The 72,089-nt window shown below is 41.3% G+C and overlaps 3 protein-coding genes across 7 annotated transcripts in view; all 3 read left to right on the top strand.

Annotated features, from left to right (window-relative positions):
* Window positions 1-23,632: 23,632 nt before the first annotated feature.
* On the top strand, window positions 23,633-38,004 carry LOC106562948 (torsin-1B). 4 transcript variants are annotated; one of them, XM_045689860.2, is made up of 6 exons: window positions 23,634-23,943; window positions 25,142-25,189; window positions 32,805-33,070; window positions 33,477-33,652; window positions 34,364-34,491; window positions 36,432-38,004. In XM_045689860.2, exons 1-6 carry the CDS (start codon window positions 23,748-23,750, stop codon window positions 36,674-36,676), a joined length of 1,059 nt encoding a protein of 352 aa, XP_045545816.1. In that variant the 5' UTR covers window positions 23,634-23,747; the 3' UTR covers window positions 36,677-38,004. The 4 variants fall into 4 exon arrangements, with proteins under 4 accessions (XP_013983554.1, XP_045545816.1, XP_013983553.1 ...); XM_014128078.3 differs by lacking the exon at window positions 25,142-25,189; XM_082958089.1 differs by lacking the exons at window positions 23,634-23,943; window positions 25,142-25,189 and adding an exon at window positions 27,088-27,266.
* An 8,235-nt stretch (window positions 38,005-46,239) lies between these two features.
* On the top strand, window positions 46,240-60,227 carry LOC106562949 (torsin-1A). Of its 2 annotated transcripts, none has more exons than XM_014128080.3 (5): window positions 46,240-46,598; window positions 51,737-52,002; window positions 55,479-55,654; window positions 56,283-56,410; window positions 59,233-60,227. In XM_014128080.3, exons 1-5 carry the CDS (start codon window positions 46,409-46,411, stop codon window positions 59,475-59,477), a joined length of 1,005 nt encoding a protein of 334 aa, XP_013983555.1. In that variant the 5' UTR covers window positions 46,240-46,408; the 3' UTR covers window positions 59,478-60,227. The 2 variants fall into 2 exon arrangements, with proteins under 2 accessions (XP_013983555.1, XP_013983556.1); XM_014128081.3 differs by lacking the exon at window positions 46,240-46,598 and adding an exon at window positions 47,238-47,544.
* A 7,647-nt stretch (window positions 60,228-67,874) lies between these two features.
* The window catches only part of LOC106562947 (torsin-1A), a 13,888-nt gene continuing 9,673 nt past the window's right edge, over window positions 67,875-72,089 (top strand). Inside the window, exons 1-2 of the mRNA XM_082957559.1 lie at window positions 67,875-67,878; window positions 68,554-68,613. Of these exons, the coding sequence (XP_082813685.1) occupies window positions 67,875-67,878; window positions 68,554-68,613 (64 nt within the window). The remainder of the gene's footprint in view (window positions 67,879-68,553; window positions 68,614-72,089) is intronic.

The raw sequence follows: 72,089 nt of genomic DNA, 5'->3' as shown, positions 1-72,089 counted from the left end.
TGGGGACGACATCATCAATGCACTTATTGATGAAGCCAGTGACTGATGTGGTGTACTCTTCAATGCCATCAGAAGAATCCCAGAACATATTCCAGTCTGTGCTAGCAAAACAGTCCTGTAGCTTAGCATCTGCGTCATCTGACCACTTATTTATTGAACGAGTCACTGGTGCTTCCTGCTTTAGTTTTTGCTTGTAAGCAGGAATCAGAAGGATAGAATTATGATCAGATTTGCCAAATGGAGGGCGAGGGAGAGCTTTGTACGCATCTCTGTGTGTGGAATAAAGGTGGTCTAGAGTTTTTTTTTTTCCCCCTCTGGTTGCACATTTAACATGCTGGTAGAAATGAGGTAAAATAGATTTAAGTTCCCCTGCATTAATGTCCCTGACCACTATGAGCGCCGCCTCTGGATGAGCGTTTTCCTGTTTGCTTATGGCCTTATACACATCCGGCTGTGATTGGGAGTACCATAGGGCGACGCAGAATTGGCCCAGTGTCGTCCGGGTTTGGCCATCATTGTAAATAAGAATTTGTTCTTAACTAAATAAAGGTTACATTTAGTGCCACCATTGGTTTGTGGTGGTAAATAGACAGCTACAAAAAATATAAATTACAACTTGATAAATAGTGTGGTCTACTGCATATCATGAGATACTCTACCTCAGGCAAGCAAAACCTTGAGACTTCCTTAATATTAGATTTCGTGCTCCAGCTGTTGTTTTCAAATATACACAGACCGCCACACCTTGTTTTACCGGAGGCAGCTGTTCTATCTTACCGATGCAGCGTAATGGTACTATTGTGGAAGATATGATGGAAACAAGAGCATTAGTCTTAGCAATGGATGTGGTAAAAGAGTTGATGTTAGAGGGGTTACATCCTGCCTTGAGCTCATAATGGCTTCTAACTATATTGTATGTTTTTGTAAATGTAGTGTAATGAATGATTCTACTGTTGGAAGTGATCATTTCCAGATTTGGTGTACCATGAACTTTGATTTTACTATTCCAGATAGGGTACCATTCAGAAGATGGGGCTTTCATGAAGCAGACTGAGAAAAGTTTGGAGATCATTGCTTAAAGTCTATTGGACCGTTGTCTTTAGAGGCCGGTTGATTTACAGTTTGTGCTTCCTCTGTGACCTCTGATTTTGAGTGCTGCGAATCTATATGTACCAATGAGTGAAGTGGGTGAGAAATTGAAGGTGGTTCCTTGGTGGACTGAAGAGTACACTGTGGCTATTCAAGAAAACAATAGGACTTAGAGTGTTGCATAGGAATATGACTCCTGAGAATCTAGTTGATTTCCAGAGGAAGAGAGCTCTGGCACCCCAATGGTGGAACAAGCTCCCTCACGACGCCAGGACAGCGGAGTCAATCACCACCTTCCGGAGACACCTGAAACCCCACCTCTTTAAGGAATACCTGGGATAGGATTAAGTAATCCTTCTAACCCCCCAACCCTCCCCCCCCAAAAAAAAGATATAGATGTACTATTGTAAAGTGGTTGTTCCACTGGATATCATAAGGTGAATGCACCAATTTGTAAGTCGCTCTGGATAAGAGCGTCTGCTAAATGACGTAAATGTAAATGTCATTAAGTCTGTCAAGAGAAATGCATTTAGACTGTTCTGCTCTACAATAGGCAGGGGTACTGAGCTGTCGGATGTATGGTCTATGTTGAATAAGATGACTGGAAGAAGCAAGTCTTCTCGAATTCCAGTTTTGGTTGTGGGTGAAAAAATGTCCGTAACTGATAAAGAAAAAGCTGACCTGTTGGGGAACACATTTGCTAGGGTACATAGTGGGGTTACTTTGGTATCGTATATAAGTAACACAGGTGTGAGATTTTAAATGGTCATGTTAATGTGTATAAGAAAAGAGATACGGTTGACTCTTCTTTAGATGCTGTTTTTACCATACATGAGATGCGTTCTGCCCAGGTCATGATCAGTTGTGCTATGTAATGTTTAAGCATACCTGATAAGCATACCTGATAAGGTCATACATGTTCTCCTGGGATTATTTAATAAGATTTTATTTAATAAGATTTGGAGTGAGGGGGTTATACCTTCTGGTTGGAAACGTGCAGTAATATTACCTTTTGTAAAGCCTGGTAAGGACCTTTCATGTGCTGATGGTTTCCTGGAACATAGAGGAGTGGATTCTGTAAAGGTAGATCTACTTTGGATGCATTAGTAAAGGTGAGCAATGAAGTTGAAAAAACTGGTTATGAAAGAAGTAATGGCTGTCTTTTTTACATTGAAAAGGCTTATGACATTATGTGGAGCGAAGGCATACTGATTAAGATGGAAAGACTTGGTATTGATGGGAGATTATATAATTGGGTTACGGCCTTCTTATTTGAAACCTCTTCAGCATCTCATCCCGTCAGCGGGATCAAAATCCAGCGAAAAATCATATCGCCAATTAGCATTAAAAAAAAATCAGATTTTTTTATTTTTTTTTATAAATTTTTTTATTTTTTTTTTATAGATACACCTCTCCTGAATCGACCCACGTCGTCCGATTTCAAAAAGGTTTTACAGGAAAAGCAAATCTGTAACGATCGTCGTGCAGGAAGGAAGAAGTGGACCAAGGCGCAGCTGGGAGCGAACTCATGTTATTTATTACAGACTGAAATAACACGGTCAAAACAGAGAATAAACGTATCGCTACTGCTCCAACAAAAAGAGACAACAACCCACAAACATCGTGGGGGGAAAAGGAACTTAAATATGATTCCCCAATCAGAGGCAACTAGTGACAGCTGTCTCTGATTGGGAATCGACAGAACCCAACATAGAAATACGCCCCAAAGCAAGGCTATACCAAAAACATAGAAAATAAACTATAGAAATGCCACACCCTGACCCAAAATAGAAGAGTTCACCTGGTCAGGGCGTGACAAAATCATTAGATTATGTTAGATGAGTCCATCGCAAAAAGCAGCAACATAGCCATTTTCCGACCAACCACTTGCATCACAAATAACCAAAAAACAGCTAAATGCAGCACTAACCTTTTACAAACTTCATCAGATGACACACCTAAGACATCATGTTACACAATGCATGCATTCTTTTGTTCAATAAAGGTCATATTTATATATAAAACAGCATTTTACATCGGCGTCTGAAGTTGACTAACTATTTTCCCCTCAAATGCGTCCCGGGAAACAATGCTACAATTCCCTAAATTACTATCTGATAACGATTTTTAAAATGTATATTGTCAATCTAACATTTATAGATGAATATCTCTTGAGAACACCTGTCATACCAGATTTTAAATTAACTTTACTGGGTAATCACACTTTGCGATAAAAGGAGATGCAATACTCAGAAAATGAGCTAATATACAGAGCTCGGCGCCATCTTGGAACAATCGCATGTCACATCTCATCTTGTATAATATTGTCAATAATCGCCTACCTTTAGTTGTCTTCATCAGAAAGCACTTCCAGGAATCCCAGGTCCACAACAGATGTATTTTCGGTCGAAAAAGTCCTTCCTTCACGTTCCATTAGCCTGCTGTTGGTAGCGCGTCCTAGGGCTCTCTCCAAATTCTCCGACGTGCGCAGGCTGAAGTTTCGGATAAAATGAGATTTTCCCGCCTGTAGGTTCGTTCAAACATGTCAAACGTTGTAAAACATTAATCTTCAGGGCCTGTAACACCAAGAGAGCCAATAAGATTCGAGGGGGATGATTTCATTGTGTTTCAAACCGTTTCCAAAGGTGGGGGTAGACATGGCCGCCGGCGTCATAATGGTGATGGCCCATCCCCTGTGACCAATTCCCAATGTGTCTCATTCACTGAGTTTCGACTGTATAAGGCTCAAACCACTGTGAAAAGACTGGCGACATCTAGTGGAAGCAATAGGAAGTGCTCACTGAACCATTGTTAACGGTGTGATTAATAGGGAAAGATGAGAAGTCGAGTCCACAATTCAGAATTCCACTTCCTGTTTCAATCGGTCTCGGGGTTTTGACTGCCATTTGAGTTCTGTTATACTCACAGACACCATTCAAACAGTTTTAGAAACTTTAGGGTGTTTTCTATCCATATATAATAAGTATATGCATGCCCTAGCTTCTGAGTTTGATTAGTAGGCCGTTGAAAATGGGAACGATTTTTTTTCAAAATGCGCTGTGGCGCCCCCTATCCTAGGGTATCCTCAAGTTAATCGCTCTTTTCAAGGTAATTGGATCAATTTTATTTGATGCCTATGGAGTTGTCAATGATATTCCTCAAGGCAGTGCTATCAGTACTATTTTGTTCAACATTTTGATTAACGATGTGTTTTCGAATGTAGGTAGGGGTATTGGGGCTTCCCTATATGTCGATGATGGATCTATTTGGAAGAGGGGAAGGAATGTCTCGTGATCAAATCGATTCAACAAGCTATAGTGGATGTTGAAGGATGATCGATTGACTAGGGTTTTAAATTGTCAGTAGCGAAGTCTTGTGAGTTCTTCTCAAAGAATAAAGTTGCTGATAATATACAGTTGTCTCTGTATGGACAGCCTATGGGGAGGGTTTCTGAGTACAAATATTTGGGTCTATGGTTCAATGAGCGATACACATGGAAAGATCATGTCATAAATGTTGAAACAATGTGTAAGAAGGTGGTGAATCTTATGTGCTCAGTCTCTGGTAATGGGGGTGCTGACAGATAATCGTTGATGGATATTTACAGAGCTCTGATCAGGACAATTGATTACAGGTGTATAGTTTATAGAATAGCACTGAAGATTTGGCTTCAGAAGCTGGACAGAATCCAGTATATAGCTTTAACCTCTATGGGCTAGGTGGGACGCTAGCGTGCCACCCGTGGTGCACTCCATCAACAGCAGGTGCATTTCAAGAGCGGCAAATTTGAATCCAAATAAATGTCAAAATTCAAATTTTTCAAAAATACAACTATTTTACACCATTTGAAAGATAAACATCTCCATAATCTAACCACGTTTTACGATTTCAAAAAGGTTTTACGGCGAAAGCATAAATTTAGAGTATGTTAGGACAGTACATTTACAAGAGTTGTGTGTAATGTTTTGTCAAGTCAAAGACAGGGTCACCAAAACCATAAAACCAGCTAAAATGATGCACTAACCTTTTACAATCTCCATCAGATGACACTCCTAGGACATTATGTTAGACAATGCATGCATTTTTAGTTCTATCAAGTTCATATTTATATCCAAAAACAGCGTTTTACTATGGCATTGATGTTGAGGAAATCGTTTCCCTCCAATAACCGGCAGTCAAGTCAGCGTCACAAATTCAATAATTAAAATTAGAAAACATTGGTAAAATATTATATTGTCATTTAAAGAATTATAGATTTACATCTCTTGAACGCAATCAACTTGCCAGATTTAAAAATAACCTTACTGGGAAATCACACTTTGCAATAATCTGAGCACTGCGCCCAGAAAAATACGCGTTGCGATACAGACTAGACGTCATGTTGGGGAGATCTAAAATCGAAAATACTATGTAAATAATCCATTACCTTTGATTCTCTTCATCAGATGTCACTTCCAGGTATCACAGGTCCATAACGAATGTAGTTTTGTTCAAAAAAGCTCATCATTTATGTCCAAAAATCTCCGTCTCGTTAGCACATGATGTAAGCCAGCCGGACTTCTCGTCATGAACGAGGGGAAAAAATATATTTCCGTTCGTTCAAACATGTCAAACGTTGTATAGCATAAATCATTAGGGCCTTTTTTAACCAGAACATGAATAATATTCAAGGTGGACGAATGCATACTCTTTTATAACGTATTGGAACGAGGGTACCCAACATGAACTCGCGCGCCAGGTGTCTAATGGGACATCATCGTTCCATGGCTCTTGTTCGGTCAGATCTCCCTCCAGAAGACTCAAAACACTTTGTAAAGGCTGGTGACATCTAGTGGAAGCAATAGGAAGTGCCAAAATATTCCTAAGCCCCTGTGTTTTTCAATGGGATAGGTTTAAAGTCAATACAACACATCAGGTATCCACTTCCTGTCAGAAAATGTCTCAGGGTTTTGCCTGCCAAATGAGTTCTGTTATACTCACAGACACCATTCAAACAGTTTTAGAAACTTTAGGGTGTTTTCTATCCATATATAATAAGTATATGCATATTCTAGTTACTGGGTAGGATTAGTAACCAGATTAAATCGGGTACATTTTTTTTATCCAGACGTGCAAATGCTGCCCCCTAGACCCAACAGGTTAAGGATATGTATTGGTGCATTTAAGTCAACATCTGTATGTGCCTTGAGTGGAAGCAGGTGAGATGCCTTTGGATATACGGCGTACAAAATTGTCATTAGCTTATTGGGTTACGTTGAAAGGCTGTGAAGATGAGCATCCCACTGCTACTGTTTTAGATGACTGTTGGGAATATACTAGTAGACAAGGTAGTGGTTTTGGTTGAACAGTTGTAAAGCTTGCTCATGAGAGTGGTTTGAGGGGGTTGGAGGTTGGCCCTTCTGTGGTGATAGGGGATGTTCCTTCATGGTTACTCACAGATCCTGTTGTTGATCTAACCTTGGTAGAGAAAGGGAAAGATTGGTCAAAAGTCAGTGATTAGGGAAACTGGTTGACAATTACATTGGTAGAAGTTATGCTTTTTTACCGCTTTTCACAGATGGATCCAAGGACCCAGATAGTGGGCAGGCGTTTACATTCCTGAATTTGATATGCAGATATGTTATCATGACACAAGGCGAGACCCAGATGCAGACACAGGAGGCAGATGGTTGGAGTCTTACAATATTTATTAATCCAACAGGGTCAGGCAAGAGAATGGTCGTGGACAGGCAAAAGGGTCAAAACCAGTACACAGTCCAAAGCTGGCTCTTTTGGCTTCCAAACGGCTCTTGAAAAAATACAAAACATATTATTTACGTTGGTCAAACAGTTTGTGATCGTTTGACTATGATTGGTGTTAAAACAATTCTAATTAAATTATTACATGAAATCACTCTACATTAACCACAATGCACTTAAATGCATTGGTTTGATATGAAAAATAATGCTATTAAACATTTGCATTTAAAGTATAACATTAATGTATATAAACAAAAGTGGATATGAATGTAACAATTCAAAACGAATACAATGAAACAACATAACAGAATATTGCACAATTTCAAATAAAAATAAATAACAATGTGCAAAACTGCAGCATCCCACTTAAAACATTAAACTGGTCCCTCTTTTCTCTCTTATTGCCATGTTATAACCAGCAGCACACAGCAATGCTGACCAAATGTTGCTTTTATGAGAGATTTGCATTTGCATGCAAGCTGCCTCACTTTCAAAGGGCTGATGCGGTTTCTTCTCTCAGTAATTATTTGTCCTGTTTTCGAGAAGACCCTCTCAGAGGGAACGGATGTGGTCACTATGCAGAGTCTCCCTGTCATGACTTTAGTAAGCCGTGGGTAGACAGAGGCCTTGTTCTTCCACCAGCTCAGAGGATCTGCAGATGAGGGGCTCCTCCAAATAGGATCGGACCTCCATTATGGCATCTGCTGAGGGATTCCTTCGTGCTGCATCCCCAGTTGCTCTCTCGTCAAACAGCATCCAAACAGCAGACGTTTGTGGCACTACTGCTGGTGCTTCTGCCCCATCTGATCCCTCTTCTTCCTGTTGCCCTGGTGCCTGAGCCAGCTGACTGTTGGGGCTGTCCCTCCCTGCTGCTGAGGTTATTCTTTGAAGAGCCTCATCAATCGCTCTGGCATCACTGAAGGCTAACTTCTTAAACCTGGGGTCAAGTGCAGCGGTTTCTGATAGCACGTGATTATATTCCATTCTGTGGAACTTTCTGTCTATTGATGAACATAGGGTGTCCATCAACTCTGCCACATGTCCTGTGGTTACATTTGCTTTTCTCTGGTGGCTGGCTGTGATTCGCTGCAGACCCTTACACAGGAGTATCATTTTTGAGGCTGTCACATAGCTGAAAAGAGAGAACAGTAACTTATTAGTTCAGGTTCATGTTTTGTCTACTGATACTTAGCTTACTAAGTATCTAACTGTCGTCGATGCATTTCTGACTGAAATAGTTTGCAATGACCATGTTTAAATTACAGCCCTGTGAAGGAGGTGCTAATGAACATTGTTCAGCGCGTCTGTGTTCAGTTTCTTCCAGATTTAATGGTATTGTGAGCTTCCATAGTTTCCCTGTTCATACACTGCCATCAATTGACGAGTTCTTCTTGTTTATGACTCATCTGTCGCTGCATCTGAAGCAGAAGGATTTGGCCCATCGGTTCAGTATCCACCAATCGACAGTGAGCCGGATTATCATCTCTTGGGCCAACTTCCTCTACTGTCTGCTTGGATCAGCTGAGTTCAAGGACTATCCAGACACCCAGGTAGTGATCGACTGCACTGAACTCCACTGCCAGACACCATCTTTACTACTACTGCAGAGTGAGGTGTTTTCTTCCTACAAGTCACACTGTACCTTTAAGGGCATGTTGGGAATGTAACCACATGGAGCTGTCACTTTTGTGTCATCGTTGTATGCTGGATCTGTGAGTGACAAGGATATCTTCATGCAGTCTGGAATTATTTCCTTACTCACCCCTGACATGGCCATTATGGTGGATAAGGGCTTTCTCGTAGATGACATTGTTCCGTGCAAGGTTTACCGGTCAGTCTTTCTGTCAACAACGCACACAGATGCCAGTGCATTAGGTTAGGGAGACCCAATCCATTGCCAGGCTGAGAGTGCATGTTGAAAGAATGATCCGCAGAGTAAAGGAAAATCTTCTGACATAAGAACAGTCCCAAAATAAATGGTCAAGAGTTTCTGGGTCACAACCACAAAATACACATGTTATCAATAGCTATTTTAAATCTGTGTATAATAAAAGGTCTTTACAGGGTAGATTCTATGAATGAGTTTGTATGATACTTCTTTCACCTTATTAGATATACAATATTTACCAGATAACAACAAAACTTTGTTCCAGTTCACTTGTCCCAGGGCTGCATTCCAGTACATTTTAGCAGAGGGAATAGTAACATATTGATAGTTTCCTTATATACATGTTATTACATTTATAGTTTAAAATGTCAATTCCTTCTAATTGTATTGAGGCTACAAAATCCTCAACAGTTGCACTTGTAGTATTGTTATATTCTCCTAAAAGAACAATAGCGCCTTTAGGGACAGCTCTAACAACAATTTGATACTCCTCCGGAGTGAATGTAACATCTTACATTTACATTTTAGTCATTTAGCAGACACTCTTATCCAGAGAGACTTACAGTAGTGAATACATACATTTCATTTTCATTTCATGCATTTAAAAAAAAAAAAATTGTACTGGCCCCCCGTGGGAATCGAACCCACAACCCTGACGTTGCACACACGATGCTCTACCAACTGAGCCACAGGGAAGGCATAACATTGTGTGTTCTCATGAATTCTATATAATCATATAGTTGGCCATCATTATTCAATAATTGTTTAACCCAAATAATGTTGTTGTCAAACCAGTTCTGGAAAAATAAAGACTTGTTTTGTATTTTATGTATACCTACGTGTAGAAAAATTGTGTTTGTACATGAGGTTCCAAGTTAGAAGTAATTTTTTATGAAAGTTAGCAAGCTTAATAGGGGTTTTACCCATATCAAAGTTGCATTTGAGTAAGAATTCTAGACCACCAATCTGTTGGAATATTAAATTAGGGATGATATTCCAAATGCAATCCTTATTTCTTAAATAGTTTTGTATCCAATTGATCTTAAAGATTATATTAGAGGTTTTAAAATCCAGAGCATTCAACCTCCCTCACTTTGGGTGCTACATATTACCACTTTTCTTAAATAATGAGGTTTATTCCTCCATATGAAGTTAATTTAGTATCAACCATTTTAGTTACTGACAGAGAAACATTCAAGGCTTAGAGAGGTATAAACTAATCTGGACAGACCTTCAGATTTTGATAACAGTACACATCCAGATAAAGAAAGATCTCTTAATAACCAGGAGTTAAATCTCTTTCAAATTTTCTCTACAATAGGAGAGAAATTGAAGTTGGCCCTTTCTTTCTGATCATTAATACCAAGATATGTGATCACATATTTTATAGGGATATTACATACTGAGTTTAATTCACATCTTTTCAACGCAAATAATTCACATTTCCTAATATTCAGAGATAAACCAGATAAATGTCAGAAGGCATTTAAAGAATGGTGGTGTTGTCAGCCAATTGTGAAATTCCATCTCTTTGTCTTGTATCTGAATACCCCTAAAACTATCCTTATTTATATGAAGTGCCGTAACTTGTGTGACCAATAAAAATAAGAAAGGAGAAATTGGGCATCCTTGTTTAATTCCACGTCTAATGTTGAATCTCTGAAGTTCCATGGAATAATTTAACAGAGCTCTTACTATTATTGCAAAGTGTCTTAATTATACTTTGAAAATATTGACCAAAACCAAAAAGTCTCAAAAATAAAATTTGTGTTCAACTGTATCAAATGCCTTGTAAAAGTCTACAAATAAAATAAAGCTATCTTCCATAATGTGCTCATTGTAGTCTATCAAGTCCAATACTAGTCAAATATTATTACATATGTCTGCCCTTCATAAAACCAGACTGGGTATCATCAATGATTTGGTCAAGACCTTTAAGTCTTTCTACAAAGATGGATGCAAGTAGCTTTCCATCATTGTTTATTAATGTGATTGGTCTCCAATTTTCTAACATCATAGAATCTTTGTTTGGGTATGTGGGAGTTAATGTAATGTAACTAGGTGCAGCTGCTATGCTGAATAAACATAATTGAATTAGCAGGAAGTAGTAAGGACAATAATTACATTGGCCGGATGGAGAAATGGTGACACCCAGTGCGTTTGACATCTCTGAGTAGGATAACATGCCAAAGATTACATTAAGCTAATGTACATGAGTACATTGGCCAAGACCATAATTACATTTGTGCCATCTGGACATACTAATGTCAGGAGGACACAGGAAGGAGGATGGTAGCAAAAAGACCAACATGTGAAACATAATTATGCAATAAATGTATTATTTTTTGTATGACATAAGGGGTCCCGCCACCATTATAATCTAGCCTGAAGCAGATGTGGGTGTTATTGGGCGTTAACAAGCAAAGAACTCGGACTAAAAGATAATGGTGGCAGAAGGACTAAGGGAAGTAACTTCAATTACAAATGGGATGTACCTATATGCTGTATGTGTATAAAAGCAGAGCCAGTGCTCAGTTATTAAGTGGGTTGTTCCGCGGACCAGCACGGCTTTTGCTACTTGGTATTAAAGCCTATATTGAATTCACAAGTTCTTGTAAAAGTGTTATATTTTTGAGACAATTTTCCACGACAGGTATTACAGAAATGAGGCCTTGTGTCATAGTTTGAGTTTGAGTTTATTTTATTTTTACAGGGACAGTGCACATTAATCAACGTTTCAGTAAAAGTGCCGGTTTTAGCCAGCCGGCTAATTTTCAATCACAGTCCCTGGGCAGGTTATTAAAAACAATTACAATATAGACAATCATTGAACAGTGAGCACACGCAGAGTAACATAGGACAAGCAAGACATAGCATACAGACAGAGCAACATAGGACACGCAAGATGTAGCATACAGACAGAGCAACATAGAACAAAAAGCAACAAGACAAAATCCATAAAAACAACAAAGTGTTTCCACACCTCACAAGCTACAGACAACAGACAACATGGAAAGCGGCAATACACAGCTAGGGATTATGTTCACAAGTCTGATTGACCTTTAGCCATGTCTTCATGCATTTTGTGAAAGTGTGATATGTGGTGCAGTTATGTGTGTCTGATGGCAGTGTATTTCAGACATGGGAAGCTCTCACAGAGAAAGCAGATTTACTAAAGGTGCTTTTCCTTAAGGGAACTATACAGTCACCTCTCATGGCAGACCTTGTGGATCTGCTGCCATATGTTTGGGTTTTCTGTTTTACAAAAATACTGAGTGGAGGGGGAGCTAGGCCATTTAGGATCTTGAATACAAGACATGCGTCGGTGTATTGCACAAGATTTTCCCAACTCAGGAGCTCATGCTTTCTGAGGATAGAAACAGGCAGGACCCCTAAATCAATTGCCTCCTTAAAAATATGAAATATAAATTCAACAATAGCGTCCTGAAAATATTTATAGAATTCACTAATAATGACATCATTCCCTGGAGATTTGTTCTCTCTTAACTTGCTGATACATTTTTTATTTCATTGATAGAAATCATTTCATCACAAGACTTTTGGAAGTCTTCATCTATGAATTTTGCATAGTCTTTGACAGAGTCTAGAAAGGCAGATATGTCACTAGTAGGACAGGCATTACTGGTATAAAGGCTACCATAGAATTCTGAAACATATTTTGAATTATCTTTGGAGTTTTCATTTTCTTTGTCATCTATATTAAGCTTATGAATATATGTAAATTCAGATGTCTCTAAATTGTAAACGTATTTTGTATTTTTTTCACCTTCCTCCAACCATCTCCTTCTTGATCTTACAAATGGCCCTTTTGCTCTCTCTTCATACATTCGAGTGGCGCAGAGGTTAAAGCACTGCATCTCAGTGCTAGAGGTGTCACTACAGACACCCTGGTTCAAATCCAGGTTGTATCACAACCGGCTGTGATTGGGAGTCCCATAGGGTGGTGCACAATTGGCCCAGCGTCGTCCGGGTTTGGCCGGTGTAGGCAGTCATTGTAAATAAGAATGTGTTCTTAACTGACTTGCCTAGTTAAATAGTTCATGTTTAGGCAATTTTTTGGCCTGCCAGTTCTGCCTGAGTTAGACTCTGGCTCTCTCTCAAATGTTCTGATTTGGCCGCGTTTCTTTCCCATCGATGATCACTCTTGCACCAATAAAAAATGCAGTTTTCCCTGCCTTTCGAGCTGCAGCCACCATCGGCCACAGTTTCTCTCTTGTCACTTTGTCAGCAGAGGTCAGATCCTCCGTGAACCTCGTTTTTTGCTTGATGAGGAATTCACAATTCTTCGCTCGCCTCCAGAGAAGATCCCGTGTAGATCTGTTGGTGATTATGGTTGTCCTCGGGCTTGATCCTTGAGTCTTCCCAAACGATGAATGATGTCTACATTTTCTTGAAGTTTGGCTTTTGATTCGGGAATGACAGCTCCACAGATGTCAACAACTCTGCATTTGATGTCCTCACCCGCCTGCTCTGGAATTCCATTGAGCCTCAGGTTCCACCAGCGCTGGTATCTCTCTGCCTCATTCAACTTTTGCTCGAGTTCAGCCATCTTCTTTTCATTTTCCTGGCAGATAACTTCCACTTTCTTCATGTCACTTGAGGGTTTTCACTTCTCCAAAAATAAAGTCCGATTTTTTCATGGCCTCAATTTTCATTGTATTCTCCCTAACCATGTCCTCCAAGCCATTTGCCCTTTCATCTATCTTTGCTGTCAAAAGCATTACAAAATTGTTTTGCATCTCAAGAAGTGACATACCCTATTGGCCTCTCATCTTTTTCTCCTGGGGCTTGACTGGAGTGCTGGGGTCGTAAGGTAACAACCTGAGCTGGGGACTGGAGGGGCGCAAGTTGTGAGCTTTGTTGTCCGTGCTCACCACATTTATCACCCATTGCAGTATTTCAAATCAAATCAAATTTATTTATATAGCCCTTCGTACATCAGCTGATATCTCAAAGTGCTGTACAGAAACCCAGCCTAAAACCCCAAACAGCAAGCAAAGCATGTGAAAGAACCACGGTGGCTAGGAAAAACTCCCTAGAAAGGCCAAAAACCTAGGAAGAAACCTAGAGAGGAACCAGGCTATGAGGGGTGGCCAGTCCTCTTCTGGCTGTGCAGGGTGGATATTATAACAGAACATGGTCAAGATGTTAAAATGTTCATAAATTACCAGCATGGTCAAATAATAATAATCATAGTAGTTGTCGAGGGTGCAACAAGCACGTCCGGTGAACAGGTCAGGGTTCCATAGCCGCAGGCAGAACAGTTGAAACTGGAGCAGCAGCACGGCCAGGTGGACTGGGGACAGCAAGGAGTCATCATACCAGGTAGTCCTGAGGCATGGTCCTAGGGCTCAGGTCCTCCGAGAGAAAGACAGAAAGAGAGAAAGGGAGAATTAGAGAGAGCATATTTAAATTCACACAGGACACCGGATAAGACAAGAGAAATACTCCAGATGTAACAGACTGACCCTAGCCCCCCGACACATAAACTACTGCAGCATAAATACTGGAGGCTGAGACAGGAGGGATCAGAAGACACTGTGGCCCCATCCGATGATACCCCCGGACAGGGCAAAACAGGCAGGATATAACCCCACCCACTTTGCCAAAGCACAGCCCCCACACCACTAGAGGGATGTCTCCAACCACCAACTTACCGTCCTAAGACAAGGCCGAGTATAGCCCACAACGATCTCCGCCATGGCACAACCCAAGGGGGGGCGCCAACCCAGACAGGAAGACCACGTCAGTGACTCAACCCACTCAAGTGACGCACCCCTCCCATGGACGGCATGGAAGAACACCAGTAAGCCAGTGACTCAGCCCCTGTAAAAGGGTTAGAGGCAGAGAATCCCAGTGGAAAGAGGGGAACCGGCAAGGCAGAGACAGCAAGGGCGGTTCGTTGCTCCAGCCTTTCCGTTCACCTTCACACTCCTGGGCCAGACTATACTTAATCATAGGACCTACTGAAGAGATAAGTCTTCAGTAAAGACTTAAAGGTTGAGACTGAGTCTGCGTCTCTCACATTGGTAGGCAGACCATTCCATAAAAATGGAGCTCTATAGGAGAAAGCCCTACCTCCAGCCGTTTGCTTAGAAATTCTAGGGACAATTAGGAGGCCTGCGTCTTGTGACCGTAGCGTACGTGTAGGTATGTACGGCAGGACCAAATCGGAAAGATAGGTAGGAGCAAGCCCATGTAATGCTTTGTAGGTTAGCAGTAAAACCTTGAAATCAGCCCTTGCCTTAACAGGAAGCCAGTGTAGGGAGGCTAGCACTGGAGTAATATGATCACATTTTTTGGTTCTAGTCAGGATTCTAGCAGCCGTATTTAGCCCTAACTGAAGTTTGTTTAGTGCATAATCCGGGTAGCCGGAAAGTAGAGCATTGCAGTAGTCCAGCCTAGAAGTAACAAAAGCATGGATTAATTCTTCTGCGTCATTTTTGGACAGAAAGTTTCTGATTTTTGCAATGTTACGTAGTTTTAAAAAAGCTGCCCTTGAAACAGTCTTGATATGTTCTTCAAAAGAGAGATCAGGGTCCAGAGTAACGCCGAGGTCCTTCACAGTTTTATTTGAGACGACTGTACAACCATCCAGATTAATTGTCAGATTCAACAGAAGATCTCTTTGTTTCTTGTGACCTAGAACAAGCATCTCTGTTTTGTCCGAGTTTAAAAGTAGAAAGTTTGCAGCCATCCACTTCTTTATGTCTGAAACACAGGCTTCTAGCGAGGGCAATTTTGGGGCTTCACCATGTTTCATTGAAATGTACAGCTGTGTGTCGTCCGCATAGCAGTGAAATTTAACATTATGTTTTCGAATGACATCCCCAAGAGGTAAAATATATAGTGAAAACAATAGTGGTCCTAAAACGGAACCTTGAGGAACACCGAAATTTACAATTGATTTGTCAGAGGACAAACCATTCACAGAGACAAACTGATATCTTTCCGACAGATAAGATCTAAACCAGGCCAGAACTTGTCCATGTAGACCAATTTGGGTTTCCAATCTCTCCAAAAGAATGTGGTGATCGATGGTATCAAAAGCGGCACTATTTCCCCCCACAGTTACATTCTGAAGAGGAGTACCCAAAATCATACCATCTTTTGTGGTTAATTGTCCATCTGATGATCTCTCGATTTTTCTTTTGGTTCTGGTCGTGGAAGTTTCCACGTACGTTCGATAAGCTAGTTTTTGAGCTAGCTAGCTTATCTGGCTATCTAGTGTTGTCACAAACTTCGTTTTAGAGGTGAATAACTTGCAGAAAGTAATCAATTACTTTGGTAAACAAACTAATCCATATTCATACAGGGTTTTATGACCGTAGAAATGACCAAATGGTCATATTTGGGTAAGGAAATCCAATAATTCCTTCAGCTACCAAAACAAATTATCTGCACTGACCACCATCTTGGGCGCACCAGAAACAAGAATGATGCGGCCCATAAATAACGAACATTGTAGTGTCTTAACTACAGTAGGGGCTCATTTAACTATACAGGAATACATTGTGTCTCAGTAACACAATTACCAAACACTGCATCAACATATCTTAACCAAATAACCTGTTAAGTTGGCAATTCTAAATTGGGAATGGGACCCATCATTAATATCTATTTATAAGATTAAACATTAACACTGTCTCCAACACATTTTGACCATGATGACAGTGTTCCACAAGAGATGTTTAACAAGGTCCCTAGTAGCCATCTATAACCCTTCCCTACTCTTATGCTCTGCAGCCTTTCACTCTTCTTCATGGACTTATGACAGGCAGCCCTCACGGTGATCTCCCCTGTCAATGTATCTTTGTTAGATACTGTGTAGAAGACATGAATAATTGTATTTTTAGGTAACAAGCATAACTTAACCAAGCTAACGAAAATACACACATTCTCAGGTAGATTCTGTCAACGTTACATCATGTTACAAAATAAATAGCTAGCTACAGTTAATAGTTAAATTAGATGGCTAATATGATTGTAGCTAACTAACGTTATCTGTCACTGACTTGGTACTCACCTTCATAGTTGTCTATGTAGCTTCCTATTACATCTCTTGAGGATACCCTAGGATAGGGGGCGCCACAGCGCATTTTGAAAAAAAATCGGTCCCATTTTCAACGGCCTACTAATCAAACTCAGAAGCTAGGGCATGCATATACTTATTATATATGGATAGAAAACACCCTAAAGTTTCTAAAACTGTTTGAATGGTGTCTGTGAGTATAACAGAACTCAAATGGCAGTCAAAACCCCGAGACCGATTGAAACAGGAAGTGGAATTCAGAATTGTGGACTCGACTTCTCATCTTTCCCTATAAATCACACCGTTAACCATGGTTCAGTGAGCACTTCCTATTGCTTCCACTAGATGTCGCCAGTCTTTTCACAGTGGTTTGAGCCTTATACAGTCGAAACTCAGTGAATGAGACTCATTGGAAATTGGTCACAGGGGATGGGCCATCACCATTATGACGCCGGCGGCCATGTCTACCCCCACCTTTGGAAACGGTTTGAAAGGCAATGAAATCATCCCCCTCGAATCTTATTGGCTCTCTTGGTGTTACAGGCCCTGAAGATTAATGTTTTACAACGTTTGACATGCTTGAACGAACCTACAGGCGGGAGAATCTCATTTTATCCGGAACTTCAGCCCTGCGCTTGGAGAGAGCCCTAGGACGCGCTACCAACAGCAGGCTAATGGAACGTGAAGTATGGACTTTTTCGACCGAAAATACATCTGTTGTGGACCTGGGATTCCTGGAAGTGCTTTCTGATGAAGACAACTAAAGGTAGGCGATTATTGACAATATTATACAAGATGAGATGTGACATGCGATTGTTCCAAGATGGCGCCGAGCTCTGTATATTAGCTCATTTTCTGAGTATTGCATCTCCTTTTATCGCAAAGTGTGATTACCCAGTAAAGTTAATTTAAAATCTGGTATGACAGGTGTTCTCAAGAGATATTCATCTATAAATGTTAGATTGACAATATACATTTTAAAAATCGTTATCGGATAGTAATTTAGGGAATTGTAGCATTGTTTACCGGGACGCATTTGAGGGGAAATTATTTAGTCAACGTCAGACGCCGATGTAAAATGCTGTTTTTATATATAAATATGACCTTTATTGAACAAAAGAATGCATGCATTGTATAACATGATGTCCTAGGTGTGTCATCTGATGAAGTTTGTAAAAGGTTAGTGCTGCATTTAGCTGTTTTTTGATTATTTGTGATGCAAGTGGTTGGTCGGAAAATGGCTATGTTGCTGCTTTTTACGATGGACTCATCTAACATAATCTAATGATTTGCTTTTCCTGTAAAACCTTTTTGAAATCGGAAGACGTGGGTCGATTCAGAAGAGGTGTTTTTTTTTTAATTATGAATTTTTTTTTTATGCTAATTGGCGATATGATTTTTCGCTGGATTTTGATCCCGCTGACGGGATGAGACGCTGAAGAGGTTTTAACCCCTTTTCATTCTTGCTAGCTGTTGTCTCGGAGCCTGATTTAACAATTCTATGTACATCATTAATATTAATTTGAGTCAAGTCCTGAAGACACCTAGTAAAAAACTGCGACATAGTGGTAGTAACGTTATATTGTCCATAACAATTAGACTGACTTCCGTTCTATAGTATGCGCCACCGGAAATTGCCATACCGGTAGGAAGTGTGTTTAGAACGTTCGATCATGGAATGTGCATAAGGGCTATTCGGATGTGTCCGAGTTTCATAGTTGCGACTAGTATATGTGCCTGGTGACGGCGCTGGAAGATGGCGGCGAGTGTAGACGAGATTTCAGCTTGCTCCGAGTAACCTTAACTTTTATCCCTCTCAAACTTACTTAAATGTAACGGAACTTGGCTTATAGTAAACACAATAGAGAACAACACTTAGTTGACCGATAATTTGATTCATAACTTTGAGAAATGGAAGGAAAAAATGTGCGAAAGAGCAAAGGGAGGAGAAGGCAGTTGCTAGCTGAGCACTCATACGTTGGAGAAAAACCGCCACCTGACTCCTCAGGAGAAGAAATGGAGGATTCTGGACATTCGGTTGATTCTGAAAATGCAGTCAATAGTCCTGCACCCAAAAAGTCACAGAAAGAATTGTCTTTGCGTGAACTACAGATCAACATAATCGATGCTGTGTCTGCAAAGATAAACGAAAGAGCCGATGGTCTGGAGAAAATGATATACGCGAAAACACATCAAAAATAGTTGACCTCGAGACCTCTCTGAATCATGCATACAAGAGTATCGAAGAGCTTAAACTTGCAAACACTGCTACGTCTGAGAAATGCATTGCTCAGGAGAAGACCATCGCAGACATGCAAGAGCGCTTATCGGAAGCAGAGCGATACCGGAGAAGGTGGGGGCTACGGCTTTACGGTGTCCCCGAGGACCAGGATGAGAATGTGAAGCGCTTAGTAAGAGACATCTGTAACCGTGTGGCACCGGACTTTCCCGATGGATATATGGATATGGCTGTGGATGTCGCTCATCGTATTGGGAAGAAACAAGATGCCATCGTCAGCCGATCGATCATCATCCAGTTTGCTTTTTGCACAGCGAGAGATGCAGTTTGGAAGAAAGCAAAGGAAAGCGCCTTTCTGAAAGAAAGAAAACTTAGATTCGGTGAGGACTTGACTGCAGCAGACAAGGCAGCAAAGGCAAAATTGTGGCCTCTCGTACAACAGGCCCGAAATCAAGGAAACGGTGGATACTACAGGGGAATCAGAGCTTTTTTCGCCAACGGTAAAGAAATACGACCGGGGTGATTTGATTTATTCTGTCGGTAGGTTTACAAGGTAGTTCCTTCCCCACTGCAAACTGAACGTTCTACTTTTGAAACATGGTGTTACTATTTTACAAGTTAAGAATTCTGTTAATACATATATGAAGCAACTTTTTATAGAGAGGGTAAAGTTGAGATTGCATAGGATTTTTCTTTCTATTCTATAGATATGGACTTGAAGTTTATGTCAATCAATGCCAGGGGGATACGTAACCTGTTGAAGAGAAAAGCTTTTTTTTTGTTTTGTAAGGACTGCAACGCAGATCTTGTATTCGTTCAAGAAACACATTCATGCAAAGAGGACTATAATTATTGGAAAAATCAGTGGGGCAGTGACATTTTTTTGGCCCACGGGACAAATCATTCAGCTGGGGTTGCAATTTTAGCACACAATTTCAAAGGGAAATTTTTGTTTTCTCAAATGGACTCCAATGGACATTGGCTAGTAGCGGTCATCAACCACATGGACAGATTATTTGTGTTGTGTAATGTATATGGATACTGTTCTAGTCCTCCAAATAACTTACTTCTAGAGGAAATTGAAGAAATTCTTAAAAATCTTCTGAGAAAATACCCATCCAGTCAGATAATAGTTGGTGGAGATTTTAATATGGTTTATTCTAATGAGACTGATAGATTGCCTCATAGGCCTAACATTGGTGTGAACAAGTTGGTGAATTTCTGCCAAAGCCTGGACTTAATTGACAGAGTAAAAAACCCTGGAGAGATACAATACACATGGAGTAATAGAGATCGTTTCTTACAATCAAGAATTGATTTGTGGGTGATAACCTCTAGTCTTGTGCCCAACACTGTAGAGGTAAAAATACTGCCTGCAGTCCTGACGGATCATAAAGTCATATGGTTGACTGTAAGAATATGCAGTAATGATGGTAAGAAATACTCTGGTGGTTACTGGAAACTAAATAACTCATTGTTATTGCATGATCATTTAAAAAATGTGATTAAGAATCTAATTTCTGTTTACTGGAGTTTAGCTACATCTAATGCAGAATATGGGAAATATTGGGAACTGCTGAAATTTAAAATCCGCTCAGCCTGTATTACTTATGGAAAACGGCTTGCTTTAAGAAGGAGATGTGAGGTAGCTGAACTCTCTAAGAAAATTGCCGTTATCACAGAGATTGAGCATCTTGATCTTAATGAGAAAGCTAAATTGAATGATTTACAGAATCAACTAGATACATTGTATGAGGAAAAGGCTAGAGGAGCTTTCATAAGATCTAGAAAACAATGGCTTGAAAAAGGTGAAAAGAACAGTAGATACTTTTTTAATTTGGAGAAGAGGAGAGGGGAACTCAACACACTTCGGAAACTTAAAATTAATGGGATACCACTGAGGATAGAGAGTTGTTATCAGAATTTACCACTAAATTTTATGAGAATCTTTACTCCTTAGATAACAATTTGTGTGACTCTAAGGATCTCCTTGATTCTATAGAGAATGTTAATTCGATTAGTGAAGAACTCAATCAGTCTTGTTGCCAAGATTTATCCATTATGGACATCCAGTACGGGGTTGCTCAGTTAAAAAAGAACAAATCTCCAGGTTGTGATGGATTAACCTCTGAATTTTACAAAACCTTCTTTGAAGAAATAGCACCTTTTTTACTTGAAACCTTTAAGGAGGCTATAAAGAAGGGAGAACTACCTGCCTCTCTGAAGCAAGGGGTTATTACTCTTATACCTAAACCACACAAGGATCTCCTAAGTATTGATAATTGGCGTCCAATCACACTCCTAAATAACGACTACAAAATTATAGCCTTAATCTTTGCAAAAAGGTTAAAGTCTTGCTTAAATGATCTGATTGATGAATGTCAATCAGGGTTTATGAAAGGGCGCCATATATCTAATAATCTGAGGCTGATATTAGACTTGGTTGAGTATCGTGATCTATTAGATGACTTCCCTGTTATCCTATTTCTGGATTTTCAGAAAGCATTTGATACAGTAAGTCACAATTTTATCTTTGATTGTCTTAAGCATTTGAAATTTGGTCGTTTCTTTGTTGATGCTATTAGAACTCTGTATAATGGTGGCAATAGCTGTATCAAACTCTGTCATGGAACATCCTCAAGATTTAACATTTACAAAGGAATACGATAAGGTTGTCCAATTTCACCTTTTTTATTTTTGTTAGTTTCTCAAATGTTATGCTCATTAGTTTATAAAAGTCCATTTGAAGGCATTACATTCCAGTCCAGAGAGATCAAGATATCCCAACTGGCGGATGACACCTCACTTTTTTTGAAAAATGTATCTCAAGCTAGATTAGCATTGGATATCGTGAAGCAGTTCTCCAAAATCTCAGGCTTGACTTTAAATCTTTCCAAATGTGAGTTGTTTGTTGTGAAAGGAGCTGTCAACCCAGCAGATTGTAACATCTCTGAAAAAGATACTGTAACCTACCTCGGTGTAAAGATCACCAAAAATCTTAAGGCTATGAATGATCTTAATTTGAACCCTGTAACTGAATCTGTCAAAAAAAAATTATCCTCATGGTTAGGGAGGGATTTAAGTCTTCAAGGAAGGGTGCTTTTATCCAAAGCTGAGGGGCTATCTCGTGCATCCTATCTTTTTTCATCTATTGACATTCCCAAATCCACTTGCTGTACCTTAGATAGGCTTTTGTACAACTTCATATGGAAAAACAAGCCACATAAGATAAAAAGAGATGTTATCACCAACAGGGTTTGTGATGGCGGTCTAAATGTCTTAGATTTCACTCTCTTCAATCAGATATCAAAGGTCAACTGGATTAAAAGGTACATAAAAAATCCTCATAGCTTCTGGAATATTATACCTCATTTTGTTTTTCAGAAGTTCGGCGGGCTTAATTTTTTACTACAATGTCCATATATTGTGGGTAAAATTCCTGTGAAACTGGCGGTTTTTCACAAGCAGGCTTTAATGTGCTGGGCTTTGTTGTATAAACACAACTTTTCACCTCATAAATGTTTTATTTGGAACAATGGGTCAATATTACATAGAAATAAGATGTTATTTAACCATAAATGGTTCTCGAAAAACATTGTTCTTGTCAGCCAATTGGTTAATAACAGTGGGAATCTATTTACACGGAGAGAATTTATGGAAATATACAACTTTGAGGTTTCAAGCAAGGAATATGACACTGTTATTAAAGCTATACCTAGTGGGATAAAAACTTTACTTCAGAATAATGCATATTTTGGAATATCTCCGATTGTAAGCGATATTCAGTTGAATGGCATTGGTCTACTAGATACGAAATTCAACAATCGTTTAATAAGGGATATTTTCTACAGGAAGTCTATTCCCTCTGCGATATTTTGTTGGGCTTCATCGTTTGATGTAAACTGGCGCCGTGCTTGGCTCACTCCACACAGATTTATGGTGACCAATAAAGTAAAGGAGATCTCCTTTAAGATAATCCATAGATGCTATCCGTGTAATAGCTTGATTTCTAAATATATATTTGACGTTACCAGTGAATGCAGTTTTTGTGAACTAGAAACTGAATCTATTGAACACTTATTCTGTAATTGTTTATATAGTGAAGTATTTTGGACTGATGTAAAACTATATCTTAGCCGCAAATTGCATACAACCATTGATATTACTAAGTTTGACATATTATTTTACTACACTGATTCCACAATTGAACGTGAGTATGTCATAAATCTCTTTATTTTATTAGGAAAATCTTTCATCCACAAATCAAAATTTATGAAGAAAAAGCCCCTTTTCTTCATTTTTTTAATCTGATTTGGAACAGTACTTAGAATCTTTAAAACGTATACAAAACAATATGTCAAAAAAATGTATTCGATATATGTCTGTATTTGATTTGATATAATCGTTTTTTTTTATTTTTCTCTAATTTCTTTGGATTCCCTCTGGCTGTTATGTTTATGTTTTGCATGTTACTGTTTTGCATTTTACTGTTATTTACAAGTTAAATAAAGATCTGTGCAAACTAAAAAAATTAAAAATACAAAATAAAAAAAAATATTATAAAAAATAAAAATAAATAAAAAAATACAAACAAAAAAAATGTGCCTGGTGACGACCATTTTGCTACAGATTTGCTGTCGCATAATGATTACGTAGGAGGAAATAGCTGACTTGGACTCTTAACGTCTTTGCGTTCTTAAATTATAAACTAGGTAGCTAAATGTTTATTTGAAGTTAAAATGAAAGCAACATACAAAACCTATTTCGTATATTATGTGTTGATATCGAGTGGTTTTGTGAACGCGTTCGAACCAATCTCAACCACAATTGTGGTCGGTGCGGGAGTAACGTTAGGCCTAGCAGCACTGGGGCGGAAAATTTACAATCATTTACATGAAAGTTGCGATTCAAAATGGATTGCTTTTAATTCAACAGGTATGTGTACAGCTAAATATGAAATGGTTGATGTGTTATGGTTTACTTAGGCTATTTTAACATGTAGACACAGTCAGTCCTTTTGCGTTTTAATCTTGCAATTGCTTATCGATCTCCACCAGTATACCGTTGGCCTACTTTAGAAAACGAGAGTTGACTTTAGGGTCGTCAACTATTGTGTGGATGAAGTGCGGTATCTTAACGATATCTTAAATCCATAAATATAGCAGTCTTGTGCAGTATCTTTATATATATCAGTAGTTTATATCTATAGGCTACATAGAAGTGTGCCACTTTATTTTAGGTTATCTGGAATTAGTGCATAAACCTAAGCTTTAAGGCCTAATTCTACACGCACCAAATGGGAACGGGCAGAAAAATGGAATGACGTAGGCAATAAGAACTAGTAGGCTACGTTTACATGGACGGAAATAATTTGATATTAAACTGATTACGGCAGTAGTCAGATTATGCAATAGTCATGTAAACACCATATTCTGTTTATCATAATCGTCGTAAGATCAGAATCGAAATAAACACCTAGTTTTCTGAGCAATCTTTAGATTTATAAGGACATCTAAACACCTTAGTTGGCGTTCCAAATGTGTTTGATCTGCGCATGTATCCGCACCGTTAGCGCAAGCCTACCCGTTTGGCACGAGTGAAGTGAGTAATTGTATATATATTTTTGCCTTTATTTAACTAGGCAAGTCAGTTAAGAACAAATTCTTATTTACAATGACGGCCTACACAGGCCAAACCCGGACAACGCTGGGCCAATTGTGCTCCGCCCTATGGGACTCCCGATCACGGCCGGTTGTGTAAGAGCCTGGACAGTTATCTATGCCTCTTAGAAGTAGTTAATATCAGGGGAGCAGAAGTGAGGGGGGCATAACCTGGCAGGGGGTCCTCCCTCAGAGTTTTTTTGGGGCATCGAAAGTTCATTCTACTAGGGCTTTCCCTGACCAAAAAAAATCTTGGTCAACCAAGAGTAGTCTTTTCTTTTGACCAATCGATTAATCAAAATGTAAAAACTTTTTCCATAATCATCTGTATGTACTGAACTAGTCAGATGCTTTAAGCACGCTGTTTGATTAAAAAAGACACAAATGACTTGAAGGGAGCCAGAGATTAATTTAGCCTAACCAGAAGAAATACAACCTGTTCCCGACTTTCCTTTTCCTGCTGGCCTTCACAGATTCTGCTGGTATGCTCCTGAAGTTGGAAGTAATGGGCTACGCCCGCGGTAGGAAACCTTCTCCATTTGGAGTACCGATTTCTTACCATTTCTACCAATTTGCGTGCCAGTTATGATTTCCATATGCACATTTTTGTGGAACAGTTTTTCATTTATAATAGTCTTTGTCTCAGTCATTGTCTGCGGTTAATCAACATTCTATCTAATACAAATCTAAGTTACTTTTATTGCCATTTGCCAACTATGTAATAACCTACATAAAGCCAACACAACATTGCAGCCTGCAGGTAGAAAATAAAAATATAAATTACATTGGCTACGCATGGCCTGTCTGCAACAATCTTGAAACGTTGTATCAACTGGGTTGCCCCAAAACCCGTGCTAGCAAACTTGAGACTTTGTATAAAATATTCTGGGCCCTCAGTTTCCAGTGCCAGTGATCTCGGGACAGACACAGCTGTAGGCTTTTTGTGCAAGGGATAAGAAGTAATCAGGTATTTTCTGATGTTTACATTGGATCAGAGCTTTACATTTTTGCGCTTTGGTTATCGAAAGGGAGAGCGCTGGAATGTACTATCAGACATCCCCAACTGGGCACGTTAAACAAATGGGCGTGTTACAAACAAGACGATTAAGAAATATACATACCTCTTTTGTCATACAGTAGGCTATTCCAAAAAAGCACCCGTCCCAAGTGAAAGTTGCACCCATTTCACAAACATGTCCAAACTCAGAATCCAATATGCTTCCAAAAAATAACATGGTAGAATGTTTATTTTGATTGCCGATTTATGTATTTATCAGTGTGCTATCAGGTAGCCCAATTTCAGATGTCCATGTAAACAGGATTATTAGGGAAATCGTTCTTGCAAAGCATGTAAACTTTTCAATCCAACTATCCACAATCACATTGTATGTTGATAACGTACGCCTCTTGGAGGGAACTCAACACCCCGCTACATCTCAACTCCATGTGTAGTTAAAAGTATGGGATCGTAGGTGCGTGGAAGGACGGCAGAGAAAAATACAGTTTACAGGAAATCTATTATCCCTAAACATGGTAATGTGGGGAAAAGGTGCTGGATGGAACCAAAGAAAATAAAAGTTAAGGAATCCCCTCGCCTACCTGCCTTCCCACTTCTAATTTAACTTTCAGCTCTTCCTGGCATGCTAACCAAAATACCGGGGGTGGTCTGCCCAGGTCTTACCTAGTGTGCATAGACAGATTAAATACTACGGATTATGTATGCCCGCAGGCCTCTTGCCTAAACACTCCCAAGGTGTGTTCCCCTTCCCCCCTTGGGAACAAATGAAACAGAATAATTTACCAATATTTTAAGTGAAAATTTCAATAACCACAAACACTAAGTCAAATCAAATTTATATAGCCCTTCTTACATCAGCTGATATCTCAAAGTGCTGTACAGAGACCCAGCCTAAAACCCCAAACAGCAAGCAATGCAGGTGTAGAAGCACGGTGGCTAGGAAAAACTCCCTAGAAAGGCCAAAACCTAGGAAGAAACCTAGAGAGGAACCAGGCTATGAGGGGTGGCCAGTCCTCTTCTGGCTGTGCCGGGTGGAGATTATAACAGAACATGGCCAAGATGTTCAAATGTTCATAAATGACCAGCATGGTCAAATAATAATAATCACAGTAGTTGTCGAGGGTGCAACAAGTCAGCACCTCGAGTAAATGTCAGTTGGCTTTTCATAGCCGATCATTGTGAGTATCTCTACTAGAGGTCGACCGATTAATCGGAATGGCCGATTAATTTGGGCCGATTTCAAGTTTTCATAACAATCGGAAATCGGTATTTTTGGATGCCGATTAAAAAAAAATATATATATATATATATATATATATATATATATATATATATATATATTTTTAGACCTTTATTTAACTAGGCAAGTCAGTTTAAGAACACATTCTTATTTTCAATGACGGCCTAGGAACGGTGGGTTAACTGCCTTGTTCAGGGGCAGAACGACAGATTTTTACCTTGTCAGCTCAGGGATTCAATCTTGCAACCTTACGGTTAACTAGTCCAACGCTCTAACCACCTGCTTTACGTTGCACTCCACGAGGAGCCTGCCTGTTACGTGAATGCAGTAAGAAGCCAAGGTAAGTTGCTAGCTAGCATTAAACTTATCTAATAAAAAACAATCAATCAATCATAATCACTAGTTAACTACACATGGTTGATGATATTACTAGTTTATCTAGCCTGTCCTGCGTTGCATATAATCGCTTAGGTACACGTTGCTCCAACCATAAACATCAATTCCTTTCTTAAAATCAATACACAAGTATATATTTTTAAACCTGCATATTTAGTTAATATTGCCTGCTAACATGAATTTCTTTTAACTAGGGAAAATGTGTCACTTCTCTTGCAAACATAGTCAGGGTATATGCAGCAGTTTGGGCCGCCTGGCTCGTTGCGAACTGTGAAGACTATTTCTTCCTAACAAAGACAGCCGACTTCACCAAACGGGGGATGATTTAACAAAAGCGCATTTGCGAAAAAAGCACAATCGTTGCACGACTGTACCTAACCATAAACATCAATGCCTTTCTTAAAATCAATACACAGAAGTATATATTTTTAAACCTGCATATTTAGCTAAAAGAAATCCAGGTTAGCAGGCAATATTAACCAGGTGTGTGTCATTTTGCGTTCATTGCACGCAGTCAGGGTATATGCAACAGTTTGGGCCGCCTGGCTCGTTGCAAACTAATTTGCCAGAATTTTACGTAATTATGATATAACATTGAAGGTTGTGCAATGTAACAGGAATAATGTTTTGTTTTCGAGATTATAGTTTCCGGATTCGACCATATTAATGACCTAAGGCTCGTATTTCTGTGTGTTATTATGTTATAATTAAGTCTATGATTTGATAGAGCAGTCTGACTGAGCGGTGGTAGGCAGCAGGTTCGTAAGCATTCATTCAAACAGCCCTTCGCAATGCATTGCGCTGTTTATGACTTCAAGTCTGTCAACTCCCAAGATTAGGCTGGTGTAACCTATGTGAAATGGCTAGCTAGTTAGCAGGGTGCGCGCTAATAGTGTTTCAAACGTCACTCGCTCTGAGACTTGGAGTAGTTGTTTCCCCTTGCTCTACATGGGTAATGCTGCTTCGAGGGTGGCTGTTGTCGATGTGTTCCTGGTTTGAGCCCAGGTAGGAGCGAGGAGAGGGACGGAAGCTGTACTGTTAAACTGGCAATACTAAAGTGCCTATAAGAACATCTAATAATCAAAGGTATATGAAATACAAATCGTATAGAGAGAAATAGTCCTATAATTCCTATAATAACTACAACCTAAAACATCTTACCTGGGAATATTGAAGACTTATGTTAAAAGGAACCACCAGCTTTCATATGTTCTCATGTTCTGAGCAAGGAACTTAAACGTTCGCTTTTTTACATGGCACATATTGCACTTTTACTTTCTTCTCCAACACTTTGTTTTTGCATTATTTAAACCAAATTGAACATGTTTCATTATTTATTTGAGGCTAAATTGATTTTATTGATGTATTATATTAAGTTAAAATAAGTGTTCATTCAGTATTGTTGTAATTGTCATTATTACAAATAAAAAAATTGGCCGATTAATCGGTATCGGCTTTTTTGGCCCGCCAATAATCGGTATCGGTACCGAAAAATCATAATCGGTCGACCTCTAATCTCTACCACTCCTGTTGTCTCTAGAGAGATGAAAACAGCAGGTCTGGGACAGGTAGCACGTCCGGTGAACAGGTCAGGGTTCCATAGCTGCAGGCAGAACAGTTGAAACTGGAGCAGCAGCGCGGCCAGGTGGACTGGGGACAGCAAGGAGTCATCATGTCAGGTAGTCCTGAGGCATGGTCCTAGGGCTCAGGTCCTCCGACAGAGAGAATTAGAGAGAGCATACTTAAATTCACACAGGACACCGGATAAGACAGGAGAAATACTCCAGATATAGCAGACTGACCCTAGCCCCCGACACAAACTACTGCAGCATAAATACTGGAGGCTGAGACAGGAGGGGTCAGGAGACACTGTGGCCCCATCCGATGATACCCCCGGACAGGGCCAAACAGGAAGGATATAACCCCACCCACTTTGCCAAAGCACAGCCCCCACACCACTAGAGGGATACCTTCAACCACCAACTTACCATCCTGAGACAAGGCCGAGTATAGCCCACAAAGATCTCCGCCACGGCACAACCCAAGGGGGGTGCCAACCCAGACAGGAAGACCACGTCAGTGACTCAACCCACTCAAGTGAAGCATCCCTCCTAGGAACGCCATGGAAGAACACCAATAAGCCAGTGACTCAGCCCCTGCAATAGGGTTAGAGGTAGAGAATCCCAGTGGAGAGAGGGGAACCGGCCAGGCAGAGACAGCAAGGGCGGAGATATTTGCTCCGGAGTCTTTCTGTTCACCTTCACACTCCTGGGCCAGACTACACTCAATCATAGGACCCACTGAAGAGATGAGTCTTCAGTAAAGACTTAAAGGTTGAGACCGAGTCTGCATCTCTCACATGGGTAGGCAGACCATTCCATAAAAATGGAGCTCTATAGGAGAAGGCCCTGCCTCCAGCTGTTTGCTTAGAAATTCTAGGGACAATTAGGAGGCCTGCGTCTTGTGACCGTAGCGTACGTGTAGGTATGTACGGCAGGACCAAATCGGAAAGATAGGGAGGAGCAAGCCCATGTAATGCTTTGTAGGTTAGCAGTAAAACCTTGAAATCAGCCCTTGCCTTAACAGAAAGCCAGTGTAGGGAGGCTAGCACTGGAGTAATATGATAATTTTTTGGGGTTCTAGTCAGGATTCAAGCAGCCGTATTTAGCACTAACTGAAGTTTATTTAGTGCTTTATCCGGGTAGTCGGAAAGTAGAGCATTGCAGTAGTCCAACCTAGAAGTAACAAAAACATGGATTAATTTTTCTGCATCATTTGTGGACAGAAAGTTTCAGATTTTTGCAATGTTACGTAGATGGAAAAAAGCAGACCTTGAAACAGTCTTGATATGTTCTTCAAAAGAGAGATCAGGGTCCAGAGTAACGCCGAGGTCCTTCAGTTTTATTTGAGACGACTGTACAACCATCAAGATTAATTGTCAGATTTAACAGAAGATCTCTTTGTTTCTTGGGACCTAGAACAAGCATCTCTGTTTTGTCCGAGTTTAAAAGTAGAAAGTTTGCAGCCATCCACTTCCTTATGTCTGAAACACAGGCTTCTAGCGAGGGCAATTTTGGGGCTTCACCATGTTTCATTGAAATGTACAGCTGTGTGTCATCCACATAGCAGTGAAATTTAACATTATGTTTTTGAATGACATCCCCAAGAGGTAAAATATATAGTGAAAACAATAGTGGTCCTAAAACGGAACCTTCAGGAACACCGAAATTTACGGTTGATTTGTCAGAGGACAAACCATTCACAGAGACAAACTGATATCTTTCCGACATAAGATCTAAACCAGGCCAGAACTTGTCCGTGTAGTCCAATTTGGGTTTCCAATCTCTCCAAAAGAATGTGGTGATCGATGGTATCAAAAGCAACACTAAGATCTAGGAGCACGAGGACAGATGCAGAGCCTCGCTCTGACATCATTAAAAGGTCATTTACCACCTTCACAAGTGCAGTCTCAGTGCTATGATGGGGTCTAAAACCAGACTGAAGCGTTTCGTGGACATTGTTTGTCTTCAGGAAGGCAGTGAGTTGCTGCGCAACAGCTTTTTCTAAAATATTTGAGAGGAATGGAAGATTCGATATAGGCCGATAGTTTTTTATATTTTCTGGGTCAAGGTTTGGCTTTTTCAAGAGAGGCTTTATTACTGCCACTTTTAGTGAGTTTGGTACACATCCGGTGGATAGAGAGCCGTTTATTATGTTCAACATAGGAGCTTTGCGACAGTATCAAAAATACATTTCGGATTGTTCTTATTTTCCTCAATTAAGTTGGAAAAATAGGATGATCGAGCAGCAGTGAGGGCTCCTCGATACTGCACGGTACTTGTCTTTCCAAGCTAGTCTGAAGACTTCCAGTTTGGTGTGGTGCCATTTCCGTTCCCATTTTCTGGAAGCTAGCTTTAGAGCTCGTCCTATTGTCATACACATACCTCTGAAGGAGCAGCTACAAAATATATATATATTTTTTTAAACATTCACTGACTGCCACAACAACCAACACAGGATGTGAAAAGAAGCTCTCTTCACTGACGAAGGAACACTGGCTTTTATCATGCTAGAGAAGGACTTGGTAATCGAAGAGACAGCTGTATCCCCTGACGAGAGGGAGGGGTCAGAGCTCCAATCAGCCAGGGGGCCGACGAATCAGCTGCTTTAGGAATCCAGGAAGCCAATTCCTGAAATAGACACACATACAGACCCACAACAACACAGACACTGGGGGAACATAACATATGCATGTAACCGTACAATTATCTGAGTTTAATTCAATAAGAGAAAAGCTGCGAAATAAAAAGGGAGTGCCTGAAAAGTAATGTTTCGGAAAGATTTGGGGAATTGGTAAAAGAGGATGATAGATTGCTATTTTATGTGTGAAGATTGTGAGGCACTATACACTAGACAGTCACAAGACAGGGACTTCAAATAGGCCTATGCACATCAAGGGTACTGTATCCTAGGCTATTGTTCAGATGGGTAGAATGGAAACTGAAATCTGCACACTAAGTGTATAACCTCTCACATAGCCTTAATAGTAACTCCTACAGAATGAAGCATTTCTTGCAGTAAAAGGATACACCAAATGTAGGCACAATTTTGACTTGGGAACAGGAGTGGAGAAATATGATTTATTTCGTTCAGCATCTTGAGAGAATGCGCATTTAGCACCTCTACAGACTATCTATCTTTATCGGGATCAGAAAAGCTGAAAGTATTTCAACCACATAAAATATACATCCAAGCCGAACTGAAATCTTATCAGAATCATGTTGGGTCGTTTTCACAGCTTTCTAGTTCCTTACAACCGGTCAAACTGAAATTTGAAACATAGTCTTACGTTTTTTTTTTTTTTTTTGCACTTTCTTCCCGGTCTCTAAACATATTTGCTCCATGATAGATGCAGAGATGACCGAGAACTTTACTGATGTCAACTAAATTAAAGCATTCATCCTATTGATTTATGAAGTTATTCTGGTGAGCAAGGGTTTGTTTAGTCTTTCAGGGCAACATATAATGACAGAAGAGAAGAAGCTGCAAGTATCTAATTTTAGGCCTAGAAGTTGACTAACAAATCACCTACCAAAATGTTGGAAATTATAAGCAGAAACAGCCTATATAAATCAGGCAAAAAAATATCCTGCAACCCCTGACAAAAAAATTGTTCCACCATCTGACTGTAGCCTACAGCACATTTTCTATATTAGCAGGTTAGGGTCGAGTGCGGACCTCAGATTTTCAGTTTATCACATATAGTCGGGTGGTTGTGGAAGGGTTATTAGCAATTTCGGGCGGGTGCGAGTGAACAAACAGCTGACACGTGCACCACTAGCCTACTTAGCAGCTGTGTCCCACGTGTAACTAATGACGTTATTAAGATAACCACCTATAATTAGTATGGAAATAATGGTGGTGTATTCTTAGCACGTCCCATTCATTGACACTTAATAATCAACTCCTACCCTGTCATCAGGTTTGAAAGTGGCCCTAGATCAGAAGCTGTTTGGTCAACATGTTGCCTCCAGAGTCGTCCAGAAAGCTGTAACGGGTTTCATGAACAATAAAAACCCTAAAAAGCCCCTGGTGCTCTCTCTACATGGCTGGACTGGCACAGGGAAGAACTTAGTCAGCCAGTTGATAGCTGAAAACATCTACAAGGAGGGCATGGCCAGCAGTTTCGTCCATCAGTTTGTGACTTCTACTCACTTCCTTCATTCGAGTCAGCTTGAGAACTACAAGGTAAAACAAGTATTTTGTTATATTGTAATCCCCAGTAACCGTGGCAGGAAAATTCTCAATGGAGAATTAGGCTGTAAAAAAAATTATTAAAAATTATGTTCATTATCAGTGATATTCAAATCTTACCCTACGAGGTCCGGAATACTACTGTTTTTCTGTTCTACCTGAGAATTAATTACACCCACCTGGTGTCCCAGGTCTAAATCAGTCCCTGGTTAGATGGGAAGAATGAAGAAGACAAAAAGCAGTGGAACTGGCTTCCAAGGTCATAGATTTGAATTTGAGGGTTCTATATGATACAGGATGTATATCAGAATTGTTTTTAAATATATTTTGCGGCTATGCTGTAAGCGATTTTCGCTGCTGTAGATAAGTCTGTGTTTAAACTGTTGTGACCATCCCTCAGTCTCAGCTGCAGCAGTGGATCAAAGGCAACGTCACCAACTGCCCACGTTCCATGTTCATCTTTGACGAGATGGACAAGATGCACCCTGGCCTGATCGACTGTATAAAGCCCTACCTGGAATACTACGAAAATCTGGACGGGGTCTCCTACCGCCAAGCCATCTTCATCTTCCTCAGGTAGGGCAGACAGACCAGCAATGTGTGATAAGAATTCATGTGTTGTTTTTGGAGACTTGTATTTTTTTTTTACTAGATTTACAGTCCAAATATATTACACATCCATCATCCTATCTTTCCCACAACTTAACGACTTGTTGCAGTAACCATGGTTGTACTTACCTAATTGTCAACTGTCAATCAGATACGGCTCCCAAAACTAAAGTTCAGTTACTTCAGATTTTTTATTTTGCAAATAGAATCACCACACATGAACCTAATGTATTTATAAACTAGCCCATGTCCGGACCAGTGAGGAAGAAAAAGAACGTTGGACCCAGCTTAAAGTGGCAATATGCAACTTTTATGGGCGACCTGACCAAATTCACATAGAAATGTGAGTTATAGGTCTATCATTCTACTAGAAAGCAAGTCTAATAAGCAGTAGATCTATAATGTGCTCAATTTCTATGCTTCCCATTCTTAAGTTTTGTTTTTGTGTCTTACTTTCGGTTTAATACACCAGCTTCAAACAGCTGAAACAACAATATTATTAGCTGTAGAAAATATATTTTAAAGCGGTTTAGATGGTACAATGATTCTCTACACAATACTAGCTTATTTTGTCACAAACTGAAATTAGTCAACAAACTATTCGTTTTAGCAACCAGGAAATGGAAAATTCTGCACAGTGCAACTTTATCTACTAGTTTGCTTTGCTCATCTCCATAGCAACGCTGGAGGAGAGCAAATCACGCAGGTGGCCCTGGACTTCTGGAAAGCAGGTCGAGACCGAGAGGAGATAAAATTGCAACACTTAGAACCAGCTCTCTCCCTGTCCGTGTTCAACAACAAGAAGAGTAAGCCACCTCTTTGCCGTCCTTCTTTAGGGCTGAAGCCTAACTTATGCACTTTGGTAACTCTTTTTTTATATTTAACAAATCATGCACATGTTTCTCTAGGTCAGGATTCTCTCCTTTATGTTACTAAGCCTTGGGTTAGAAGACTGGGGATGTTATGGAGACTTTTCAGACCTTCAATACAAAGATTACCTGTGATATCTACACTGCTCCAAAAAATAAAGGGAACACTAAAATAACACATCCTAGATCTGAATGAATGAAATAATCTTATTAAATACTTTTTTCTTTACATAGTTGAATGTGCTGACAACAAAATCACACAAAAATAATCAATGGAAATCCAATTTATCAACCCATGGAGGTCTGGATTTGGAGTCACACTCAAATTTAAAGTGGAAAACCACACTACAGGCTGATCCAACTTTGATGTAATGTCCTTAAAATAAGTCTAAATGAGGCTCAGTAGTGTGTGTGGCCTCCACGTGCCTGTATGACCTCCCTACAACGCCTGGGCATGCTCCTGATGAGGTGGCGGATGGTCTCCTGAGGGATCTCCTCCCAGACCTGGACTAAAGCATCCGCCAACTCTTGGACAGTCTGTGGTGCAACGTGGCGTTGGTGGATAGAGCGAGACATGATGTCCCAGATGTGCTCAATTGGATTCAGGTCTGGGGAACGGGCGGGCCAGTCCATAGCATCAATGCCTTCCTCTTGCAGGAACTGCTGACACACTCCAGCTACATGAGGTCTAGCATTGTCTTGCATTAGGAGGAACCCAGGGCCAACCGCACCAGCATATGGTCTCACAAGGGGTCTGAGGATCTCATCTCGGTACCTAATGGCAGTCAGGCTACCTCTGGCGAGCACATGGAGGGCTGTGCGGCCCCCCAAAGAAATGCCACCCCACACCATGACTGACCCACCGCCAAACCGGTCATGCTGGAGGATGTTGCAGGCAGCAGAATGTTCTCCACGGCGTCTCCAGACTGTCACGTCTGTCACATATGCTCAGTGTGAACCTGCTTTCATCTGTGAAGAGCACAGGGCGCCAGTGGCGAATTTGCCAATCTTGGTGTTCTCTGTCAAATGCCAAACGTCCTGCACGGTGTTGGGCTGTAAGCACAACCCCCACCTGTGGACGTCGGGCCCTCATACCACCCTCATGGAGTCTGTTTCTGACCGTTTGAGCAGACACATGCACATTTGTGGCCTGCTGGAGGTCATTTTGCAGGGCTCTGGCAGTGCTCCTCCTGCTCCTCCTTGCACAAAGGCAGAGGTAGCGGTCCTGCTGCTGGGTTGTTGCCCTCCTACGACCTCCTCCACGTCTCCTGATGTACTGGCCTGTCTCCTGGTAGAGCCTCCATGCTCTGGACACTACGCTGACAGACACAGCAAACCTTCTTGCTACAGCTCGCATTGATGTGCCATCCTGGATGAGCTGCACTACCTGAGCCACTTGTGTGTGTTGTAGACTCTGTCTCATGCTTCCACTAGAGTGAAAGCACCGCCAGCATTCAAAAGTGACCAAAACATCAGCCAGGAAGCATAGGAACTGAGAAGTGGTCTGTGCTTACCACCTGCAGAATCACTCCTTTATTGGGGGTGTCTTGCTAATTGCCTATAATTTCCACCTGTTGTCTATTCCATTTGCACAACAGCATGTGAAATGTATTGTCAATCAGTGTTGCTTCCTAAGTGGACAGTTTGATTTCACAGAAGTGTGATTGACTTGGAGTTACATTGTGTTGTTTAAGTGTTCCCTTTATTTTTTTGAGCAGTATATATTCTGTCCATCTACCTTTCTTGCCCCTTCCCATTTTATGGCTATCCTTACCCCCTAGGCACTTGTGTACATCTGAGAGGATTGAGTAAGCAATTGGTGATAGCTTCTCCTTGCCCATCTTATGACTGTGTTCTCCCTCCCTTTGTCTGTGTAGGTGGGTTGTGGCACTCTAGTCTGATAGACAGGAGCCTAGTTGACTTCTTTGTCCCCTTCCTGCCTCTGGAGTGCAGACACGTGCTGCTGTGTGGCATGGCAGAGATGTCTGCCAAGGGCCTGAAGCCCAACCAGGACGTGGTCAACCAGATGGCCAGAGAATTGGTCTATTTCCCCAAGAGCGAGAAGATCTTCTCCGTCAATGGCTGCAAGACCATCGGCGGCAAGCTAGATTACTACACGTAGTGTGTGTTTGAGATCAACTACGTTTCTACTGGCAGCTGCAGACTGACTGATCTAATCGTAATGAGTAGTAATTTAGGATGAAAGGTGGTTTGTAGGTCTGATCAGTCAGTCTTCCGTTGCTGACGGAAATGTAGACTATCTCAGATGAAACAGCTACTGTATCTATCTACCTCCTACTCTACTGTGTGCACTTTCTTAATGAGAACATCTCTGCCAGTCAGAGTGAGGAACTCTGACTGATGACCCGCCCCTCAGGTCTCCCAACGTCAACACAACCATGTGGAGGACATCAACGGTATTGCTCTGATGGTGTCACTTCTCCCTGAAGATGTACTACTGAGAGAGAGGAGGATGAATTTAGAGAGATAAAAAAAAAATATTTTAAAAACAGTGAGGCGAAACACTACTTTTTAACCAATCAAGGTGCTTGATCCTGACTTGTATATTCTGTAAATGAGTATCGCCAAATAATGACTTTCTTTTTCATGGAAATCTGCTGCACATGAAATGTGCAATCGAAAACAAGTTGTGTATTAGAAACAAATGTTGTTTAAAGTTACAATCGCTAATACATTTTTCAGCCAAACGGCAGCCCTGCCACTTGGTTTGCTATCAATCTGAGGGATACTGGGACCGGACAAATGTCACCACTCTCTAAATGACAGATGGAGCTATAGATGCAAGGACTCACATTCCATGAGATCAACGTGATGGTTATATTCTTCAAGAATCAATTGGTGCATATCGTTAATTGAAATAAGAATTGGCCAGCTGTAACTAATGAAGCTTGCCCCTTTAATTGTCATTGAAAACGTAGCACTGAAGTATTGTGCATTTGTGGCGCACTGGATACCCATTGTGTATTTTATATCTATTGTCAATACCCAGTTTACCAGTACCTAAACATAGGAAAAATCTGCCTTAAAATCAATTTTGCCTTTGTTTTTAATCCTTACTCATTCACCAGAAACATTGTGTGCATTTCAAATTCTGCTTTAAGTTTATATTTGTGGGTATACAAGTATTTTGTTTTCAGTCTACCAATTACATTTTTTTCAGGGTTGATCCAGATTTGTCCTAAATCATTTATTTGAGTAAATAATTTAATTGAGTAGTCCAACAGTCCATCTTGATTAAATGTCTGCAACAAAATAAATCCAATTGTAATTTGTTTTAATGTAACTTAACCACAGTGAAAAAATGTTATGCTTTATGTGCAACTGTATACTGTGCCTTAGTTGGCATAGGGTTCTCGGTCTAAATGCACAAAATAATTACAGGAAGGAAGGTTCCAAATTGTTCATTAAAATGTTTTTACATGGGAAAAATCTGTTTTGTTTTACTTTTGTTTGAGTTCATGAAATATCAAACATTTTTAAAGGTAATGTAAGAATATTCTTTCTCATCTCCTCTCTTCTTCCCTCACCTTCTGCAGGGCGGTCAGCTCCACACTCTTCACACCTTCTGGTGGTCTTTAAAACAGGGAGCCGTCATGACTTGGTCATCACTAACATCAGCGGTACTACGACCAGTCTGATGGGGAAATCTGTCAGAAGATTGGCTTCAATAGAAACACATAAAATGAGGGGATTGATCATCAGGAAAACTGATCCCTGATCTAGGATCAGTTAAACTTTTTGGGCCATATTGATTAAGATTACATTGACAGTGGGGACATAATCTTACTTTAGCAGTCTCCTACTCTTAGACACTATGAAAACAGGCCCAGATCTAAGTATTTGTGGGAATTTAAATATTGACAAAGTCAAAAGTTAGTTCCATGTTAAATTTACCTGTGTCAATGAGGGAGTAGAACTCACTCAGATGTTATGACAGAAGAGGTCATTCTTATGAACACAGGTGTAGTTCACTTGGTGGTTATCAGAGTGATTGGCAGCTGGCTGAGTCTGGGTTCTGTTGGAGCAGATGAACGTGAGAAGGAAGGAGCCTCCTGGGTACTGTGGTGGAGCAGGTGATGGTGAAGCTGTAGCCCCATAACACCTCTGTCTACTGGAGACCCCTCCCATTGGGGCAGTCAGAAAGATATTAGGCTGGAGCAGGAGATCTGAGCAGATCACCTCAAAATAGGATGGTATTTAACCAAAATCAATTACTTCAAATAAAGCATCCTTTCTATGGGGAAAACAATTGCAGATTCAGAGCCATCACATTTAAACTGTATCATCAATATCTCTTCTGGAACAGAGTGTTTTAGCATTGAAACAGCAAAACCACAGCCCAGTTGTCTACATACTACTTCTACAACACCCATTTCTTGAAAGAAGTCGCTCTGGCCTTTAGCTCAGTGCGGATGTTGCCTGTAATGCAAGGTTTATGGTTGGAATATGCATGTAAAGTAAAAATACGGAAGTGGTCAGATGAAGCGGATGCTAAGCTACAGGACTGTTTCGCTAGCACAGACTGGAATATGTTCCGGGACCCATCCGATGTCATTGAGGAGTTTACCACATCAGTCACCGGCTTCATTAATAAGTGCATCGACGACGACCTCCCTACAATGACCAACCAGATGCCATGGATTACAGGCAACATCCCCACTGAGCTAAAGGCTAGAGCTGCTGCTTTCAAGGAATGGGACACTAACCGGGACGCTTATAAGAAATCTTGCTACTCCCTCCAAGAAACCATCAAACAGGCAAAGCAACAATTCAGGATTAAGATCGAATCCGCTTGTCGTATTTGGCAGGGCTTGCAAACTTTCACAGATTACAAAGGGAAACCCAGTGACACAACTGAGTTTACCAGGTGAGCGAAATGCCTTCTATGCTCGCTAAACACTAAACCATGCTTGAGAGCACCAGCTGTTCTGGACGACTGTATGATCACGCTCTCCGTAGCTGATGTAAGACCTTTAAACAGGTTAACATTCACAAGGCAACAGGTTAACATTCACAAGACCACGGGGCCAGACGGATTACCAGGGCGCATACTGGGATAATGTGCTGACCAGCTGGCAAGTGTCTTGACTAACATTTTCAACCTCTCCCTTATCCAGGCTGTAATGGGTTGGAACCGGTTCAGGGAAGAGAACCGAAACGAAAACAATATATTTATTTTTTTGAGGAACATGACCAGTTCCGAGAACGAAAGTGATCTATTCCAGAACAGAACTGTTATTTTAAAAGCATGAGATCCGGTTAATAACGTTATTTTATGTTCCAGGCATTTTTCTCCCGACCCACAAAAAAACGCAACAAAGCGCCTATGCAAAGCCTTCACTGTCACTCAAACTTATTCCTGTGTCTGCCTGCCAGCTGAACATCTTTGTCAGTGTGAGTGGTGAGCATGGTGTTTGCAACGCCAGGGTTGTGGGTTCGTTTCCCACGGGGGGCCAGTACAAAAAAAAACAAATATTAAATGTATGCATTCACTACTGTAAGTCGCTCTGGATAAGAGCGTCTGCTAAATGACTAAAATGTAAAATGTAATGTTTAGTCTACCTGCCCACGTAGGATTTATTAACTATAAAAAAGTTAAGATGCGTTTTAATTTTAATTCTGATGCCGCTCTGCACGCACAAGCTTGTTAGCTAGCTAGCTCGTTAGCTCGTTAGCTCTGGTCTAGCTCTCAAACCTTAGGCGGCATTATGTGTAATATAATGGAACTGAGAGTCGTGATCAAGGGCTAGCTCTGGTCCGATGTTAGTTAAAACAACTCTCTGAAGTTCAAAGACCCTTCATAGAAGCCACTCCTCCGTAGGTATAATTATGTGGGCCTAATTCAGATAATGCATGTCATAACAACAAGATGCCCAGCGCTTCGTGCCCAGCGCTCTCCTCACCTGCAAAATTTCAGTCGCATCCTACATTACACTTCTTTGTTCAATGCATCTACAAAGCTTGCCCACTCCATTTATTATCAATCGACACAGAATTCCCCACAATGACAAAGCAAAAACAGCTTTTTAGAAATGTTTACTAATTCACAAAAACAAAAAAATGAAACTTGACCTTTTTACTCAGTACTTTGTTGAAGCACCTTTGGCAGTGATTACAGCCTCAAGTCTTCTTAGGTATGAAGCTACAAGCTTGGCACACCTGTATTTGGGAAATTTCTCCCATTCTCTGCAGATGCTCTCAAGCTCTCTCAGGTTGGATGGGGAGAATTGCTACACAGCTATTTTCAGGTCTCTCCAGAGATGTTCGATCGCGTTAATGTCCGGGCTCTGGATGGGCCACTCAAGGACATTCAGAGACTTGTACTGAAGCCAGTCCTGCGTCATCTTGACTGTGTGCTTAGGGTCGTTGTCCTGTTGAAAGGTGAACCTTCACCCCAGTCTAAGGCCCTGAGTACTCTGGAGCAGGTTCTCATCAAGGATTTCTCTGTTCTTTGCTCTGTTCATCTTTCCCTCGACCCTGACTAGTCTCCAAGTCGTTGCCGCTGACAAACATTCCCACCGCATGATGCTGCAACCACCATGCTTCACCATAGGGATGGTGCCAGGTTTCCCCCAGACGCGACGCTTGGCATTCAGGCCAAAGAGTTCAATCTTGGTTTCATCAGACCAGAGAATCTTGTTTCTCATTGTCTGAGTGTCTTTCGGTGTGTTTAGGCAAACCTCAAGCGGGATGTCATGTTCCTTTTACTGAAGAGTGGCTTCCATCTGGCCACACTACCATAAAGGCCTGATTAGTGGAGTGCTGCAGAAATGGTTGTACTTCTGGAAGGTTCTCCCATCTCCACAGAGGAACTCTAGAGCTCTGTCAGAGTGACCCGCGGGTTCTTGGTCACCTCCCTGAACAATCCGTTCTCCCCCAATTGCTCAGTTTGGCCGACGGCCAGCTCTAGGAAGAGTCTTGGTGGTTCCAAACTTCTTCCATTTAACAGTGATGGAGGCCACTGTGTTCTTGGGGACATTCAATGCTGCAGAAATGTTTTGGTACCCTTCCCCAGATTTGTGCCTCGACACAATCCTGTCTCAGCGTTCTGCTGACAATTCCTTCAACTTCATGGCTTGGTTTTTGCTCTGACATGCACTGTCAACTGTGGGACCTTATATAGACAGGTGTGTGCCTTTCCAAATCATGTCCAATCAGTTGAATTTAGCACAGGTGGCCTCCTATCAAGTTGTAGAAACATCTCAAGGATGATCAATAGAAACAGGATGCACCTGAGCTCAACTCGAGTCTCATCGCAAAGGGTCTGAATTCTTATCTATTTTTCTTTTTTTTATACATTTGCAAACATTTTTTTACCACCTATTTTCGCTTTGTCATTATGGGGTATTGTGTGTAGATTCCTGAGGATGTTTTATTTAGTTAATCCATTTTAGAATAAGGCTGTAACGTAACAAAATGTGGAAAAAGTCAAGGTGTCTGAATACTTTCCGAAGGCACTGTATGGTGAATGTAAAGAGTGTAGTATAGGTGATTTGTAGACTTTAAAAAGGTGGCTAATGCAGTAGGAAAATTCCCACTGAGAAGGTAAGGCAAGCCATTTACTCTCTACAATACAATAATGACCTCTTCTGTTAGGTCTATGGATTAAAAAGTGGCATCAACCATAGTTTGTATTCTATATTCCTTCTAAAGACTTAAATAGTTCTGCATCTTTTTTAAACTAACATGAAGTAAAACAATCATAGTAGGCTATACCAGAATATAGACTAATATTCTGGATAGGAGTGGCACATTTATTTGTGATCAAACATTGGCATTTTGGTCCCTTTAAACCTTGATATCTGAGTTTACTGTTTTTACATATAGAAAATCAATATTATACGACCTTGTTGAAAATGAACTTTCACCATCTTAGATTTATATTGGACTCATCTTCAACTCAACCTTACCTATTTGAATTTGTCCAAGCTGACAAATGTTTTAGAAGTGTGGGGGAAATATTTATTATTCTTATTTCTTTTTTTGTCCAGTCAGATAAACACTCCAAACAGCCTATCCACCCGCTCAGAGGCGTCCGCATGGCCTAAAGCACACCGTTGCCTCATTTTGTATCACATTCCAGTGATAAAACTGGGGTGGACAAAAATGCAATTTCAGAATGTGTGGATGGGGGCATGTCCACTCCGTCCCCAATGAAAGTTCTGCCTCTGTATCTATGTAAACAAGTAAATGTTTATTTTGGGCTATTAAATTTGGCCTACATTTTAGACATTTTCCAACGTTGCCCTTTAGACAGTGACATCATGTAAACCCTGCATGCATCTTTAGCTCAGACCACAGCGGCGTAACTGTCACGGTTCACTTTGATAGCAGGAGGGGTGAAGTCAGGCGCAGGAGACTGAGATCCGTTTAAATGTACGTTTAATAATCAAAACAGAAAAAAATGCAGCAACAAGGCAGGTTGCAAAACAACTAGAAAGGAGGACAGCTTCAAAGATCCACAAGGACGGGGCGCAGCCCGGCAACCCTAATGCCTACACAAGCAGCTTCACTGGGAAAACATACAAAATTTCATGACTATCAATAGCATGACAAAGAACAATCCCGCACAAATCCCCAAACGAAACAGACAAACTAAATACCCCCACTAATTGACTAACACAAAACAGGTGCAGACCTAATCAGACAAAACCAACAGCCACAGAAACATAGTTCGGTGGCAGCTAGTAGGCAGGCGACGCCGAGCACCGCCCGACCGGGGAGAGGCGCCACCTTCCGTGGACGTTGTGACAGTAACATGCTGACTAGACCGGGCGTCCGCGTGCATGTTGATTTTGTCCATCCACACCAGACTCAATCAGGACACGCAGGTTGAAATATCAAAACGAACTCTGAACCAGGTCGAAAAGCATTTAACATTCATGGCAATGTAGCTAGCTAGCTTCCTGTTGTTAGCTAATTTGTCCTGGGATACAAGCATTGGGTTGTTATTTTACCTGAAATGCACAAGGTCCTCTACAATTCATCTATAGATAAAGGGGTAAACAAGAGTTAGTTTCTAGTAATCTCTCCTCCTTCAGTCGTCTTCTTCTTCTTTGGATTTTATATGGCGGTTGGCAACCATCTTTAAGCTGCATTACCACCACCAACTGGCCTGAAGTGTGTACCTCAGTTCATCTTTCAATCACCCACGTGGGTATATGCTCCTAAAAACCAATGAGGAGATGGGAGAGGTGGGACTTGCAGCTCGTCAAGCGTCACAAATAGAACCAAGTTCTATTTTAGAGCCTGACTATGCAGACTCTCGTTGAAGAGGCTGCTGGGTCCTGATTGGACGTTTGATGACGTGACGGATATGGGGGACAGAAGATTGTAGAAACTGAGGTTTTGTTTGAAACTGCTTGTGAGTCGAGTGAAGCTAATAGTACAGAAAGTGAGAATGAGTGGGCTACAGTGGCGAAGAAAAAGGGAAACGAGAAGTAAAGCTATGGTGGAATATAGGAAACCACTAGACTCGTTTTTGGTCGGAGTCAGGGTTTTGGATCAATGCTACTTGGGAAATCCGTTTAATGTCTCCAGGAAAATCTGGAATGTGTTGGAAGAAAGTGTGGAGTCGGTGAGAGTCACAAGAAGTGGTCTTATTTAGATTTTTTGTCTGAGGAGCCGAAGAAGCATGTTTTAAGACTCAAAAAGATATCGGAGTGGAATGTTTCCTGCATAGATTTTTGCAGCAGGGCATCTATCAAGGGGGTTATTTCTGGGGTGGCGCAAGAAATAAAGGCAGAATATATAACTGAAGACATCGATGGAGTGGTTGGTACATGTCGATTGACCTGTATGGTGGACAGAGAAAAGATGTTCACTTCATCCATGCTACTGTTCTTTGAAGAGAGCACGACAAAGCCTATTCCCCCTCAGGAAACTAAAAAGATTTGGCATGTTTCCTGAGATCCTCAAAAGGTTCTACAACTGCAACATTCAATAGCATCCAGACTGGTTGCATCACTGCCTGGTACGGCAATTGCTCGGCCTCTGACCGCATGCCACTACAGAGGGTAGTGCGTACGGCCCAGTACATCACTGGGGCTAATCTGCCTGTCATCCAGGACCTCTACACCAGGTGGTGTCAGAGGAAGGCCCTAAAAATTGTCAAAGACCCCAGCCACCCCAGTCATAGACTGTTCTCTCTACTACCGCATGGCAAGCGGTATCGGAGTGCCAAGTCTAAGACAAAAAGGCTTCTCAACAGTTTTTACCCCCAAGCCATAAGACTCCTGAACAGGTAATCAAATGGCTACCCGGACTATTTGCATTGTGTGCCCCCCCCAACCCCTATTTTTACGCTGCTGCTACTCTCTGTTTAGTATGTATGCATAGTCACCTTAACTGTACATTCATGTACATGCTACCTCAGTTGGGCTGACCAACCAGTGCTCCCACACATTGGCTAACCGGGCTATCTGCATTGTGTCCCACCCACCACCCGCCAACCCCTCTTTTACGCTACTGCTACTCTCTGTTCATCATATATGCATAGTCACTTTAACCATATCTACATGTACATACTACCTCAATCAGCCTGACTAACCTGTGTCTGTATGTAGCCTTGCTACTTTTATAGCCTCGCCACTGTATATAGCCTGTCTTTTTACTGTTGTTTTATTTCTTTACCTACCTATTGTTCACCTAATACCTTTTTTGCACTATTGGTTAGAGCCTGTAAGTAAGCATTTCACTGTAAGGTCTACACCTGTTATATTCGGCGCACGTGACAAACTTTGATTTGATGGATATTTACAGAGCTCTGATCAGGACAATTGATTACAGGTGTATAGTTTATGGAATAGCACTGAAGATTTGGCTTCAGAAGCTGGACAAAATCCAGTGTATAGCTTTAAGGATATGTATTGGTGCATTTAAATCAGCTTGCTCATGAGAGTGGTTTGAGGGAGTTGGAGGTTGGCCCTTCTGTGGTGATAGGGGATGTTCCTTCATGGTTACTCACAGATCCTGTTGTTGAACTAACCTTGGTAGAGAAAAGGAAAGATTGGTCAGAAGTCAGTGATTAGGGAAACTGGTTGACAATTACATTGGTAGAAGTTTTTATGCCTTTTTTTTAACCTCTTTTCACAGATGGATCCAAGGACCCTGACAGTGGGCAGGCATTTACATTCCTGAATTTGATGTGCAGATATGTAGAAGACTAACAGATTAACTTTCAGTGTACTCATTTGAACTGTAGCCAAAAAATTAGTGGGTGGAGAACGTACAACCTGTTAGAATTATAGTATGCTCAGATTATGTCTGTGTTGAATAGTTTATCATCAGGTTAATGTAATAGGAGTTGGAGGTATTAATGTTATTATTGAGAATTGAGAGAATGGGTGTATTAGTGAGATTCTGCTGGGTCCCAGCACATTCGGGTTTGGAAGGAAATAAAATTGAAGACCAATTAGCCAGTAGAGCTTTGAAACAAGATATAATTGATATTAATGTTCCACTAGGTAGAGGTGAGGCCAAATGTAAAATCAGAGCCATTTTGATAGATGTGTGGCAGAAGAGATGGAACTCTGAGCCCAAGGGCCGTCATTTATATACTGAGTTAGGAAGGGGGATTTAGAAATGTTGTAAACAGTGATTGACCACACACTAAAGCACAGTAGGTGGCAGCATGCACCTTTAATTTTGGTTTGCGGACCGCCATTATGTCACAGAAGAGTTAGAAGCTCAGGCCACAGAGTTGAGGTTCGCTCAGGCAGTGTTTTGGTTATACTCTACAATACCATTTTGTATCTAATTTTATTTAACAGTCTGCAATCAAGTTTGTTTAGGTAAATATACACCGCTAGCTAGCTAGTAAACACTACCAAAGATGCGACCGTTTTTACTGTTGGGGTTTCTGTTGTCGAACATCACTGCGACGGCGGCGATTGAGCCCATCAGTACCAGCATAGCTGTTGGTATGGCTGCGGCTCTCACCGGCTTCCTCGCAACCTACCAGAACGTGTTTTACTATTTTCACGAATGTTGTAGACCAGAGTGGATCTCCTTCAACAGAACAGGTACGTTGAACATTTAGTACCGGCGTGTTAACGTTTCTTTTGGGGGGCATTTCCAATTAACGGCGTTGCAACTTTAGGTTTTTTGAACATACCCTAATTTGTAGTAAGTAAAGGTATTGTGGTCCTTCCTTAGCTACTTGCATCTCTCTGGCTCAGTCGGAACACCTCTGGCCCTTAACATTGTAGGCTTTCTGAATATACTTTGCAGTTTTAACTTTAAAATTCTGAAATGCAGAATGACATTCATGTGAAAAACCATGGTCGAACGTAGCCGACGTTGAATGTGATCCCTTTTCTGGCTGTGGTAACGAGTGACAACCAGCAAAGTCAAAATGGGCTATATCGTAAAAATTAATTAACATAAAATTTAGATTTTTGGTCTTCGTTTCAGGTTAGTGGTGTAGTTAGGGTTGTGTTTAAAATCCGATTGTAAGAACATAATTTGTATAAATATGCGGGGTTTAGCCATTTATTAGGCCGCGTTAATCTGCTAGCCGGAACTAGGAAACTCGGAACTGCCCGATTTGATGTTTCGTTGAACACTACACGTGTATAACTAATACCAGTTAGCAAATCGGAAATGTCCGAGTTTCATAGTTGCGACTAGTATATACCTGGTGACGACCATTTTGCTACAGATTTGCTTTTGCTGTGTTGTTGTCGCATAATGATTACGTAGGAGGAAATAGCTGACTTGGACTCTTAACGTCTTTGCGTTCCTAAATTATAAACTTGGTAGCTAAATGTTTATTTGAAGTTAAAATGAAAGCAACATACAAAACCTATTTCGTATATTATGTGTTGATATCGAGTGTGTTTGTGAACGCGTTCGAACCAATCTCAACCACATTTGTGGTCGGTTTGGGAGTTGCAGCAGTGGGGCGGAAAATTTACAATTATGTATATGAAAATTGCGATTCAAAATGGATTGCTTTTAATTCAACAGGTATGTGTACAGCTAAATATGAAATGGTTGATGTGTTACGTGTTTAATTTAGACTATTTGATAATGTAGACAGTCAGTCCTTTTGCGTTTTTAATCAGGCAATTGCTTATCGATCTCCACCAGTATACCGTTGGCCTACTTTAGAAAACGAGGGTTGACTTTAGGGTCGTTAAATATTGTGTGGATGAAGTGCGGTATCTTAACGATATCTTAAATCCATAAATGTAGCAGTCTTGTGCAGTTTATATCAGTAGGCTACATAGCCTAAAATAAATGACAAACTTATATCTGGCATTAGTGCATAAACCTAAGCTTTAAGGCCTAATTGTACACGCGCCAAATGGGAACGGGCAAAAAAATGGAATGACGTAGGCAATAAGAACTAGTAGGCTACGTTTACATGGACGGAAATAATTTGATATTAAACTGATTACGGCAGTAGTCAGATTATGCAATAGTCATGTAAACACCTTACTCTGCTTACCTAGTTTTCTGAGCAATCTTTAGATTTATAAGGACATCTAAACACCTTAGTTGGCGTTCCAAATGTTTGATCTGCGCATGTATCCGCACCGTTAGCGCAAGCCTACCCGTTTGGCACGAGTGAAGTGAGTAATTGTATATATTCTTTTGACCATTATTTAACACGGAAAGTCAGTTAAGAACTAATTCTTATTTACAATGACGGCCTACACAGGCCAAACCCGGACAACGCTGGGCCAATTTTGCGCCGCACTATGAGACTCCCGATCACGGCCGGTTGTGTAACAACCTGGACAGTTATCTATGCCTCTTAGAAGTAGTTCATATCAGGGGAGCAGAAGTGAGGGGGACATAACCTGGCAGGGGGTCCTCCATCAGTTTTTTTGGGGCATCTAAAGCTCATTCTACTAGGGCTTTCCCTGACAATAAAATTCTTGGTCAACCAAGAGTAGTCTTTTATTTATTTTTTCTCCTAGTCAGATGCTTTAAGCACGCTGTTTGATAAAAAAAAAAGACACAAATGACTCAAAGGGAGCCGGAGATCAATGTGCCAATTTCTTACAATTTCTACCAATTTGCGTGCCAGTTGTGATTTCCATATGCACATTTTTGTGGAACAGTTTAATTTAGTTTATAATAGTCTTTGTCTCAATCATTGTCGGTGGTTAATCTACATTCTATCTAATAAAAGTTATACAAATCTAAAAGTTACTTTTATTGCCATTTGCCAACTATGTAATAATGACCTACATAAAGCCAACACAACATTGCAGCCTGCAGGTAGAAAATATCATATAGATTACATTGGCTACGCGTGGCCTGTCTGCAACGATCTTGAAACATTGTATCAGCTATCAACTGGGTCGCTCCAAAACCCGTGCTAGCAAACTTGAGACATTGTATAAAATATTCTGGGCCCTCAGTTTCCAATGCCAGTGATCTCGGGACAGACACAGCTGTAGGCTTCTTGTGCAAGGGATAAGAAGTAGTCAGTTATTTTATCACGTTCCCACTGGATCAGAGCATTACATTTTTTGCTTTGGTTATCAAAAGGGAGAGAGCTGGAAATATTGTTAAAATTGTCATTCATAATTGATTGTCAAAATACTTTGTTTACTTGGTGGTTGAAGGTGAAGAAAAATTACTTTGAGAAGCTCCACAGCTCATTAGTGGGGGTGAGTTAAGACAATTAAAAATACTATCAGACATCCCCAAATGGGCGCATTACAAACAAAAGACATTAATAAATTGACAAAACTCGTAAATGTAATGACATAAACCAAACTTGTTTCTCACAGGTAGCATAGGTTGTGAGTTCTGCAAAACACATGTCCACTCCGACAATGAGAACTAATGGTACATGACTAATAAAAATATATTGAATGCGTTAACAGAAATTACCATAAACAAACATTGCAGATTAGACATTTTGGGATTTAATGGTAAATGTAGGCTACTACTGGTGATGTATGTAATGGGGAATTGATAGACACAGCAAACAATGAAGTTATGAAACAATGAATACCCACGAAATGGTGGAAGAGAGCGCATTCTGGAGAGAGAGATGTGCATTTGAGCCACAATCCCCATATTCTTGGATCGTGGCATCCTGCGGCCTCGTCAATGGATTAGTCCACTGAGACAGGCACAAATCACACGTCTCTTGTGCCATGAAAAAAAAAATAATGATTTGACTGCTCGACTAAAATAAAACATTTAATACAGACCCCTTTTGTCATACAGTAGGCTATATATATAAAAAAAAAACACCCGTCTCAAGTGAAAGTTGCACCCCTGTTTCACATACAAACATATGTCCAAATCCAATATGTAAACTTTTCAATCAAACTATTATATTAATCTAACTATCCACAATTATCACATTATTGTATGTAACCGTACAATTGTCTGAGTTTAATTCAATAAGAGAAAAGCTGTGAAATAATAAGGGAGGGCCTGAAAAGTAATGTTTGCTAAAGATTTTAATTGGTAAAGGTACATGATAGATTGCTATGTTATGTGTGATGATTGTGAGGCAGTATACACATTTGACAGTCAAGACAGGGACTTCAAATAGGCCTATGCACATCAAGGGAACTGTAATCTAGGTTATTGTTCAGATGGGTAGAATGGAAACTGAAATCTGGACACTAACACGGAACCCAAACCGGCTGCGCGCGTGCACCATCATGCATACATTTATTTTGTCCCTCAACACCAAACGCGATCACAACATGCAGGTTAAAATATCAAAACAAACTCTGAACCAATGACATTAATTTGGGGACAGCTCGAAAAGCATTAAACATTTATGGCAATTTAGCTAGTTAGCTTGCACTTGCTAGCTAACTTGTTCTATTTAGCTACCTTGCTAATTTGTCCTGGGATATAAACATTGGGTTGTTATTTTACCTGAAATGCACAAGGTCCTCTACTCCGACAATTAATCCACACATAAAAACGGTCAACCGAATCGTTTCTAGTCATCTCTCCTCCTTCCAGGCCTTTTCATCGTTTAACCTATATGGTGATTGGCATCTAAACTTTCATAGTATTACCACGACAACACAGTTCGTCTTTCAATCACCCACGTGGGTATAACCAATGAGGAGATGGCACGTGGGTACCTGCTTCTATAAACCAAAGAGGAGATGGGAGCGGCAGGACTTGCAGTGCGATCTGCATCAGAAATAGAAAGGACCTCTATTTTAGCCCTTGGCAATGCAGACGCTCATTGACGCACACGAGCAGTGTGGATGCAATAATTGAATAACATAGATTCCTAAATGTATTTTGCAACGCGAGCGGTGTGGTCAGCCTATAAGTGTGTAACCTCTCACATAGCCTTAATAGTAACTCCTGCAGAATTAAGCATTTCTTGCAGTAAAATTATACACCAAATGTAAGCACAATTTTGACTCTGGAACAGGAGTTGAGAAATATGATTTCTTTCATTCAGCATCTTGAGAGAATACGCATTTAGCACCTCTACAGACAGTATCTATCTTTATCAGCATCAGAAAAGCTGAAAATATTTCAACCACATAAAATATGCATCCAAGCCGAACTGAAATCTTATCAGAAACATGTTGGGTTGTTTTCACAGCTTTCTATTAACTTACAACCGGTCAAAATGAAATTTGAAACATAGTCTTAAACATTTTTTTTTTTGTTATTGCATTTCCTTCCTGGTCCCTAAACATATTTCCTCCAAGAAAGAAGCAGAGATGACCGAGAACTTTACTGATGTCAACTAAATTAAAGCATTCATTCTATCGATTTATGACATTCTGGTGAGCAAGGGTTTGTTTTGTCTTTCATGGCAACATATAATGACAGAAGAGAAGAAGCTGCAAGTATCTAATTATAGGCCTAGAAGTATGTCCTGAAACCCCTGACAAAAAATCGTTCCACCATCTGACTGTAGCCTGCAGCACATTTTCTATATTAGCAGGTTAGGGTCGAGTGCGGGCCTCAGATTTTCAATTTATCACATGGTGGTTGTGGAATGGTTATTAGCAAATGCGGGTGGGTGGGAGTGAACAAGCAGCTGACCCATGCACCACTAGCCTGCTTAGCAGCTGTGTCCTACATGCGTAACTAATCACGTTAAGATAACCACCTCTAAATAGTATAGAAATAATGGTGGTGTATTCTTAGCACATCCCATTCATTGACACTTAATAATCAACTTCTGCCCTATCATCAGGTTTGGAAGTGGCCCTAGATCGGAAGCTGTTTGGTCAACATGTTGCCTCCAGAGTCGTCCAGAAAGCTGTAACGGGTTTCATGAACAATAAAAACCCTAAAAAGCCCCTGGTGCTCTCTCTACATGGCTGGACTGGCACAGGGAAGAACTTAGTCAGCCAGTTGATAGCTGAAAACATCTACAAGGAGGGCATGGCCAGCAGTTTCGTCCATCAGTTTGTGTCTACAGCTCACTTCCCTCATCTGAATCAGATTGAGGACTACAAGGTAAAACAAGTATTTTGTTATATTGAAATGTAATCCCCAGTAACCTTGGCAGGGAAATTATCAATGGACAATTAAGTGTTAAAAAAAATCAGTCTTATGCATATTCCATATCAGTGGTATTCAAATCTTACCCTATGAGGTCCGGAATACTACTGGTTTACTGTTCTACCTGATAATTAATTGCACCCACCTGGTGTCCCAGTTCTAATCCCTGGTTAGATGGGAAGAATGAAGAATTTAAAAAAGCAGTGGAACTGGCTTCAAGGTCCAGATTTGAATTTGAGGGTTCTATATGAAACAGGATGTACAGTACCATTCAAAAGTTTGGGCACCTACTAAAAACCTAAGGATTTTACCTTTTTTTTTTTTTTTTACATTGTAGAATAATAGTGAAGACATAAAAACTATGAAATAACGCATTGAATCATGCACAGTCATGGCCAAAAGTTTTGAGAATGACACAAATATTATTTTTCAAAGTATTGCTGCCTCAGTTTGTATGATGGCAATTTACATATACTCCAGAATGTTATGAAGAGTGATCAGATGAATTGCAATTAATTGCAAAGTCCCTCTTTGCCATGCAAATGAACTGAATCTCAAAAAAACATTATCACTGTATTTCAGCCCTGCCACAAAAGGACCAGGTGACATCATGTCAGTGATTCTCTCGTTAACACAGGTGTGAATGTTGACGAGGACAAGGCTGGAGATCACTCTGTCATGCTGATTGAGTTTCAATGACAGACTGGAAGCTTCAAAAGAAGGGTGGTGCTTGGAATCATTGTTCATCCTCTGTCAACCATGGTTACCTGCAAGGAAACACGTGCCGTCATCATTGCTTTGCACAAAAAGGGCTTCACAGTCAAGGATATTGCTGCCAGTAATCAACCATTTATCGGATCATCAAGAACTTCAAGGAGAGTGGTTCAATTGTTGTGAAGAAGGCTTCAGGGTGCCCAAGAAAGTCCAGCAAGCGCCAGGACCGTCTCCTAAAGTTGATTCAGCTGCGGGATCGGGCACCACCAGTACAGAGCTTGCTCAGGAATGGCAGCAGGCAGGTGTGAGTGCATCTGTACGCACAGTGAGGCGAAGACTTTGAGGATGGCCTGGTGTCAAAAAGGGTAGCAAAGAAGCCACTTCTCTCTGCAAAATGTACAGGGATTGGACTGCTGAGGACAGGGGTAAGGTCATTTTCTCTGAATCCCCTTTCCGATTGTTTATGGCATCCAGAAAAACGCTTGTCCGGAGAAAACAAGGTGAGCGCTACCATCAGTCCTGTGTCATGCCAACAGTAAAGCATCCTGAGACCATTCATGTGTGGGGTTGCTTCTCAGCCAAGGGAGTGGGCTCACTCACAATTTTGCCTAAGAACACAGCCATGAATAAAGAATGGTACCAACACATCCTCCGAGAGCAACTTCTCCCAACCATCCAGGAACAGTTTGGTGACGAACAATGCCTTTTCCAGCATGATGGAGCACCTTGCCATAAGGCAAAAGTGATAACTAGGTGGCTCGGGAACAAAACATTGATATTTTGGGTCCATTGCCAGGAAACTCTCTAGACCTTAATCCAATTGAGAACCTGTGGTCAAGCTTCAAGAAGCGGGTGGACAAACAAAAACCCACAATCTGACAAACTCCAAGCATTGATTATGCAAGAATGGGCTGCCATCAGTCAGGATGTGGCCCAGAAGTTAATTGACAGCATGCCAGGGCGGATTGCAGAAGTCTTGAAAAAGACGGGTCAACACTGCAAATACTGACTATGCATCAACTTCATGTAATTGTCAATAAAAGCCTTTGACACTTATGGAATGCTTGTTATTATACTTCAGTATTCCATAGTAACATCTGACAAAAATATCTAAAGACACTGAAGCAGCAAACTTTGTGGAAATTAATATTTGTGTCATTCTCAAAACTTTTGGCCACGGCTGTCGTAACCAAAAAAGTGTTAAACAAATCAAAATATAAAATGTAGATTCTTCAAAGTAGCCACCATTTGCCTTTTTACAGCTTTGCACACTTGGAGGTCTCTCAACCAGCTTCACCTGTAATGCTTTTCCAACAGTCTTGAAGAAGTTCCTACGTATCCTGAGTACTTGTTTGCTGCTTTTTCTTCACTCTGCAGTCCAACTCACCCCAAACCATCTCATTTGGGTTGAGATCAGATTATTGGAGGCCAGGTCTTCTGATGCGTAATTTCATCACTCTCCTTGGTCAAATTGCCCTTATACAGCCTGGTGGTGCGTTTTGGGTTATTGTCCTGTTGAAAAACAAATGATAGTCCCACTATGTGCAAACCAGATCACTGCAGAATGCTTTGGTAGCCATGCTGATTAAGTGTGCCTTGAATTAAAAATAAATCACTGACAGTGTCACCAGCAAGGCACCCCCACACCATCACCTCCATGCTTCACGGTGGGAACCACACATGCGGAGATCATCCGTTCACCTACACTGCGTCTCACAAAGACACGGCGGTTGGAACCAAAAATCTCTAATTTGGACTCGGCAGACCAAAGGACAGATTTCCACTGGCCTAATGTCTATTGCTCATGTTTCTTGGACCAAGCAAGTCTCTTTTATTATTATTATTATTATTATTATTATTATTATTATTATTGGTGTTCTTTAGTAGTGGTTTCTTTGCAGCAAATCGACCATGAAGGCCTGATTCACGCAGTCTCCTCTGAACTGTTGATGTGTCTGTTACTTGAACTCTGACGCGTTTATTTGGGCTGCAATTTCTGAGGCTGGTAACTATAATGAAATTATCCTCTGCAGCAGAGGTAACTCTGGGTCTTCCTTTCCTGTGGCGGTCCTTATGAGAGCCAGTTTCATCATAGCGCTTGATGGTTTTTGCGACTGCGCTTGAAGAAACTTTCAAAGTTCTAGACATTTTCCGGATTTACTGACCTTCATGTCTTAAAGTAATGATGGACTGTTTCTCTTTGCTTATTTGAGCTGTTCTTGCCATAATATGGACTTAGCCCAATTTGGTAAAAGACCATCTTCTGTATACCACCCTTACCTTGACACAACACAACCGATTGGGTCAAACACATTACGAAGGAAAGACATGAACTTTTAACAAGGCACACCTGTTAATTGAAATGCATTCCAGATGACTACCTCAAGAAGCTGGTTGAGAGAATTCCAAGAGTGTGTAAAGCTGTCATCAAGGCGACGTGTGGCTACTTTGAAGGATCTCATCTAAAATATATTTGGATTTTTTTGGTTACTGCATTATTCCATATGTGTTAATTCATTGTTTTGATGTCTTCACTATTATTCTACAATGTAAGAAATCTTAAAAATAAAGAAAAACCCTTGAATGAGTAGGTGTGTCCGAACTTTTGACTGGTACTGTATATCTGCATTTTTTTATAAATAGCTTACAGCATAGCCGCAAAATATATCTTCACTGCTGGAGATGTCTGTGTTTTTACTGTTGTGACCATCCCTCAGTCTCAGCTGCAGCAGTGGATCAAAGGCAATGTCACCAACTGCCCACGTTCCATGTTCATCTTTGACGAGATGGACAAGATGCACCCTGGGCTGATCGACTGTATAAAGCCCTACCTGGATTACTACGAACATCTGGATGGGGTCTCGTACCGCCAAGCCATCTTCATCTTCCTCAGGTAGGACAGACAGACCAGCAGTGTGTGATTTTTAAGAATTCATGTGTTGTTTTTGGATACTTTTGTATTTTTAACTAGATTTACAGTCCAAATATATTAGACATCCATCATCCTATCTTTCCGGTTTTACTTACCTAAACGTCAGCTGTCAATCAGATAGGCACCCCCAAAAGTAAAATTCAGTTACTTCAGATTTTTTATTTTGCAAATAAAATCACCACACATGAACCTAAGGCATTTATAAACTAGCCCATGTCCGGACCAGTGAGGAAGAAAAAGAACGTTGGACCCAGCTTAAAGTGGCAATATGCAACTTTTATGGGCGACCTGAGTTATAGACCTATAATTCTACTTGAAAGCAAGTCTAAGAAGCAGTAGATCTATAATGTGATTACTTTCTATGCTTCAAATTCACAAGTTTTGTTTTTGTGTCTTACTTTCGGTTTTGTACACCAGCTGAAACTACAATATTATTAGTTGTAGAAAATATATTTCACAGCGGTTTAGAGGGTACAATGATTGTTTACACTATACTAGCTTATTTTGTCACAACCTGAAATTAGGCAAACTATTCGTTTTAGCAACCAGAAAATGGCAACTTTAATATCTACTAGTTTGTTTTCCATAGCAACGCTGGAGGAGAGCACATCACGCAGGTGGCCCTGGACTTCTGGAAAGCAGGTCGAGACCGAGAGGAGATGAAATTGCTCGACTTAGAACCAGCTCTCTCCCTGTCTGTGTTCAACAACAAGCAGAGTAAGCCACCTCTTTGCCGTCCTTCTTTAGGGCTGAAGCCTAACTTATGCACTTTGGTAACTCTTTTTCATATTCATGGTGTTTTTTGCATTGGATAAAAGCAGAGACAAAGAGCTACAAAATGGTATATCATACGCTGCATTTGAGGAACAATGGGGAAACTAATTCTGCTTTGAAAGTTGATTAACTTGTAACCTGACTTTTGAGAAAATTGCCTTGGAATGTTTTGGTACATATTGGAGAGTTCTTTGTCTACACTCATTCAGTGTTGTTCACACCATCTTACACTTTAGCTCCACCAATCTCTTTAAGGGTTGATCCGAGCATTCTGTCCTAACAGCAGTCAAGCACCCAAGCTAACTGGCTAACAGTTGTGGCAGTGACATTCTATTAAAATGGGCACTTGCATAGTGGAGTATTTTGTTAAGACATGTAGCTAGCTAGCTAGCTAAACAATGCACCATAATCCCAACTCATGACGTTACTACCCTGAATGAATCTGCAGGCAGCTAACTAAACAGGTTCAATGTTAGCTAGCAAACATTAGGCTATAACTAACCAAGCAAATGGCTCTGAAATACGAAATAATAAGATCATACATGTTAGCTAGCGGACCAGCCAGCTAACATTAGCTAGCTAGCTAACAGTACACTTTAACTTGAAATGAAATCGACTTTGTCAAAATTAGAAATGTGTAATGTCTGAAAATGTAGCTAGCTAGACTTTCTTACCTTTATACATCATGGTTGGACACTTCTCCCTGTCATGGTTGCCATGGTTGCCCTTAGTTCGAAGATGTAATCCGGAGACGGGTGTTTTCTCCATCTCCTTAGCTATCATAATCTAATTCCACTGATTTCAGAACTCTGGAGGACAGAAAGTTGAGAGCAACACAATCATGGCTAGCGGGAAGGTTGCTTCTTTTTCTGTGGCTAAACCAACTAGACTCGTAATTTAACCTGTTGAGGACAGACGTTCCGCTAGCGGCGGAACCCTAGCCAACAGCCAATGGCCTCGCACGGCGTGAAATACAAAACCAACTAAAATACCACAATTCAATTTTCTCAAACAATCAACTATTTTACACCATTTTAAAGACAAGACTCTCGTTAATCTAACCACATTGTCCGATTTCAAAAAGGCTTTACAGCGAAAGCAAAACATTAGATTATGTCAGGAGAGTACCCAGCCAAAAAATAATCACACAGCCATTTTCCAAGCAAGCATATATGTCACACAAACCCAAACCACAGCTAAATGCAGCACTAACCTTTGATGATCTTCATCAGATGACACTCCAAGGAAATTGTTATACAATACATGCATGTTTTGTTCAATCAAGTTCATATTTATATAAAAAAACAGCTTTTTACATTAGCATGTGACGTTCAGAACTGGCATACCCACCGAAAACTTCCGGTGAATTTACTAAATTACTCATGAATAACGTTCACAAAATACATAAATTATTTTAAGAATTATAGATACAGAACTCCTTTATGCAATCGTGGTGTCAGATTTTAAAATAGCTTTTCGGCGAAAGCACATTTTGCAATATTCTGAGTACATAGCTCGGCCATCACGGCTAGCTATTTTGACACCCACCAAGTTTGGGACTCACTAAACTCAGAATTTCTATTAGAAAAATTGGATTACCCTTTGCTGTTCTTCGTCAGAATGCACTCCCAGGACTTCTACTACAACAACAAATGTTGTTTTGGTTCCAAATAATCCATAGTTATATTCAAATAGCTCCGTTTTGTTCGTGCGTTCAGGTCACTATCCGAAGGGTGACGCGCGAGCGCATTTCGTGACATTTTTTTTTTTAAATATTCCATTACCGTACTTAGAAGCATGTCAAACGCTGTTTAAAATCAATTTTTATGCCATTTTTCTTGTAAAATAGTGATAATATTCCAACCGGGCAACGTTGTATTCATTCAAAGGCTGAAAGAAAAAAATGGAGTAGTCTCGTGACCGCGCATCTCCAGTGTCAATGTCCCCGGGCTGACCACTTACAAATTCTGTTGCTGTTTTTCGCCCAGAGACAGCAGACACCCCATTCCACTTTCTGGCGGCTTTAGAGAGCCAATGGAAGCCTTAGAAAATGTCACGTTACAGCACAGATGCTGTATTTTCGATAGAGATGCAACAGAAGGACAACAAATTGTCAGACCGGGCACTTCCTGTATGGAATCTTCTCAGGTTTTGGCCTGCCATATGAGTTCTGTTATACTCACAGACACCATTCAAACAGTTTTAGAAACTTTAGGGTGTTTTCTATCCAAATCTATTAATTATATGCATATTCTAGTTTCTGGGCAGGAGTAGTAACCAGATTAAATCGGGTACGTTTTTTATCCGGCCGTGAAAATACTGCCCCCTATCCCAAAGAAGTTAACAATTTTATTCATATTTACAGATGGCATAACATTTTTATTAAGGCACATGAAAGTTCACATGTTCCAGAAGAATATATATTACTTTCAAATGGCTCTCATGTGAAGTAGTGACCCGCGACATACGCATAGTTTCCTGAAATAGTTTACATGTTTCTCTAAGGTCAGGATTTTCTACTTTGTTACCACAACTGGGGTTTGAAGACTGGGGATGTAATTGGAGACATTTCAGACCTTCGATACAAAGATTACCTGTGATATCTATATTCTGTCCATCTGCCTTTCTTGCCCCTGCCCATTTTATGACTATCCTTACCCCCTAGGCACTTGTGTACATCTGAGAGGATTGGGTAAGCAAATGGTGGTAGCTTCTTCTTGCCCATCTTATGACTGTCTCCCCCCTCCCTCCCTTTCCCTGTGTAGGTGGGTTGTGGCACACCAGTCTGATAGACAAGAACCTAGTTGACTTCTTTGTCCCCTTCCTGCCTCTGGAGTACAGACACGTGCTGCTGTGTGGCATGGCAGAGATGTCCGCCAAGGGCCTGAAGCCCGACCAGGACGTGGTCGACCAGATGGCCAGAGACTTGGTCTATTTCCCCAAGAGCGAGAAGATCTTCTCCGGCAAGGGCTGCAAGACCATCGGCGGCAAGCTAGATTACTACACGTAGTGTGTGTTTGAGATCGACTACGTTGCTGCCGCGGGCTGCGGACTGACTGATCTAATCACAATGAGTAGTAATTTAGGATGGAAGGGGGTTTGTAGGTCTGAAGTTACTGACAGCAATGTAGACGATCTCAGCGGGAACAGCTACTTCGTCGATCTACCACCTACTCTACTATGTGCACTTTCTTAATGAGAACATCTCCGCCAGTCGGCGTGAGGAAGTCAGTGACTGAACTCAAAGGGGATGATGACCCGGCCATCAGGTCTCCCAACGTCAACACAACCATGTGGAGGACATCAACGTCTCTCTCTGATGTCACTTCTCCCTGAAGATGGACTACTGAGAGAGGGGGCCAATTTTAAAAGGAGAGAGAAAAAAACACTGAGGGGAAATGCAATTTTTAACCAATCAAGGTGCTTGATCCTGACATATATTCTGTGAATGAGTATCTCCAAATAATGATTTCCTTTTTCAGGGAATTCTGCTGCACATAAACTATGGCAAGTGAAAATGAGTTGTGTATTAGAAACAATTGTGGTTTAAAGTTACAATCTCTAAATAATTTTTCTGCCAAATGGCAGCCCTGACACTTGGTTTGCTTTCAATCTGAGGGGTGCTGGGGCCGGACAAATGTAACCACTCTCCAAACGACAGATGGAGCTATGGATGCAAGGATTCGCAGTCTGAGATCAACGTGATGGTTATATTCTTCAAGAAACAATGAGTACATATTGTTAATCGAAATAAGAATTGGACGGCTTAACTATTTCAGCTTGCCCCTTTAATTGTCATTTAAAATCTAGCACCAGAAATATTGTGTATTTGTGGTTCACTGGATACCCATTAATTGTGTATTTTGTTTGTTGTCAGTACCCAGTTTACCAATACCTAAACATAGAAAAATCTGCCTTAAAACTTGCATCAATTTTGCCTTTGTTTTTAATCTTAACTCATTCACCAGAAGCATTGTGTACATTTCAAAATCTGCTGTAAATTTATCTTTGTGGGTATACAAGTATTTCGTTCAGTTCACCAATTTTATGACACATTTTTCAAGGTTGATCCAGATTTGTCCTAAATCATTTAATTGAGTTGTCCAACATTCCATCTTGATTAAATGTCTGCAACGAAGTAAATCCAATTGTAATTTGTTTAAATTTAACTTGACCACAATGAAACAATTGTATGTTTTATGTATAACTGTATACCATGCCTTAGTTGGCACACTGTTCCCAGTCTAAACAATGCACAAAATAATTACAGGAAGGAAGGTTCACCATTTTTCATTAAAATGTTTTTACATGGAGAAAAAAATCGGTTTTGTTTGAGTAAATGAAATGTCAAACATTTTTGAAGGTAATGTAAGAACTACTACGTTTAAGTCAGGACATCAAAGGAGGCATATTTGTACATTTTACACTCAAAGCATTCTAGCTTGCTCATTTAAGCCTTTTTTGGTGTTATATTCATGCGAGACCATAACTTAGCTGGGATTTTAGTCAATGGACAGGTTGTAGGTTTATCTGATCTAGTCCAGAAGTGAAATATCTTTCATCTCTTCTCACCTCCCTGGATCCTGGCCTGCAGGGAGGTCAGCTCCACCCTCTTTACCCCTTCTCTCTTTTGCCTTCTGGTGGTCTTGAACAGATTGAGGGCCGTCATGATGTTGGTCATCACTAACATCAGCAGCACTACAAACAGTCTGATGGTGGAAGCTGTCAGGATTGGTGCAATAGAAACCCAAAATGAGGGGATTGATCATCAGCAAATCTGATCTAGGATCAGTTTTGCTTTTTTGAACATGTTGAATAAGATTACATGGGCTGTGGGGACCTAATCTTAGATTAGCAGTCTCCTACTCTTAAACACTAAGAAAACGGGCCCAAATCTAAGCATCTGTGGAAAGCTGTTGTCGTGGAAAATTGTCTTAAGAATAACACTTCTTACAAGAACTTGTAAATTCAATATAGACTTTAATATAGAGTAATAAAGCCGAGCCGGTCCGCGGAACAACAACTGCCTTCCTTAGGCCCCGGCTCTGCTTTTATGCATTTACAATACATAGGTCCATCCTTTATGTAAAAGAAGTAAAACCCCCTTTGCGTTCTGCCACCATTTTCTTTCAACCTAATGGATAACGCCCTCATCTGCTTTTAGCTCTAACATAGTAGGGGCTAGACTCTCCTCATATGGATATGAAAATAATGCATGCATTGCAGGCTTACGCTTGGCATATATTTAGTCATGGCTATACATACAGCTTGCTTGGCCTTTACGTGGTTCCTGCTTGGGGATGTATATCCATCTGTTATTTCCACTCAGGGCCTGCTGTCATTCTCCTCTTTCACTAGCTAATGTATTTCTATCTTTCTTCCCCTCAGCAAGTATACCTTTCTCCCACACTGTCAATAATGACCAAGTCAAAAAGTTAGTTCAGTTTACTTGTGTCAATGAGGGAGTGGAACTCAGAGAAGTTATGACAGGAAAATGTAATTCTTATGAACACAGGTGTAGTTCCTTTGGTGGAAGTAATCTGTAGCAGGGAAGAGGAAAGCAGCAGAGTTGTTGACAGCTGGCTGAGTCTGGGTTCTGTTGGAACTGGCGAACGTGAGAAGGAAGGAGCCTCCTGGGTACTGTGGTGGAGCAGGTGATGGTGAAGCTGTAGCCACATAACACCTCTGTCTCCTGGAGACCCCTCCCATTGGGGCAGTCAGAGATATTAGGCTGGAGCAGGAGATCTGAGCAGATCACCTCAACATAGGATGGTATTTAACCAAAATCAATTCAAATAAACTATCCTTTCTATGGAGAAAATACACTGCTCAAAAAAATAAAGGGAACACTTAAACAACACAATGTAACTCCAAGTCAATCACACTTCTGTGAAATCAAACTGTCCACTTAGGAAGCAACACTTATTGACAATACATTTCACATGCTGTTGTGCAAATGGAATAGACAACAGGTGGAAATTATTAGCAATTAGCAAGACACCCCCAATAAAGGAGTGGTTCTGCAGGTGGTGACCACAGACCACTTCTCAGTTCCTATGCTTCCTGGCTGATGTTTTGGTCACTTTTGAATGCGGGCGGTGCTTTCACTCTAGTGGTAGCATGAGACGGAGTCTACAACCCACACAAGTGGCTCAGGTAGTGCAGCGAATCCAGGATGGCACATCAATGTGAGCTGTGGCAAGAAGGTTTGCTGTGTCTGTCAGCGTAGTGTCCAGAGCATGGAGGCGCTACCAGGAGACAGGCCAGTACATCAGGAGACGTGGAGGAGGCCGTAGGAGGGCAACAACCCAGCAGCAGGACCGCTACCTCCGCCTTTGTGCAAGGAGGAGCAGGAGGAGCACTGCCAGAGCCCTGCAATATGACCTCCAGCAGGCCACAAATGTGCATGTGTCTGCTCAAACGGTCAGAAACAGACTCCATGAGGGTGGTATGAGGGCCCGACGTCCACAGGTGGGGGTTGTGCTTACAGCCCAACACCGTGCAGGACGTTTGGCATTTGCCAGAGAACACCAAGATTGGCAAATTCGCCACTGGCGCCCTGTGCTCTTCACAGATGAAAGCAGGTTCACACTGAGCACATGTGACAGACGTGACAGAGTCTGGAGACGCCGTGGAGAACGTTCTGCTGCCTGCAACATCCTCCAGCATGACCGGTTTGGCGGTGGGTCAGTCATGGTGTGGGGTGGCATTTCTTTGGGGGGCCGCACAGCCCTCCATGTGCTCGCCAGAGGTAGCCTGACTGCCATTAGGTACCGACATGAGAACCTCAGACCCCTTGTGAGACCATATGCTGGTGCGTTTGGCCCTGGGTTCCTCCTAATGCAAGACAATGCTAGACCTCATGTGGCTGGAGTGTGTCAGCAGTTCCTGCAAGAGGAAGCCATTGCTGCTATGAACTGGCCCGCCCGTTCCCCAGACCTGAATCCAATTGAGCACATCTGGGACATCATGTCTTGCTCCATCCACCAACGCCACGTTGCACCACAGACTGTCCAGGAGTTGGCGGATGCTTTAGTTCAGGTCTGGGAGGAGATCCCTCAGGAGACCATCCGCTACCTCATCAGGAGCATGCCCAGGCGTTGTAGGGAGGTCATACAGGCACGTGGAGGCCACACACACTACTGAGCCTCATTTTGACTTGTTTTAAGGACATTACATCAAAGTTGGATCAGCCTGTAGTGTGGTTTTCCACTTTAATTTTGAGTTTGACTCCAAATCCAGACCTCCATGGGTTGATAAATTGGATTTCCATTGATTATTTTTGTGTGATTTTGTTGTCAGTACATTCAACTATGTAAAGAAAAAAGTATTTAAAATGATTATTTCATTCATTCAAATCTAGGATGTGTTATTTTAGTGTTCCCTTTATTTATTTGAGCAGTGTACATTCAGAGCCATCACATTTAGAAGGTATCATCAGTATCTCTTTTGGAACAGAGTGCTTTAGTATTGAAACAGCAAAGCCACAGCCCAGTTGTCTACATACTACTTCTGCAACACCCATTTCTTGAAAGAAGCCGCTCTAGCCTTTAGCTCAGTGTGGATGTTGCCTGTAATGCATGATTTATGGTTGGGATATATACAGTGCATTCAGAAAGTATTCAGACCCCTTGACTTTTTCAACATTTTGTTACATTACAGCCTTATTCTAAAATTGATTAAATAAAAAATTGTACTCATCAATCTACACAAGACCCCACAATGACAAAGCACAAACAGGTTTTTAGAAATTTGAACAAATCTATTAATATTAAAAAACATGAATACCTTATTTACATAAGTATTCAGACCCTTTGCTATGAGACACGAAATTGAAGTTGAGTGCATTCTGTTTCCATTGATCATCCTTGAGATGTTTCTATAACTTGATTGGAGTCCACCTGACGTAAATTCAATTGACTGGACATGATTTGGAAAGGCACACATCTGTTTATATAAGGTCCCACAGTTGACAGTGCTTGTCAGAGCAAAAACCAAGCCATGAGGTCGAAGGAATTGTTCGTAGATCTCCGAGACAGGATTGTGTCGGGCACAGATCTGGGGAAGGGTACCAGAAAATGTCTGCAGCATTAAAGGTCCACAAGAACACAGTGGCCTTCATCATTCTTAAATGGAAGACATTTGGAACCACCAAGACTCTTCCTAGAGCTGGCAGCCTGGTAAAACTGAGCAATTGGAGGAGAAGGGCCTTGGTCAGGGAAGTGACCAAGAACCCGATGAGCTCCTGAGTTCCTCTGTGGAGATGGGAGAACCTTTCAGAAGGACAACCATCTCTGCAGCACTCCACCAATCAGGCCTTTGTGGTAGAGCGGCCAGACGGAAGCCACTCCTCAGTAAAAGGCACAGGACAGCCTGTTTGGAGTTTGCCAAAAGGCACCTAAAGGACTCAGACCATGAGAAACAAAATTCTGTTATCTGATGAAACCAAGGTTGAATTTTCTTTGGCCTGAATACCAAGCGTCACGTCTGGAAGAAACCTGGCACCAATACGGTTAAGCATGGTGGTGGCAGTATCATGCTGTGGGGATGTTTTTCAACGGCAGGGACTGGGAGACTAGTCAGGATTGAGGGAAAGATAAATGGAGCAAAGTACAGAGAGATCCTTGATAAAAAACCTGCTCCAGAGCACTCAGGACCTCGGACTGGGGCGAAGGTTCACCTTCCAACAGGACAACGACCCTAAGCACACAGCCAAGACAACACAGGAGTGGCTTCGGGACAAGTCTCTATGTCCTTGAGTGGCCCAGCCAGAGCCCAGACTTGAATCCAATCAAACATCTCTGGAGAGACCTGAAAATAGCTGTGCTGCGACGCTCCTCATCCAACCTGACAGAGCTTGAGAGAATCTGCAGAGAAGAATGGGAGAAACTCCCCAAGTACAGGTGTGCCAAGCTTGTAGCGTCATACCCAAGAAGACTTGAGGCTGTAATTGCCGCCAAAGGTGCTTAAACAAAGTACTGAGTAAAGGGTCTGATGTAAATGGAAATTTCAGTTTTTAATTTAATATTTTCAAAAATGTCAAGAAAACAACTTATTTTTGCATTGTCATTATGGGGTATTGTGTGTAGATTGATGAGAAAAAAAGATTTCAATAAACTTTAGAATGAGGCTGTAATGTAACAAAATGTGGAAAAGGTCAAGGGGTCTGAATACTTTCCGAATGCACTGTATGTACGGTCACAATACAGAAGTGGTCAGATGAGGTGGGTGCTAAGCCACAGGACTGTTTTGCTAGCACATACTGGAATATGTTCCGGGACCCATTCGATGTCATTGATGCTTATAAGAAATCCCACTACGCCCTCCAACAAACCAAATAGGCAAAGCGACAATACAGGACTATCACAGATTACAAACTATCACAGATTACAAAGGGAAACCCAGTTACACCACTGAGTTTACCAGATGAGCGAAATGCCTTCTATGCTCGCTTTGAAGCAAGCAACACTAAACCATGCTTGAGAGCACCAGCTATTGATCACGCTCTCCGTAGCCGATGTAAGACCTTTAAACAGGTTAACATTCACAAGGCCAGACGGATTACCAGGACACATACTCAGAGCATGCACTGACCAGCTGGTAAGTGTCTTCACTGACATTTTCAACCTCTCCCTGATCCAGGCTGTAACTGGTTTTAACCGGTTCAGGGAAGAGAACGGAAACCAGAAAATAACATTTGTTCGAGGAACAGAACCAGACCCGAGAACGAAAATTATCTGTTTCGGAACAGAACTGTTATTATAAAATCATGGGAACCGCCTATGCAAAGCATTCACTGTAACTCAGAAACTTATTCTAGTGTCTGCCTGCCTGCCAGCTGAAATGTGTCTGTCTGTGTGTGTGTGTGTGTTTAGGCTACCTGCCTACATTGGATTTATAAACTTCAAAAAGGTAAGACGTGTTTTGTTTTTAATTCTGGTGCCGCTCTGCACGTACAAGCTTGTTAGCTAGCTAGCTTGTTATGTTAGCTAGCTAGCTTGTTAGCTAGCTCTGGTCTAGCTCTCAAACTCTAGGTGGCATTTTGTGTAATGTAATGATTCTGAGAGTCATAATCAACGGCTAGCTGTGGACCAACGTTAATTAAGCCAACTCTCTGAATTTCAAAGACATTCAAAGTTCCTTCATTGAAGCCGCTACTCCGTAGGTATAATTATGTGGACCTAATTCAGATAATGCATTACATTACAACAAGATGCCCAGCGCTTCATGCCCACGCTCTCCTCCCCCCCGCATTCTACACCACACTTGTCTGTCCAATGCATATATGTAGCTTGCCCACTCCATAGCAAGCTGCTCTATCCATTGTTAATTTAATGTTGAGCTAAATATATATGTATATATCTTTTTTTAAGTAGGTTTAAAAAGTAACAATATAGACCATTACTTCTTTTGGGTTCAAACCAGTACAGAACTTTATTTTGCTGGTCAAACAGCGGAATGTATTGAAAAACAGTACGGTTCTGTTCAGAATGGAACGATTGGAAAATAATTTCACTTCCCAACCCAATGGTCTGTAATACCTACATGTTTCAAGCAGACCACTATAGTCCCTGTGCCCAAGAACACCAAGGTACCCTGTCTAAATAACTATCACTCGCATCTGTACAAAAGAGAAATGCCATGGCGGCCGTGGTGCAATTTAGAAGTAGCCCCCCCCCCCAAAAAAAGTGACCAATACATTGTTTTCAAAGTAGCCCAATTTGGCAGGCACAGGTAACTGCATACTTGGAGTGTATCTGAAAGTGGGCGTTGCAAAAGAAGTGGGTGGATCAACAGGGATGGGTGTAACATCAGTGCTTCATTATTAGACAGCCATAGCGGGTGCACCGCGGTCAGCTTAATGTTTACATAGCAGGTTAAGAGAACTAACATACCACCAGAGATTCTGGGTTCGAGCCCAGGCTCTGTCGCAGCCGGCCGCGACCGGGAGGCCCAGCGTCGTCCGGGTTCGGCCGGCAGGGATATCCTTGTCTCATCGCGCACTAGCGACTCCTGTGGCTGGCCGGGCGCAGTGCACGCTGACCAGGTCGCCAAGTGTACGGTGTTTCCTCCGACACATTGGTGCGGCTGGCTTCCGGGTTGGATGTGCATTGTGTCTAGAAGCAGTGCGGCTTGGTTGGGTTGTGTTTTGGAGGACGCATGGCCCCCAACCTTCGCCTCTCCCGAGGCCGTACGGGAGTTGCAGCGATGAGACAAGACTGTAACTACTACCAATTGGATACAATGAAATTGGGCAGAAGAAAAGAAAAGAGAACTAACAGAGGAGAATTAACTAGGCAGGTTAAGAGAACTAACGTAGCAGGAGATTAGGAGAATGAGTTTAAGATTAGGAAAAGGGTTATGGGTTAGGTTTAGCAAAAATGTGTGGCAGGTTAGGAAAGGGGTTATGGGTTAGGTTTAGCTAAAATGCTATGGTTGTCAACAATGCACTCATCGTGCAGCCCAATCAGCCAAGCAAAACGATCTTGAGTGGAAAAAAATCTGCCCAATTAGCTGATTTGCTTTCCATACACCCACTTCTGTTGACTCAACCCCTTTCAGACACACTCCAGATAACTGGGAACTCGTGGAAAAAAACAAACTCAGACTGGGAAAAATCTATTTGAATCAAATCAAATTCTATTTGTCACATGCGCCGAATACAACAGGTGTAGACTTACTTGCAAGCACTTAACCAACAATTCAGTTCAATAAATAGAGGTAAGAAAACGTTTACTAAATGAACTAAAGTAAAACATTTTTTTTTTTTTTTTACTTTAGTTCATTTAGTAAACGTTTTCTTACCTCTATTTCTTGAACTGAATTGTTGGTTAAGTGCTTGCAAGTAAGCATTTCACGGTTGTATTCGGCGCATGTGACAAATAGAATTTGATTTGATTCAAATAGATTTTCCCCAGTCTGAGTTTGTTTTTTTCCACGCGTTCCCAGTTATCTTGAACGTAATGAAGTCTCAAGTCGGAGATGTTCGAGTGTTTCTTGTGTTTTGCATGTTACTGTTTAATAAAAAAAAAAAAAAGTTGTTTGAACGCGACATTTGCTTTTGCTGTCGCATAATGATTACGTAGGAGGAAGGATCGTAGCTGATTTGCACTCCTCCGTCTTTCCACTCCTAAATGATAAGCTAGGTAGCTACATTTTCATTTGAAGATAAAATGAGAGTAACATACATCTTGTTCGGATATTATGTTTTGATATCGAGTGTTCTTGTGAACGCGTTCGAACCAATCTCAACCACAATTGTCGGTGCGGGAGTAACGTTAGGCCTAGCAGCAGTGGGGCAGAAAATGTACAATCATTTACATGAAAGTTGCGAGCCAAAATGGGTTGCTTTTAATTCAACAGGTATGTGTACAGCTAAGCTATTAGATGGTTGATGTGTTAACGTGGTTTACTTAGGTTATTTGATAATGTAGACACAGTTAATCCCTTTGCGTTTTAGTCATCCAATTGCTTATTGATCTTCACCAATATACCATTGGCCTACTTTAGTGGGGCATGAAAAATTGTGTGGATGAAGGGCGGAAGGGTGGCGGGCAGCTTAAAAAAATATAAAACAATATCTAAAATCTATAAATGTATAATTCTTGTGAAATGTACAGTACTAGTCAAAAGTTTGGACACACCTACTCATTCAAGGGTTTTTCTTTATTTGACTATTTTCTCCATTGTAGAATAATAGTGAAGACTATGAACTCAAACATATGAAATAACGCATATGGAATCATGTAGTAACCGACAAAGTGTTAAACAAATCAAAATGTATTTTATATTTGAGATTCTTCAAAGTGGCCACCCTTTGCCTTGATGACAGCTTTGCACTCTCTTGGCATTTTCCTAACCAGCTTCTTGGGGTTGTCACCTGGAATGCATTTCAATTAACAGGTGTGCCTTGTTAAAAGTTCATTTGTGGAATTTCTTTCTTTGTGTTGTGTTGCGACAAGGTAGTGGTGGTATACAGAAGATAGCCCTATTTGGTAAAAGACCAAGTCCATATTATGGCAAGAACAGCTCAAATAAGCAAAGAGAAACGACAGTCCATCATTACTTTGACATTAAGTTCAGTCAAACCTTAAAATTTCAAGAACTTTGAAAATGTCTTCAAGTGCAGTCTAAAAAAACCATCACTCACTATGATGAAACTGGCTCTCATGAGGACTGCCACAGGAAAGGAAGACCTAGTGTTACCTCTGCTGCAGAGAATAAGTTCATTAGAGTTCCCAGCCTCAGAAATTGCAGGCCAAATAAATGCATCACAGAGTTCAAGTAACAGAGACATCTGAACAACTGTTCAGAGGGGACTGCGTGAATCAAGCCTTCAAATTGTACTTGTCACATGCGCCGAATAAAACAGACCTTACGGTAAAATGCTTACTTACAAGCCCTTAACCAGCAATGCAGTTTTAAGAAAAATACCTACAAAATGTTTCAATTAAAGTAACAAAATAACAATAGCGAGGCTATATACAGGGGGTTCCGGTACAGAGTCAATGTGCGGGGGCACCGGTTAGTCGAGGTAATATGTACATATATACATATACATTTACATTACATTTAAGTCATTTAGCAGACGCTCTTATTCAGAGCGACTTACAAATTGGTGCATTCACCTTATGATATCCAGTGGAACAACCACTTTACAATAGTGCTTCTAAATCTTTTAAGGGGGGGGGGGGGGGGGGTAGAAGGATTACTTTATCCTATCCTAGGTATTCCTTAAAGAGGTGGGGTTTCAGGTGTCTCCGGAAGGTGGTGATTGACTCCGCTGTCCTGGCGTCGTGAGGGAGCTTGTTCCACCATTGGGGTGCCAGAGCAGCGAACAGTTTTGACTGGGCTGAGCGGGAACTGTGCTTCCTCAGAGGTAGGGGGGCCAGCAGGCCAGAGGTGGATGAACGCAGTGCCCTTGTTTGGGTGTAGGGCCTGATCAGAGCCTGAAGGTATGGAGGTGCTGTTCCCTTCACAGCTCCGTAGGCAATCACCATGGTCTTGTAGCGGATGCGAGCTTCAACTGGAAGCCAGTGGAGAGAGCGGAGGAGCGGGGTGACGTGAGAGAACTTGGGAAGGTTGAACACCAGACGGGCTGCGGTGTTCTGGATGAGTTGTAGGGGTTTAATGGCACAGGCAGGGAGCCCAGCCAACAGCGAGTTGCAGTAATCCAGACGGGAGATGACAAGTGCCTGGATTAGGACCTGCGCTGCTTCCTGTGTGAGGCAGGGTCGTACTCTGCGAATGTTGTAGAGCATGAACCTACAGGATCGGGTTACCGCCTTGATGTTAGTGGAGAACGACAGGGTGTTGTCCAGGATCACGCCAAGGTTCTTAGCACTCTGGGATGAGGACACAAGGGAGTTGTCAACCGTGATGGCGAGATCATGGAACGGGCAGTCCTTCCTCGGGAGGAAGAGCAGCTCCGTCTTGCCGAGGTTCAGCTTGAGCTGGTGATCCGTCATCCACACTGATATGTCTGACAGACATGCAGAGATGCGATTCGCCGCCTGGTTATCAGAAGGGGGAAAGGAGAAGATTAATTGTGTGTCGTCTGCATAGCAATGATAGGAGAGACCATGTGAGGATATGACAGAGCCAAGTGACTTGGTGTATAGCGAGAATAGGAGAGGGCCTAGAACAGAGCCCTGGGGGACACCAGTGGTGAGAGCGCATGGTGCGGAGACAGATTCTCGCCACGCCACCTGGTAGGAGCGACCTGTCAGGTAGGACGCAATCCAAGCGTGGGCCGCGCCGGAGATGCCCAACTCGGAGAGGGTGGAGAGGAGGATCTGATGGTTCACAGTATCAAAGGCAGCAGATAGATCTAGAAGGATGAGAGCAGAGGAGAGAGAGTTAGCTTTAGCAGTGCGGAGAGCCTCCGTGACACAGAGAAGAGCAGTCTCAGTTGAATGCCCAGTCTTGAAACCTGACTGATTAGGATCAAGAAGGTCATTCTGAGAGAGATAGCAGGAGAGCTGGCCAAGGACGGCACGTTCAAGAGTTTTGGAGAGAAAAGAAAGAAGGGATACTGGTCTGTAGTTGTTGATATCGGAGGGGTCGAGTGTAGGTTTTTTCAGAAGGGGTGCAACTCTCGCTCTCTTGAAGACGGAAGGGACGTAGCCAGCGGTCAAGGATGAGTTGATGAGCGAGGTGAGGAAGGGGAGAAGGTCTCCGGAAATGGTCTGGAGAAGAGAGGAGGGGATAGGGTCAAGTGGGCAGGTTGTTGGACGGCCGGCCGTCACAAGACGCGAGATTTCATCTGGGGAGAGAGGGGAGAAAGAGGTCAAAGCACAGGGTAGGGCAGTGTGAGCAGGACCAGCGGTGTCGTTTGACTTAGCAAACGAGGATCGGATATCGTCAACCTTCTTTTCAAAATGGTTGACGAAGTCATCCGCAGAGAGGGAGGAGGGGGGGAGGGGGAGGAGGATTCAGGAGGGAGGAGAAGGTAGCAAAGAGCTTCCTAGGGTTAGAGGCAGATGCTTGGAATTTAGAGTGGTAGAAAGTGGCTTTAGCAGCAGAGACAGAAGAGGAGAATGTAGAGAGGAGGGAGTGAAAGGATGCCAGGTCCGCAGGGAGGTGAGTTTTCCTCCATTTCCGCTCGGCTGCCCGGAGCCCT

Source organism: Salmo salar, chromosome 11 (assembly GCF_965601325.2).
Source record: "Salmo salar chromosome 11, fSalSal1, whole genome shotgun sequence".
In the NCBI taxonomy this organism is placed as follows: Eukaryota; Metazoa; Chordata; class Actinopteri; order Salmoniformes; family Salmonidae; genus Salmo; species Salmo salar.
This window is presented reverse-complemented; position numbering and strand designations above follow the sequence as displayed.

Excerpts from the sequence above, each read along its gene's own strand:
- LOC106562948 (XM_045689860.2), top strand. The coding sequence starts at position 23,748 with ATGAAAGCAACATACAAAACCTATTTCGTATATTATGTGTTGATATCG. Across the intron at positions 25,190-32,804 it reads AGTAATGGGCTACGCCCGCG|GTTTGAAAGTGGCCCTAGAT; the intron begins GTAGGAAACCTT and ends CCCTGTCATCAG. Across the intron at positions 34,492-36,431 it reads CGTGTTCAACAACAAGAAGA|GTGGGTTGTGGCACTCTAGT; the intron begins GTAAGCCACCTC and ends TTGTCTGTGTAG.
- LOC106562949 (XM_014128080.3), top strand. The coding sequence starts at position 46,409 with ATGCGACCGTTTTTACTGTTGGGGTTTCTGTTGTCGAACATCACTGCG. Across the intron at positions 52,003-55,478 it reads ATCAGATTGAGGACTACAAG|TCTCAGCTGCAGCAGTGGAT; the intron begins GTAAAACAAGTA and ends ACCATCCCTCAG. Across the intron at positions 55,655-56,282 it reads GCCATCTTCATCTTCCTCAG|CAACGCTGGAGGAGAGCACA; the intron begins GTAGGACAGACA and ends TGTTTTCCATAG.